General features: G+C 33.9%; 4 protein-coding genes and 3 pseudogenes across 4 annotated transcripts; 1 reads left to right on the forward strand and 6 right to left on the reverse strand.

The window, feature by feature from the left end:
* Positions 1–3,406: 3,406 nt before the first annotated feature.
* On the reverse strand, positions 3,407–3,512 carry LOC137827359 (small nucleolar RNA R71; annotated as a pseudogene).
* Positions 3,513–13,402: 9,890 nt separating this feature from the next.
* Positions 13,403–15,950, forward strand: LOC137827009 (lysM domain-containing GPI-anchored protein 1). Its single transcript, XM_068633196.2, has 5 exons — positions 13,403–14,221; positions 14,658–14,775; positions 14,916–15,077; positions 15,182–15,213; positions 15,516–15,950. The coding sequence occupies exons 1-5, from the start codon at positions 13,552–13,554 to the stop codon at positions 15,833–15,835; spliced, it is 1,302 nt and encodes a 433-aa protein (XP_068489297.2). The 5' UTR covers positions 13,403–13,551; the 3' UTR covers positions 15,836–15,950.
* Positions 15,951–20,354: 4,404 nt separating this feature from the next.
* On the reverse strand, positions 20,355–25,141 carry LOC137823733 (elongation factor). Its single transcript, XM_068628978.1, has 6 exons — positions 24,691–25,141; positions 23,651–23,765; positions 23,349–23,560; positions 23,239–23,266; positions 20,799–20,907; positions 20,355–20,646 (listed from the first exon to the last, which is right to left on the reverse strand). The coding sequence occupies exons 1-6, from the start codon at positions 24,943–24,945 to the stop codon at positions 20,565–20,567; spliced, it is 801 nt and encodes a 266-aa protein (XP_068485079.1). The 5' UTR covers positions 24,946–25,141; the 3' UTR covers positions 20,355–20,564.
* A 6,227-nt stretch (positions 25,142–31,368) lies between these two features.
* On the reverse strand, positions 31,369–31,941 carry LOC150025601 (uncharacterized). Its single transcript, XM_090294130.1, has one exon. The coding sequence runs from the start codon at positions 31,939–31,941 to the stop codon at positions 31,369–31,371; it is 573 nt and encodes a 190-aa protein (XP_090150256.1).
* Positions 31,942–35,773: 3,832 nt separating this feature from the next.
* LOC150025602 (uncharacterized) lies at positions 35,774–46,928 on the reverse strand (annotated as a pseudogene).
* Positions 46,929–49,809: 2,881 nt separating this feature from the next.
* On the reverse strand, positions 49,810–55,662 carry LOC137825465 (ChaC-like family protein). Its single transcript, XM_068631129.2, has 8 exons — positions 55,251–55,662; positions 55,059–55,135; positions 54,199–54,252; positions 51,894–51,950; positions 51,747–51,787; positions 51,596–51,667; positions 50,140–50,219; positions 49,810–50,043 (listed from the first exon to the last, which is right to left on the reverse strand). The coding sequence occupies exons 1-8, from the start codon at positions 55,357–55,359 to the stop codon at positions 49,976–49,978; spliced, it is 558 nt and encodes a 185-aa protein (XP_068487230.2). The 5' UTR covers positions 55,360–55,662; the 3' UTR covers positions 49,810–49,975.
* A 3,854-nt stretch (positions 55,663–59,516) lies between these two features.
* On the reverse strand, positions 59,517–59,622 carry LOC137827309 (small nucleolar RNA R71; annotated as a pseudogene).
* Positions 59,623–61,176: the final 1,554 nt, after the last annotated feature.

The raw sequence follows: 61,176 nt of genomic DNA on the forward strand, positions 1-61,176 counted from the left end.
GGAAGCTCCAATTACAATTTTTTTAAAAGAAAATGAACTTGAAATGAAAACAAAGTGCTGAAGGAAAATGCTATTCTACTCTATCGTTTCCTAAGGGCTTAGAGAAACATGTGTACCTCTTAAGACACACTCACTTACTAAGCGAATTTTAAGTTAAATTTGAAATAAAGCTAAAACACCCTAGGTGAGGCTCATTGGCACATATGGACCTTTGAGAGACATTTAGCGTCTACAGGCATTACTAATCCACTATTTAATAGTACAATTGAGTTTTATAATAGAATAAGTACAAAAGACAACTATAAATCCTTTTGGTGTTTGCACTATTCTTTCACTTTGGTGTTTAGCTCTCCTCTTGCTAAACCTTTGGTTGTGGAACTCTAATCAAAATTTGACTTTATTCCTCCCTCAAACCAAATTATCTTTCTCTCTTAGGGTTAGGTTTATTAACCTAGGTTATGGTTCAACCCAAATATAAAAGCAAAAAATAAATCCTATACTAATTTGGCCAGAATATAAGGCCCAATAAACTTCTATTCTACTCTGTACATTTATTTACAAGGCTCGGGAGAGGGAATCTTTATTTAAGACTAGCTCATGTCCCTTCAGTGTAGCTCCTCTCCTTAGTTTTCTTATTTGAGGGTAATGGTGGTTGGCATGATTGCATTTATATACATATCTACTTTATACACATAAAATCAAAGAGATTATGTATTAAAAATTGTTAAAATTTGAAATCACAAAATCACTTTGTCCCTCCCTATTTTTGGATATCTTTAAGGTTTATCTTTTCTTTAAAAAAAATGATCAAATTATCATCTGCAATTATCTTTTATCATTTTATCGCATATCTCTGAATCTTTTCTAAACAAAAATATTTTGAACAACCAAAAAAAATTTAAATCACAAAAAATGTGGAATGAGAAGACTATCAATTTAAGTTTCGACTTATTGTTTTAGTAACCCATATTCCTATTACTTTTGAGTTAGTTTTGTTAAACATATTCAAAATAGAAACAAATTAAAAGATTGTGAATCCAAGTTTTTTGAGGATCGGGTACCAGAAAGATGAAGATAGAGATAACGCAAAGTTTAATGTTAACCAATTTGGGGATCAAAGGTCAAATTAAAAGAGATCAAAGGAACAAAAATAATTAATGCAAGTTGAGCAACAAAATCCATACGAGTAATCTTGCAAAATACTTATCGTCTGTTGGGTTAAGTGTTAAACCATTGTAACTCTTCATGTTGTGAAGTTATACCCGTGTGAGTTTTCTTTGTGCTTTCTTTGAGAGTGTTATATTGTTTCTTTGGAGAGTTCTGATAAGTGTCAGACTTCAATAATATTTCATATTAAAATACAGACACTTATGAGTATTAATTGATAAAATAGACCTAAAATAACCCCTAATTTATGAATTTATACCTTTTTATATATTTTGTGATTTTTATTTGAATAAGAACGATTTATTCCCAAATTTGTGTTAATTTCAGGATTTTAGGGAAGAATGGAAAAGATTGGGCAGAAGGAGAATATACAAAGCTAAAAAGGAAAAGTTGGAACGCACCAAACACTCATCAAAGCTCGCCCAAACTCTCCAAGGCCAGACGCCACCAGAGAATCTCGCTCAAACGAGCACAATCTCGCCCAAGTGAGATTGTTCCAGTAATGTTGGGCCTTTTTTTGTGCTTCTTGCCCAAGCGGGCTTAATAATGCCCAAGCGAGAAGACACTTAGCCCAAGCAAATTATTTAAATAAGAGGCTTAGAGCACAACCCTAGGTGTGCAAGATTGAGATGAAAATACCATTGAGTGAATTGTAATCCAATTGGCAGAATAGGAAGTGTTAGAAACCCTAGAGGAGGCAACCATCAAGGAGAAACATCCGGAATCTTCTTTTCTTCCTCTCCCTGCTTGTAACAACTATCATGTGTGGCTAATTCTATCCTTTAGGATTGGGAATAGTCTTTTCAAACTCTTATGTATTGAGCTGATATCTAAACATAATATTCTATTTTTGATTGATGATTAGTATTATTGTTTTGTTTGTAATGTTTGGTTTACCATGATCTTAAAATTTAGATTTGACTGGAAAGTACTTTTAAGTTTTTAACTCAAACAATAATGCTTAACATATTTGAATGTTATGAATAGATTTGAAATGTTAATTGTTATCAATGTCTGATCTTAATGATAAGAAGTTTTTATAAATATGTGAGGAATCAATATTTAGGAAGCATCTTAATAATTTTATATGCGAGCAATTGATATAAATGATTTTTATATGGGCATCAATATCAATCAAAGGAAATAATATTGTCATGCTAATCAAAATACAAAAGAGTGAGAAAGATGAACCTCAATCTCTATTTTTCCAATTGAAAAACAAACTATTGACTTGTTTTCTTATTAATCATTGCCGTCATAACAAATCCCAACAAACTTTATTATTCTACTTTCTATTTAGTGAATCTTTTACTTGATTATTCAATTGTTCCTTGTGAGTTTGATATCCATCCTTAGGGACAAATTATTACTTCTGACAACTCGATGCACTTTTCGAAAAAAAGTCATCAAATTTTTGGTGTCATTGTAGGGGAACAATTGAATTTTTTAGTACAAATTCCTAAATATTGTGAATATTCTAACTGTTTTTTTTTTGTAAATTTTCTTTATTTTTATGTATCGTTTTATTTTTGTTTATTTTATTTGCATATATTTTTTTATTTTCAGATTTAATTTGAATTTATTTGAATGTGTTTATTTTTCAATTTTAAATTAAAAAAATAAAAAAATTATTCTGATAGTGCTAGTGAATCTTAATGCTAACCCTTGATGATTTAGCTGTCTTATATGATATTGAGAGATCAAATTTCCAAAGACCAAGAAGCAGAGATTGAAAGGGCAGCTAAAAGAAACAGAAAGGCAAAGACAAAAGAGAGGCAATGAGACGGTAGAGAGGAATCATCAACCACTTCTTCTTTTCTCACTAATATTTTTCAAGAGAAAAACAACATGGCAGAAGAGCAAGCACCACCTCCTAGGAGGACACTTGGAGATTATCCCATGCAGTAGGGACCAAGACATTTTTCTAGTATTGCAATACCCGCTACCATGAGGACCTTGGAGATAAAACATATTTTCCATAGTCTCATTAGTACCCATCAATTTATAACAATGGATCATGAGGATCCATATACACATTTGGATACATTTTATTAACTAATGGGGACAATGGGTGTTCAATAAGCTGATATTGAAACTATTTATAAGCACTTGTTTCCTTTTTCATTAGCAAGAAAAGCTAAAGAATGACTCAAATCAAATCCAAATCAGAGCCTCACTAGTTGGAAGGATGTAGAGGAAAAATTTATGAAAAGATTTTTTCTAATCTCTCGCTACATCAAAGCAAAGTCTGAAATCTCTATGTTCAGACAAAGAGCAGATGAAGCTTTCTGTGAGACATGGGAGAGATTCAAGATGATGTTGAGAAAATGCCCAAATCATGGGTTTGAAGATATTGCTCAACTGAGCATATTTCTTAATGGTCTCAGATTTGACACTAATATGCTCCTAGATGCTGCAACTGGCGACAGAATGATGGTTGTGATCTAGAACAAGCGACAAGGATTATTGATGCATTGGCATCAACTGATTATCAAGCCTAACATGATAGACAAGGTATTCAAAAGAAAGGGTTGTTAGAGTTGAATACTTCAGATACAATCTTGGCTCAGAATAAAATTCTGACACAACAGATTGAAACATTAACTGCACAAATGGCTAAATTGCCTCAACAGTTACAAGTCGTGCAATTATCTCAAAGCCAGAGTCAACCAATCAGGTGTGATTTTTGTGGAGGTGATCATCCCAATGGTCACTATTCTTATCAAAATAATTCATCTGAAGCATATAAGTAATTAGGGAAGGAAAGGTGGATTCTCCAACAACAACAATTATTCTCAAGGTTGAAGAAACAATCAGAATCAAAATTTAGGGCGGAATCAAGATAGTGGTTCATCCAACAAGCAAGGTCCTTTCCAACAACAACAACAAAAACCCCTATATCCTTCAGTTACTGAAAGACTGAACAAATTTGAAGAAACCTTGGAAAAAATCATGAAAGCTACTATGGTTAGTCAAGAGAATAATATGGCGGCAATCATAAATATAGAAACTTAGGTGGGACAGATTGCCAAACAATTAGTAGAGAGACAAAGTGGCCAATTTTCAGCCAATGCCCAAACCAACCCAAAAGAGCATTGCAATAAAATTGCCTCTGAAAGTGGTAGAATAGCAGGAGAAAGGGATGGTAATAATGTAATGTCTGAAAAAGAAAGGAAATATGAGACTGAGGGGGAAAGAGATGAGAAAGAAAGAGATAAGAAAAGAAGTGAGGAGGAAAAAGATAAAGTAAAAAAGTAAAAATAAGGAGATAGGAGTTCTTGAAAAAGATTTATCGTATCCTCATGCTTCTTCAAAAAAAGAGAAGGAAAGATTTTATTTTTTTTATTTTGATAATTTGCTCCCTAAAAAATATTTTGCAGGAAATCTGAAGAAAGATTCAACATTTGAGAGATTTCTGAAGAATAGGAGCTATATTAAGAGAGAAATATAGAGTCGGAGGATAGATACAATGCCATTATGCAAAATTTACAAAAAAAAAAATTAAAAAAAAATAAAAAAATCCTCAAAGGCAACCCAATCCCTATATGCCCTCCGATCATTTTGAAGCTTATATATTTTAGCCTGGGGACAAGTTCTATTATTAGGGGGGCAGATCCAACAAACGAATCAAGATAATCTACAACCATAGATGAAGATTTTAACACAAAGTTTGATGAGTTCTTAGGAATAGATATTTAGGAAGCATCTTAATAATTTTATATGCGAGGAATCGATATAAATGATTTTTATATGAACATCAATATCAATCAGATGACACAATATTGTCATGCTAATCAAAATACAAAAGAGTGAGAAAGATGAACCCCAATCTCTATTTTTCCAATTGAAACAACAAACTCTTGACTTGTTTTCTTTTTAATCACTGTCATCATAACAAATCCCAACAAACTTTATTATTTTGATTTCTATTTATTGAATCTTTTACTTGATTATTCAATTATTCCTTGTGGGTTCAATATCCGTCCTTAGGGACAAATTATTACTTCTAACAACACGGTGCACTTTCCGTAAAAAGTCATCAAGTTCTTAATCTTAGGGGGGTTAAGAATTTGTAACCTAGAAAGGTGATGATACTCAATGTAACATGGAGAGGTGATAATATGTGTTGAACCAATACTTGTTGAACCCGAAGAGGTGAAAGTACTTGTTATATCTAGTTAGTTAGTGAAAAATATTAAGCAGTTGTTTAAGGGGACTGGACGTAGTCTGGATTTGGATGAACCAGGATAAATCATTTGTGTTGCTACCTCTGTACTTTTGTTGTTGTTTTAATTCTCACTATTGGACTATCTACTAGACGATTTCACTAAACAATTTTTTAGAAAGTCTTATTATATTTTTTTATTAGACGATTCACTAAACGGTCTAACTAGACAAGTCTAATTATCTATTGTGAAAAAGAGATTCTAAGGTCTCATTATCCAACCCCCACCTACATTCTTTTCTTATGTGCACCTAGTAACAATTGTTAATGAGAATCGTCGTCACAAATGCATATATATAACAGTGATTTTGCACAGAACTGTAGATATAAGTGGTTCATATATAATAGCTTTATTCATCATCAAAAATGTCTATTTTTAACTATGACTTGATCAACAACGATTTTAAAACCATTATTAGAATATGTTGAGAATTGTCGTTGAAGATTTCTTTTCCACTAAACTACTTTTAAATATCTTCATTGAGTTGATCCACTACAATAAGCCTTCTCTCGTAATATAGTGACTAAACTTACCGAAGATATGTGAAGAAATTTATTATATGAAGATATCCAGTTATTTAAATAGAATTTTTAAGAACTTCTAAAACAGAAAAGGAAAAAATTAAAAAAAAAATCAAGTTAAGATAACCTCTACCCAAGTTATTTTTTTTACATTTTTTTCTAAAATTTATTTATGGAGAAATTTGTTCAAAAAATTACATTTAATATTGGAGGAAAAGTTTATCTTAACTTTAACATATCTGAAACGTTTTTTCACTACAAGAAAATCATTAAATAACAACCAAATTTAGAAATAAAAAATAATTAGTCACTATATTAACTAGATTAAAATTATTTTAGAGACTAAAAAATTATTAGTATCTAAAGTGATTTCTATTCTTAATCAAAATTTATAATAGAGACTAATTTAGAGTATAAAGTAGTTATAACTAAAACCTTAGTAGTTAATAGTTATATACCAATTTAGAAACTACTTTATAATTTTTTATTAATAATATAAACTAATTTAAATACCAATAACTTTTTAACTGATAAAATGGTATTTAATTTAGTCAATATAGTAACTAATTGTTTTGGTTTCTAAAATTAATTTTATCTAATAATTTTCTTATAGACAAAATATACTTCCAAAGAAACATTTATAAAGAGAAGAAATGAGAAACTTTTAATCACCTTGTACTGTTCATTTCATATATCCTTAGATTTACACAAGAGAAAACATGCTAACACTTTTAAATTATATTTATCTTTAAGATTTTATATAAAGATTGAAATTTAAACCTTCTTTATTTTGGCCCCAATTGTACCTATATGGACAAAGAAGGGCCTAGATAGTATCTAGAACTAGTTGTACAATTGCTGATGTGGTGGTTGTCTCCTCGCACCTTTATTCAAATCTCCTCCTTTTGTTATTGGTGCTCGGTCGGGGTGGACCTGAAAAAGGTACTATGACGCTTAAGTAAGTACTTTGTGTAAAGAGTAGGAGATTTAAAAACTAAAAAGGAAGATTCTGAAAGAAGATTCTTTGAATACTAAAATTACGTATTGAATTTGGATTCTTGTATCCATAATTCAATTTTATTTTTGACTATTTTCGAAGAACTGAAATAAAAGATAGGGTATAGCTATGACAGTTATTGTATGGGGTTTTCCCAATGCTAAATGCAAAGGCGCATAATAGATAGACATGAACATTATGAGTTTTCTCGTAATAAACCCAGTTGTTGCAGATATTTTCTTCTCGGATCCTTCTTTACACCACTGTAAATGATTTATTCATAGTATTTAGTTATGGGTCCTTGTTGTGATAGGCCGAATCAATCAAATATCAATTGCTAATTGATTTATAGCATGATCCCTGATTTATAAGGAAGTATATTGGTATATTGATATCACCTTAATTTGGTAGGACATAGTCATAATTCGTATGGAATTTCCAAAATTTTCATTTTTGTCATTTATTGAGCGTATTTAATATATATTAATGTAGTCGGTTGATCATCGAGACCGAGTGACATGGCTTGTCAGGTACCGACCAGTACACAAACTATATAGTTGTCTTGTCTATAAAAAATATCTATCGTCAACTTATACAAAGGTGTTTGATGTAAAATGTTAATTTTAAAATGCGTAAATGATTTTATTAACTTCAATATTTAATTATTTCTAAATATTTACTTTTAAAATTGTATAAATATTTGAGTTTAAATATATAATTTGTATACTTATACTAACATCAACAATTTGATCTCAAACTAAAATTTATAATAAACTTATAATTTTAACTTTATGATGAAAATTTTATTTAATATATTAAAAAATAATAGAAATAAACATTTTCACATACACAAACATATATATATTATTATCATAGGAATAGTTAAAATTTGAAAACTTCCATCAATTTTAGGTTGTGATTAAAATTTGGTAAGTGTCTTTCTAACATGAAATATATGTCTCTTACAATGTACCACCATTAAAATTTTATTTTCTAATTAAAATTTTATAAGTCGGTTATAACCATTAGAGATATACTTGTCTAAGTCGGTTACAATTATTAGAGATAGTAATATGGTCACACTATGTAGGTCGGTCCGCTAGTCCTTTAGAAAAAGTATAGGGTGGACCGAGTATTTTAACCTGTTGGCCTTTTTAGGCCCGTCTCATATAATGCTCAATCCACACGGACAATGACGGGACAAGACAAGTTGTCCCTCATAATCTCGTAATAAAAATGTTGACTATATTTCAATGTTATTAAAATGGAACAACAACTATGATGGTTTTAAAGTCAAGGCAGAATGATGATTAATTACTATAGTCTTTTAGCTACTTAGATAATTTTCTATTTAAGTTTCATTGTTCATGAAAGATTTAACTTTGACATATTTATTTAATGTATATGTTAACTTTATGTTTAATAAGTGTGAAAATAGGAAAAACATAAGAAAGGTGGTTGAATTGTGTTTTTGTCTAATTTAAAAAAAAATCGTAAATATCGTTTGATTGACTGTACTCAGATGAGGATTGAGTTTATCAAAGGATTAGAATGTAACCCTTTCATTAATGCATCATTTTCATTAGCAGCTAACTAACTTCACTGAATCATTTTTTGCAGTATTTTCTTATTGATTTTAACAAATGATCAGATTATAATTCTTTTGTATGATAGCAAGTTAAAATCTCAAGTGTAATAATTGAATAAAAAATAACTTTTAAGTTTGTTTCTTCACTATAACTCTCATTCTTCAATGAATATAATCAATAATAACATGTGATGTAGATATATTAGGGAAGAGAGAAATATACACAATAATCTATATTGGTTCTTTTGTCGCAGCAGATTACATCTAATTCTTAATCAATAGATTGAGTTCCACTAGGCAGACTAATGTTATATTGGTTCTTGACACAAGTCACTCCTAGCTTAACTAAGTATTCTTTCAACTCACAACTACTCCATGGAGTATTCTTTTCCAAGCCACTCATGGCTCAATAAGTATTCTTTCGGATCAGTCACTCATGATTGACCTTATAAAGGAGTATTTTTTCTCAAGTCACTCTTGGCCGGACCAAGTATTCATTACCAAGCCACTCCTAGCTTAATCGAGTATTTCTTGGAAACCTAGCCACCCCTGGCTACTCCCTTGAGTATTCTTTACTAAGCCACTCCCGGCTTAACAAGTATTGTTTATCAAACAATCACTTATGGCTTAAGTAGGAAGATTAAAGGTGGTCAAAAAATAATTATGTCTCATTATTAGGGAGCACAACATTTTTTGACGAATACAAACTTTAATCTCTCTCTCCTAGTTCCAATAATTCTCTTTGCTCTGTAGGAAGCGGTTGCATCTTTCGATGTATATAATGAATAAGTTCTCTCTCTGAGGTAGTTCGATGAACACACATAGTGTTTTTCTGAAGACTTCTTCAAATACAAGGATATGACAAAGCTTTCGGCAGTGAGATCTCTTTTTGAAGCTTTGTAGAGGCATGAGGAATTTCTACAACATTTCGACATAATGCTACCTTTGTTGACTTGATTTTCTTCTCGGCGGAGGGATTTATATAAGCATTGAAAGAAGATATCTGTTGAGAGGTCTTTTATAGCCGTTGAGCAACTTCAACTTCTATGCATGTCTGATAAGTGCCATATTTTAGTAATATTTTATATTAAAATACAAATACTTATAGATATTTATTGATAAAATAATTATAATTTAACCCCTAAATTATGAATTTAAACATTTTTACATATTTTATGATTATAATATGAATAAGAACGATTTATTCCCAAATTTGTGTTAATTTCAGAATTTTAGGGGAAAATGGAGATGAAAGGGTTAACAAGATGAAAAGGGGAGGTTGGAACGCTAAGAACTTACCCAAAAACTTGCCTAAACCAATAGAAGTCCAGAGAAGTTGGGCTTTTTCTCATACAACTCACCCAGGCGAGCTCAATCACGCCCAGGCAAGAGTCACTTAGGCTCAGTCTAACTATGTTAAATTTGGGGCATGAGGTACAACTCTAGACATCATTGGGAGAATAAAAGGTGATTGAAAACCCTAGAGGAGACAGTCGTCAAGGAGAAACATCTTGAATCTTCTTTTCTTGCTTTCCTTGCTTGTAATGGCCAACATGAGTGGCTAATTCTATCATTTGGGATTATGAGTAATCTATTCAAACTCTTATATGTATTGAGGTGATATTTAAATATAATATTTTGTTCTTGATTGATAATTGGTATTGTCATTTTATTCTTAATGCTTGTTTTGTCATTTTGATCCTTAAATTTGACTAAAAAGTGCTTTCAAGTATCTGACCTAAATGATAATGCTTAATATATTTGAATGCTAGGAATAGATTTGAAATGTTAATTGTTATCAACATTTTCTCGTAATGATAGAGTTTTTATAAATATGCGAGGAATTGATATTTAGGAGACTGTCTTAATAATTCTATATGCGAGGAATCGATATAAATGAATTTTATATGGACATCAATATCAATCAAAGATGTAATAGTATTATGCTTTTCAAAATACAAAAGACTGAGAAGGATAAACCCTAATCCCAATTTTCCCAATTCAATCAACCAACTCTTTACTTTGTTTTATTTACAATTTTTGTAATCTCACATAAAACAAACATCCAACAAACTTTAATTATTGTTTTCTATTTAGTGAATATTTTACATGAGAATTCAACTTTTCCTTGTGGGTTTGATATCAGCCATTAGAGACAAATTATTACTTCTGACACGTTACACTTGTCGTAAAAAAAGTCATCAATGTCCTTTCTACGTTTGAGCTTAATTGGATTCCAGGTAGCTTTAAATGTGTTCATTCTTTTCACAACGTCCTTGTTCATTGACAATATTCATCTCCCTAAGTAGCTTAACATTTTGCACCAATTCATGATAAAAGTGCACACGTACAGGGCAGATATCTGAGTCAGAGTTAAAATGCTCTTCATGTTAGGAGGTTAGTGTAGAAAGCATCTATAGTTTTTTTTTTCTTAAGAGGTCATTTGATGTTGACTTTTGCTTGCACCTTTAATAGATGTATTTGAAAAATGAAGGCAATAAATATTTCTGCAATCATAGAATAAACACATACATATGTTCAAGTAATACAATCTTAGTTATGTGTATTGTTTGATCTAATGCACATAATTTTTTATCTTATAAACATATGATTTGATCATAATAATGTTTTATCAAACGTATGAAAGGACTACATAGTGTCGTATCGTCTGATAGACAAAACACTTGTGTCTTACATGTTTTGTTGTTGAAGTCATTTGTCTTACAAGCAATGTATGATTCATGTTTTATGCTTTGTAGTTTTCAACACTTAATCAAAATTACAGGGTGTTGGATTTTTTCTTAACATTTAGATTTTTAAATTTTATTCTTAATGATAGACTCATGGGGTGCAAAAAATATGAGAAACTTAAAAAAAATATTCTTGCAACATTTACGTGTAGGTTTTTTTTTAATATTTTGCTTATGTGGGTTGGCTCCCAAAACCCGCAGGCTAATCATTATGTGGGATGGACCAACAAAATTAACCCACAACTCTTATGGGGTTGGCCCGTCTCGACCCGTTTTTTGCGGACCAAAGCAAGGTGGTCAAAACGGATTGGGTTAGTCTATTTTGTCATCCCTACGAACCATCGATACTATTGGGTCTTTCAAGGATGAATTTATTGGGGATATACAATATCAATGAGGTCTAAGCTTACCTATATAAGATATTACGACGTCATCTTCAATCTAAAACATTAACACAATTTGGCTATGGATCTCTTTCTTTATATATTATTAAAACTCAAACTTGCAGTTGAAATCCTAACCATTATCATGCAAACATTGTCCCAAAATCTGAATTTACCTATTTTACCAATCACTACAAAAGAAATTATTAAATACAAACTAATTTTAGAGACAAAAAATAATTAGTTGTTATATTGATTAAATTAGATACTACTTTAGAGACTAAAAACAATTGGTATCTAAATTAGTTTCTCTTATTGATAAATAGTTTTTCAATTGGTATCTAATTAGCTACCAACTTTAAAATCTAAATATTTGGTAGCTAAAACATTAGTAACTAATTATATACCAATTTAAAAACTATTTATCAAAATAAAAATTAATTTAAATATCAATAATTTTTTTAGTCACTAAAATAATATTTAATTTAGTTAATATAATAACTAATTATTTTTATTTTTAAAAAGATTTTTTATTTAATGATTTTCTATCTGTGAATTCTCCATTTAATAAATCTATCAAATCTCTAATAAAATTATTAATTACTATAAAATTCTTGTTTTATTCTATTGATATGTTTCATTTAAGAAAGATAGACGGAGTTATCAAATGACAATTTAAGTTTTTTTATTTTCTTAAAATCATACACTATAAAAAAAATTATTAAATAAAAATAAATTTTAAAAATAAAAAATAAAAAATAATATATTAATTAATTAGATACTAAAATTATTATTATATATAAAATAATTTATATTATTAATAAAATTTATAAATTTGTATTTAATTAACTACAAAGATTTTAACTATTTATTTATTATAATATTAACTATTTGTTTATTATAATTTAAAATAAACAAAAAATATTATATAAGAAAATTTGAAATATTTACAATATTTAATATTTTTAGTACTCCAATATATTTTATATAAATAAAAAACGATATAAAATATTATTAGCTAAAGAAAAAATAACTTTGTATTCATGAAAATTTTATAACTCTAATTGTCCTAGTGATTCTACTGCGAGTCGCACTTAAGAAAAATAAAATAAAATCAATAAAGTGATTGAAAAAGTGTTGAAAGTGAAAATTTTAACCTAAGACCTTACATGCTCTAATTTATATAAACGAGTTTTAAATATTTTTAACAATATTTTAAATTTACTTAATATTTTTTTAAAATGTATGATCTAATAAATTATAAAATAAGCATATAAAATAAATATTTATTTATATTTTATTCTTATTATTATGATGAACTTTTAAAATCCATGAAATATTTTTAATTTTTTCTTTCGATCGCTTAACTTATTTTTTATCTTGTGAGTCCGCTTAGTAGAAGAATTTAATGGGAGTTTTACGAGAAGATACTAAAATAAATTATAAATAATAACTACAGAATGTTATTTTTATTTTCAGTATTATTAAAACATGAAGAAATATAGAGAGGGACATAAAACCAGTACAAGAAGACAGATAGTTGAACACTCCAACCCCTTTCAGTATTTACTAACTTTCCCTTTCCCTACAACACAACTCATCTCTTTCTTTCAACACTTTGTTGCATCTTCTTTCTCAAAACATTGTTTGAACAGGATGATCACACTGTACCATGTTGGCTAAATCAATCCCCTTTTTTGAACCAAAGCAAACTTCTTTGCTCAGCCACAAAGCATCTTCCATTCCCTTTCTTTTTCCTCTGCTTTCACCAAAGAACATTCTACACTCCACCTACCAGTAACTCATGTTTGTTTAAACTTTTCTTGGTGTCCACTTTTCTCATAAACCATTATTTTCAATTCTTCACACGAAAGGACTGGTGTGGTGTGGTGTGGAATAGTAAAAGCCGTTGCAACAACATGACAAATCAACATCCCATTTTGCATTGTACTTTCCTTTTGTTTCTCTTGTACCTTCTACTCAATGCAGCTCCTACGAGTTGCAAGTTCACCATTGAGCCATGCTCTGACGATAACTCGTGCAATGCGCTTCTTGGCTACACCCTTTACACTGATCTCAAGGTCTCTGAGGTTGCTTCTCTCTTCCAAATAGACCCTATTGGACTTCTCACTGCCAATGCCATTGACATCTCGTACTCTGATGTTGAGCATCGCATTCTCCCTTCCAAACTCTTCCTCAAGGTCCCTATCACATGTTCCTGTGCTGATGGGATTAGAAAATCAGTGTCTGCCCATTACAGGACTCGTCCTTCTGATACTCTCTCTTCCATTGCAGATTCAGTGTATGGAGGTCTGGTATCCCCTGATCAGCTTAGGGAGGCTAACTCCATAGCTGACCCTTCGGTGCTTGATGTGGATCAGAACCTTGTGGTGCCACTTCCATGCACTTGCTTCAATGGCAGTGATAATTCTTTGCCTTCAATTTACCTCTCCTATGTGGTAAAGCCAATTGATACTCTGGCTGCCATTGCAGCTAGATATTTCACTACACTTACTGATTTGATGAATGTTAATGACATGGGGAGTGCAGCTATCTCTGATGGAGATATTCTTGCTGTTCCAATTCCTGGTAACTCTAATTGTCTTTTTACTAAAAGGAAAGGATTTCACTTTGTAGTACAAGTGAAGTGGACATATATGATTTTTTTTTTCTTTGTTCTTGTTCTTTTTCTATTTTTCGTTTAGTTCTTTGTAGAAACAAGCAATGAAAATAGAAAATATTTTCTCAGACAAAAAGGCCAGATCTTCTTTTGATGTGATTGAGTTATGTCTATTATTTCTTCACTAATTTGTGAGTAAACCTTTTATATGCCCGCTCTGAGTATTCCAGTTCAGGTTTAAGTTTGTGATTATATTGTGACTGCCAAGCTTTTAAATTGGTGATAACGATTTTTTTGGGCAATGTCTGTGATTTCTTCACTAAAGTAGGGAGTATAATTTTGCTTGTGCTACCTTTCATTTAAATTCGGTTGCATAATCAATCACTAGTTGTTCTCTTGTTACAGCTTGTGCATCAAATTTTCCAAAATATGCCACTGATTTTGGCTTGCTTGTCCCTAATGGAAGCTATACCATTGCAGCTAGTCACTGTGTGCAGTGTAGCTGTGGACCACAAAATTTAGAGTACTAACTAACTAAGCTACTTCTTTTTCCTGTTGCAATTTATTCCTTCTCCTATTTTGAAGTAAAATTAGATTTTTCATGCTTGGAGAACGATCTATTACTAAACTGTAGTTCATCTGGGTTTGTCGCTCTACCTGCAGTTTATACTGTATTCCCTCTTCTCTAGCTGTCTCTTGCTCCAGCATGCAATGCAAAAGAAGCAATCTTATACTTGGGAATGTTACCGTGCAACAGATGAGCTTAGGATGCAATGTGACATCGTGCAATTATGATGGTTTTGTCAATGGCAACATATTAACAACGTATGTTTATTTTCTATGCACCTGGTTGTGTGATTGAGATATTTCTATCATACCATTCTGCTTGTTAATCTTAAGCTTATTCAATCTTTCTTGGCACCTTGCAGGATGTCCTCATCTCTTGAGCCTCATTGTCCAGGTTAGAGTTTAGCTACAACTTTTGTATAATTAAACTACAAATGTATTGTGAAAATCCATGTTCACTTTCTAGTTGTTGTAATCCACGACAATAAACCTTGTTTTGGTCGATCAGGCTCCTCTGAAAGGTAAGTGAGTGATCTCAATCGCTGATGATACAGTTAGAATTTCAACCACATGCTCATGTTGGAATATCAACCGCTATTTTTCTCATTAACAACTAAGATTACTTACATTAAGAAGTTAAATCCTTTTCATTAACAACTGATACTCAAGTTTGAAATTATATTTCAAATTATGCAGGCCCGCGACGATTCCCTCCACTTATAGCGCCACCTACATCTGTTACAAGGGAATCAGTAGTTGCATTTCCTCCATCTCTATCACCATCACAGACACCATTACTGTCACAGTCACCATCATCGCAATCAGAAGGAACAGGTCTAACAGCACCCAAATCTTCAGTCATGCCTGCAACCAGATCATTTCCAGGATTCTCACCTGCAAATGGCCCTGTTGGTAGGATTGCTTCTGCTTCTCCCTCTTTGGCGAATCCTATTCCCATTTGGATGCCCTCATTTATGTTGTTTCTTATAAAGTTGATGATCCCTGTGGCTTTTTAATCTCAGTTTTCTGGTAAGTTCTGTTCTGTCCCATTGCTTTGTCACAGATGCTCCTATCTGTTGTAATTACTGATTTGTGAAATCTAAGAAACAATGGTATCTCAAGTTTCATCAATTATTTGTCCTTTTATTATTTGGTGCTTTAGTGTAATATTGTCTACCGTGCAATGAGGGGTTAATGATTCAAGGGATAGTCATTTTTTAAGGTCTTCATGTTGTTGTTGGCTGCAATGCCTTTTGACAAATGTGTGTACTTGTCAACTCAATGCAATGCTCTTTTTTGTAGATGACAAAATAATGAAGAGTAACTCTTCTGTATACAAATTCTAATTTTAGTATGTAAATACAGTAATTTTTATTTAAAATATCAAAACTAACTTTTTTAAAATAATAAATGAGGGTATTATGTATACAGATTTTAATTATGATGAATGTTGTGGAAAGAACTCGAATCTTTTATCCTCAATTAAATAAGATTCCCTTGTATGGAAAATAAATTATTTGATCATGATGTTTGTTTACACCAATGATAGAATGTTGAAGATATTACATCGATTAAAAATAAAAATAACCTACATAATATAAGTAAGCACACTCCTCATCTTATAAGTTTGTATTGTGAGAATGAGTTAGACTTAAACTCACTTCTTAATATGGTATTAGAGTCTACCTTAATGATGTTTGTTATTGCATATATCAAACTACCCACCACAAACACATAAGGAAATCTTTCATATATATTCTTAGCTTCATTTTATGAACTTTGTATATAACTTAATTTAAAATAAGTGGCAAGAGGATAGTACTCATTACCTTGGCTTTTTCCATGTGAAATTTTTGAAACACTCTTTTGATATAATGTTCTTGTGATAACCAAAACTTTTTCTCCTTGCTTTCATGTATGATTCTTATACCAAGAATCTGTTTAGCAACTTTCATGTCCTTCATCTAAAATGACTCACCAGTTTCTTCTTTAATCACTCAATCTTGGAATTATCTTTCCTGACAATAAGCATGTGTAGAAAACAAGAAAAACACAAGGAAAAGTTGAATCTTGTTTTAATATATATTTAAAACTTTTCGTAAATGTTTTATGATACTCAAATGATATTTTTATATGACAAGTGATTTATTAAGGTCTTTCTAACCTTTATTTCATCTAGTGGAATGTGACAAACTCAACTTTATAACTTACATATCTACTTGTTTAAATCGTTTCAAACTTAGTTTCCTTAATGATTCTCTCTCTTACATTAGCACATACGAAAATAATAATAATATGTAGTGTAAAAGATATAAGGGGAACAAGAAATACACAAGACAATTTTACACTAGTTTGTTTGACAAAACAGATTATGTTCAATTTTCAATCAATAGATTGAGTTCCACTAAACATACAAATATTTTCAAGTAGAAACGAGTATTCATTGAGCTCGTGGGTATTCTTGGCTAGAACTTTCGAGTATTCTTTGGACTCATAGCCACTCTTGACTAACCCCTTAAGTATTTTTTGGGCTCGTAGTCACTCCTATCTAATCCTTGATTATTATTTGGAATGCATTCACTTTTGGCTAAAACAAGTTTTCTTTGAACCACTCCTAGCTAAAACAAGTATTATTTGGAACACAACTACTCCTGACTAAAATGAGTTTTCTTTAGATTGTATGCATTATTGGATAAAACGAGTGTTCTTTGGATGATAACAATTCCTAGATAAAATGTGTATTTTTTTAGAACATAGTCGCTCCTGGTTAACGTGTTTAAGATTATTCCTTAAACAATGACCACTCCCCAGTAATAATTGAGTGTTATTTGCTAAACAACCACTCCTGACTAATATAAATAAATTATATGGGTAGTGATCAACAAATAACATGGTTGCACACTAGAGAGGAATGTATTTTGACACGTACAAGGTTTATGCACTCTCTTCTAGTTTGTTAAGTGAACATAAATAGTTTTTTCTATGAAGATTTTTATGGCATAGAGATTTGGGAAATTTTTTGCACTATACAATGTATTCTCTCTCTTTTTTCTTTTGTTTCTTCTTAATGGATGGTTTTAGATAGGCGCTAAAGAATATAATCATTGTAAATATATTTCTGATTATTGAGTAGCTTCAGCTCACTGGAATATCGTTCTTATGTCTGATGAGCTAGATTGTAAAGGATGCATTAAATGCACTCCATGCAACATCAATTGCTCTTTTATTCTTTACACAACACCTCAATAGTTAGATGTACTTATATCTTATTGAAAAATGTCCCTTTAATTTATTCAAAGGACAGAGTTGTGCGAAACAAATAGTCTTTCTAGAGTTGACAATTCTACCATCAAGGAGTTGTTGAAGAAAAACATCTTTAATTCGTCATCCAAGAGATAATTTGATGTGACTTGTGGTTAAACAAATCTTCTTAGCAGATAAAAGTAACAGACATTTATTGCAACATAGAATAAGCATATATGTATGTATCTCTGTGGAGTACGAAGTTAGCTTAAAACTGTGTACAAATAATTTGACCATATCCATGTTTTATCAGAAGTAAAAGAAGACAACATAGTATTGTATTGTCTAATAAACAAAATACTTGCATCTTACATGATCTGTTGTTGAAGTAATATTATCTTTTAATGACCATGTTTTACACTTTAGTTGTTTTTCAGCACTAAATAACAGCATATTACCAACATATAATACTAGGATAATGAAACCATCATCTGGAAAGTTTCTAACAAAACACAATGGTCAAAGGTAGTCTTCTTGTATCTTTGCTCACATATAACAAACTCAAGTTTCTTGTATTATTGGTAGCTCTTTCTTAGCTTACACACATAGTGTTTCTTACATTCAACAAGAAAATCGCCATGAAAGAAAGTAGTTTTCAAATTCGCCTGCTCTAACTCTAAATCAAAAGTAGCAACTAAACTTAACACAACTCTATAGGTGACATTATAACAATAGGTGAGAAAATCTCATTAAAATTAATACTCTTTCTTTGACTAAAGCTTTTCATCATTAATCTAGCTTTGTATCTAGGAGACATGGAATTACTATTTCACCCTGTGGATCCACCTGTTATCTAAGGCCCTCTTCCCCTTTAGTTAACTTCACCGATCAAATGCGTGATTATCATGTAAAGATTTCATCTCATCTTTCATTACATTTAACCACTTTTGCTTTTCTTCACTTTCCATGGCCTCTTAATAACACTTAGGTTCTTTCCTATCTATCAAAATCACAAACTGATCACGAGAATACCTAGATGGTTGTCTCTCTCTTAGCTAATGGAACATCAATCGCACATTGACCCTAGTAGTTCGAAACACGTTTCTTTCCAATCATACATAGTAGGTCCACTAACTACTTTTTTGTCCACCTTTAAACTTTGTTGCAGCGCAACATCTTCCAAAGTAACTATGCATTCAACGATGGGAAGATTGAAAATATGAGTTTCTGACCACCAACTTTCAACCAAAGATGTTATTAGACTGTCATGGAGCTTAAAGTGTCTAACTTTTGCAACCTCACTAAAACCAACAACCTTCAAAATCAGGTGGAGGCATTGAATGATAATACGATTGCATAATTAAACCACTTATTCCATGCAAGTGTGATTGGATTGAAAAGTTATAAATGAATAATATTATTTCTAAATGTTATCAAGTATCATTGTGCCTTACCATATCAAGAGGTTTATTTGATCTATGCAAGTGTTGTTTTCATAGCATGGTAGTAGATGAAGCCGACATTGTTGAAGAACGAAAGCAATGCTATTAAGGAATACAATAGATGAAGATAATAGATTTTTTGGTGTGTAATATAATTGAATGTATGAAGTGTACACATAAAGTCACGAAATCCACAAATATTATTTTGATAAATTTAAATTTGCTTTATATGAAGTCATTAATAATCACTTTATTTTATGTTAGTTCTGTGCGTCAGAAATGAATTGTTTTACATCAGGGTATCATTTACTTTATGATAAATCGTTTAAAATCAATTAGGAATCAATTTCATTTAAGTTGGTGTGTATATTTAAGTAAATAAAAGTAGAAATATATTATTTAAATAAATAAAAATAAAAAACAATACATTAAGAAAAGGTCATTTTTAAAGGCTTAATCAAGTTATCAACTATGAAAGCAACCTTAAGCTGATAATGTATCAAAACGATTAGAACTCGTGTCTAATGTTTGCATTCTTGCCAGAAATTGTTACTTGGGGGTGATCCATGGAGTAATTAAACAATTTTTTTCTATTTGGCCATATTGGTATGGAATTAAAACCATCCATGCTAACCTTTCACCCTAATGAAAATTGATCCAAGCATTGCAAGTCAATTGGAAGCATATTATACAAAATTATAAAAATGAATTTGATGCTATAATTACTTGTCAATAAAAACTAGGCACTTTCAGAGGAGTTTTCTTATGGATTTTAAACATTAATTTTATCTGGTTTTACAAGGAAGCTAATAAATTAACATCCACATGATAAAAACCTTGAAGGGGAGAGTAAGAAACGCAAGAGTATTAAATCATTAAATAATGAAATATTCAATACAATTTAACACTTTAGCGGCATTGTTAGAAACCGAAGTGAATTCAAAGGTAGATAAAAATACGAATGGTTTTATTTACAAATTATTTACATCAGCAAGATAGACAAGGCACTGGAAGCTCCATGGACTAGCATTCATTTGCTATGGTCATGAAACAACCATCTTCAGAGAGCCTTGAGAGCAAGTTTACTTCCTGAGTGAACACCTTTCACAGCAACTCTCAACAATGCACGACTTTGGTAAAGCCTGTCAGCAAAATATTAAAAAAAATAATAATAAAAAGGTTTATTCTCTTGAAATTATTTTAGAACCTTTATCATTTTCTTCATATTGCCATGTATCTGTTTTTCGCAAGCCATTCAAAATAACGGTTAAGAGAGAGAGAGAAGGAAGATTACCCAGCCAAAGCGAGTCCCCACGTAGCCAGAGTATAAAACAACTTTCCAGCCTGCCAAATATCTAAAATCTTCTCCAGTTTGCTTGTACCTTGCAATGCTTTTGATATTGCTGTCATCAGATAAATTGAAATATGAGATGCAAAGTTGTTACTTAATCACAATGGCAAAAAAATGTGTAATGCATTCATTCAAATTCTCTCAATCAAAACTTTGCCAATGGTAGATAAGAAAATGCATAAAATAAGGTTAAATCATAATTTGGTTACATTTGATGCATTTTTTATTTAGTTCCTCTGAAAACAAATTACATCTCTGTTCTTACAAATAAAGAAGTTTACGAATAAAACTCCCTGCCATATGCTAAAGTTATGATGGAACTTAGAACTTCTTTTAAGCAGGGATCAAGATAAAAAATGGAGTGACACATGTAGGGAACAACATGCAGAGTGTTTTTCTTTTTCAAGACCAAATATTTAAGTATAGAAGTTTTCATGTAGGGACAAAAACAAAAAAGTCAGGTACAAGATGTGATGTGTTTATTACGAACATTAGCTTCTATTAGGTTGTGATGATACGATTAGAGTGTAGGGCGAATAATATATTTTTCACTTATTTAAAACTTCCTTACTTCAGGACTTCCCCGACTACTGTTATAACTACCTCCCTAACTAAGTACCCACACTGCACATACTTCTGACAAAATGAATTACCCATGTCTCAGCCTGGGGCACCTGTGTGCAGGACAAAACGTAGTCCACACATTGGGAGCAATGACCTTCCTCTCTTCTCTTGACATATACTCGTTTTGTAAACCTTTTGTATTGGGCTACACTCGTTGCTGAGTCAGCCCCTGCAAGTGGAGAAGACCCTCCCACCAACCCAAATAATGAAAACCTGTGTGTTTTGGAACTGTGGTAAATTCTTCTAGTCAGTTGTCATCTCCCTCCAGCCATGCAGATGTACTCAGCAGCACATCGCTTGGATTAACCTTGCCACAAAATACCCCAATTGCAGGTCCTCTGAAGTTGGCAACTCGTACAAGCAACCCAAACCTCAAATTCTGGGAAGCATTCCACCACAATACCATTCTGATGCAATGTCAACAATCTTTTGTAGATGTTCCCAAGGCAACATACATCAAATCTTCACATCCATGCTAGTCTTGAAATTCTCCCACATTGTGGTTTTCTTTCTCCATAATGAAACCTATGCACTGCAATCCCATCCATACTGATGAAGCCTAATCACACTTTCTCAAGAAGTCTAATATGCTTTACTTTAAAAAAAAACTCTCTGCCTAACGTTGCAAACCTGATAGGCCAAGTTTTGAATAAGGCTGTTCTAATTGTGTATTATTAGGAAGTTATTAATCAATTATTTTTATATTAATTTTAAAGTAGACAGTTGTATGGTATGATGTGACGGTTATTGTGATATATATGGCTTGTATTACAGACTTGTAGAAAGCAATTGAGGTGTCAGATAGTTAATTCTAGTGTTTTGAGAGAGGAGCTCAGTTTATACTCAAATCTAAAAACCAGATTATTTTAAAAATTTATTCAAAACTCAGTGTGTTTATTTCTTCAGTCTGACAGACTCACCCAAATGAACCCACCTTCATATTTAGGTAATTCAACCTTTCATGCCCAAGAACGAGAGTGTTCACCACTACATTTGGATTTATTAACTTCTGTGTTCTCTTTAGTGTGTTTTTAAATGCAGGAAGATTGCCATTCTCCAATTCAATCATATTTTTTAATCCATTGAGCCAGAGTTATTTGATGTCATCAACTCCTTCCACATTTTTCTTGATACTGGCTGCACAAGGAAGCTACAATCCATACTTCCTGCTCATCATCTTTAGGAATTCCAGCGAAGACTCACGAACTTTGTCCTAACTCCATTCACGCTAACAGGAGATCTAATAGGTCAGATTAATTGATAGGAACCCATATGACCATTGGATTGGTCTACGGAAAATAGTCAAAACAGAAAGAGTTGAAAAGAATACTTTTTTTTCGGCTATTGAGAATGAAGAAAAAAGGAGAATTCCGTCTCCAACTAGGGTAACAACCTTAAACTGAGAAATTTCAGTTGACAAACTATTATTGCAATATAATTACATAACTAATTAGCTACTTTTTCACTTGTTTACACTTCCTTAGCTACTAACTTCCCAACTACTGTATAACCAGCTAACTAATCCCTAGGCTCCTGATTTTTATTCCATTGGGACTAAAACCCTCAATATTCTACTGAGGATGGGCCTCATGCCTAACAGTTTCCTCACCAATCACAAAAATTAAAGGATTGGAGTGTTACCAATCCATTTGACCTAGAGAAGATTATAAGCAACAATTCAACATAGCTTTTACAGTTTAGGTGAAGGGAATATAAAGGAAAAACACCATAAGATAAAAAAATATGATAGGAAACTCACCTTTCTGCAGTTCCTCCGGTGAAAAGTTCTACAATTATAACAAAGGAAAATGATGTTAGTTGCAGCAAAAGAAACAACTACGAATGCATATTATATGTACACACACAAACCAGAGCTTTCGGGTTTGACATAATGCATTTGGCCATGAAGTTGGCAACACCATCAACCACGTGTTCTTCACTGATGACCAAGTAACTCTCATCATCAATTCCACTCATTTCCTCAATGTTAATAGGATCTATCTCATCCTTAACCCAAACCCACCAACTGGGTTCTTGAGAGTCAACATTGACCAAAATGTCAGCTGATTGATAATCAACCTCTGTCAAATACCAGCCAAAAAACCAAAAGATTGTCAATATCTAGTTATTTCAACACACACAAGACACGCTTTCAAAACAGAGAAACTTACCAGTGGCCTCCTTGAAAGGAAATTGATTTCCTCCGCTAGCAGTTTCCTGCTGTAGGAACTTGAGCCGACTCAGGTACTCATCAGACCTCATGGTAGCAACTAACCGGTCATTCAACTACAACCAAATATCCCCAAAATATAAACAAGGAACAGGTAAAACAGCATGACCAAACCCAAAACACAATGCAGCCAAACTAATATTCCTTGGAATGAAATTATAGAAATGCTTCCAGATTCGTAAATGTAGATGCAATAATATTACACAAAATGATTGACCAGCATCCAGTTATACCCAATTATTAAGAAACTAAAAGCATCCGAATTAAAAAATAACCTTCTGTCCCAAAAATTAGCTTCTTTTTTATTTATTTACCAATATTCCCGCGGGTATAGACTAATTCCACTAATTCACCGGGCTGAGGGTGATGGTTAGGTATAGGTTACCCAAAATGACAATTATATGATGTCTGGAGTCTCGGTTCATTTCCAATGCCAGCAAGATCACATTATATAACAAGTGCTTCATCGATAAAATACTATAACTTTCATTCCATTTATTATGGAAGAAGTAGCATCCAATTAAAAGATCTCCTCCCCCCAGAAATTAGCTTTTCTCCTTTTACTTTCATACCAGAATTTCCAGATGCATGATCATGACCGAATTCATACTCGTTTGTCAATTACACAGACAGAGTCACATATTTCAGAGTAAAATCCATTATTGAGAAGATAAATGAGATTCATCACATCACAATTAATTCTATAAAAAATAATTACATTTTTTCAAACTTCAGAACAAATTGGCCCTGAGGTTGAAGGTTACTTCAAGTGCTGATGGGTGATAAAACTAAAGAATTCAGAATTTCATTTCCAATAATTAAGAAAAATAGTAGTACCAAATTTAAAATGAAACATTGAAAAAACTTATTTTTTGAAATTGAAATACCATCCATATTTTTAGAAAATAAAACACATTTGAGAAAATAGCATCATTTGATAAAATTAGGAAAGAAAAAAGGTAATTGAAATTTGAATTATACATCGGGAGGACAATTATCCAAGCAAGGCGATTCAGAGAGGTTTTGGAGCAGTTTCAGATTCTGGTCGAGTAAGTTCCTGAGACGTCGATTTTCTGATCGCAGAGCCTTCAAATCATGGTCGGAGGGGCAGTCATCGGCGGATTCGAAGGGGGCGACGGAATGACTGTGGCGGCGGTAATGGTGTGTGTGTTCAACGGCGGTCCATGCAACGTCGGCGACCTCGAGCACCGTCTTGGCCACCTCGACGCTTCGCATGATTTTTCGAGATTTGGGTCTTTCGATTGGGCGAAGCTTCGGTTCTGAGAATTCTGTTAGGGTTTCAGTTTTCGCAGAGAATGGATGATTGTCGTCGTTTTCGTGCTGTGGTGGTGAGATAGATATAGAGAATATTATTTCTTCGTTTGTTGTAAAAATATCAATTTTGTTTGAATATTAAAGAAAAAGTGCTTTTAAAATATGTTTAAAATTCTTAATTTTGTAATTTTAAAATAATAAAACTCAGAAATTTCTTTATTTATAAAAATTGAGTTGGCAATAACTCACTAAACTAAGAAAATGAAATTAGTTAACCTAATGAATTCCTTATTTTAATATAATAATATAATTATAAGTGGAAAGTGCGTATTGCTTCACTTGTATGTAATTTTTGCTCTTTCCCTACACGTAACTCACCAACAAATAATTATATATATATATATATATATATATATATTCAACTTGAAATTAACAATTTAAATAGTTTTAGAGTCTTTTTATGAATTTCACTCCAAAGTTCTTAGAAAAAAAAAAAGAATAGCGTTTATCCCATAAAGAATTCAACTTTATAAAATAAATTGTTTGATGGCAATACAAACATCACAGTCAACAATATTAAAAAAACCAACCACAAAAAAATATCATGTGCAACACATTGTTGTTATTAAAGTAAAACATAACTTTTGTAACCTTTTCGCTGGATAATATTAGTCTTCCACGTGTTAAAGTTGCTCTCTTTAGAAACTTTCTAATATAAAAAATATTTCAACTTCCACTCAAGTATATGTCCTATAAACTGTGAATTTTTACCATGTGTTGATGGAAAGGACTATGTTGTCTAGAGAGACAAGTATTATCAACGATCAGGGATAAAGAACATTAATTGTTGCAATGAGTGCATTTAATGCAACATCCAGGCTCAGACAAAGCCAGTACTGACAATCACAGTCCAATCCTTATCTATGTAACGAAGATAGGTACTAATGAAGATTCTATTGTAAAAATGCCAAGATTGACATCAAGTCAAACTAAAAAGAATCCAAAAACAGTAGAAAGAGCATCCGGCAACAGTGAAGGAGCATCTCGCAATAGTGGATAGTGGATGTGACTGAAGTCAGAAGATTTTTAAAGAAAACAATACTGGCTAAAAGATTCTTCAAGATAATAATCATTTCAAAATTAAATATGAATGTTTGTTTGTCTGAACAATAATGTAGCACTCGTTATCGTATGAAATATAGTGTGCCTATCTGCACAAATTTTAGTGATGGTTTTGAACCTGAAATTAACAACTTAAATAACTTTAAAGTTTTTTTATGAATTTTACTCCAAAGTTCTTAGAAAAAAAGGAAGTAAGAATATCTTTTATCTCTTAAAGAATCCAAATTTATAAATGTTCCTGTTGGTTGACCCGAAACGCCTTTGTGCGCCTACGTCACTCTTACGTCCAGAATCCTTGCATTTGCACGTGCCTTTCCTGTGATGAACTCCTGAAAACACAAAGACAAAGGGCACCCTATAGGTCGTTTGCACTCTGACGCTCAAGTCAATATTAAGGCTAGGAAACACCAAATTGTATAACTGTCGTTGTGTGTGTTAAGCGAGGCAAATGAATAGCGTACCTTGCCAAGTTTGTTACCTTACTATTTATAGACTGAAACTAGGGTTTCCTCTTTACCCGAAATGGGCTTTTCTGATGGGGCGAGCCCAACACTGTTGTTACCCTACTCTTAGGATAACCTAGCGCGTGGGGTCCCTAACTGGAATGCAACCTCTGACAGGGTGACCCCCTAGGTGCCTCCTCGTGCACCTGATCTTTGGGTTCACCCGCCTCTAGAAGTGTCCTAGCTGTTCACATGCCATTCATGCAGCTCGTCCCTGGAACGTGACCTTCACAGGTCATATCTTTTCAGTGGCTCTATACTTGTGTTACGCCTAAACGCATCATCCACTCTACACGCATGGACCCTCATGACCTAGGCTTCTCCCTTACTGATAATTAGTGTGTGGTCTGGAATCCACCTCTCGTGGCCCAGCTCTACTGTTTGGGTCAACGACGCCCAAAGACTGGTTGGTACACAAGCCCCTCAGTCTCGAGTTGTAACTCGTTCAACGAAGAGCTTAAGTCCTTACCTTTGGTGACCTACCTGGCTCTGTATGACAAGACGTGAATACTGCACCAAAGTGACGTCTTTCTGAGCCTTTCTCATCTGCGCACACGTGTTTCAATCAACGGTTAGGGCTTAACGTCGCTTACGCTTCTTTGTTTCCTTTAAATGTTCGAAAACGGGCGTGTCCAATCACTATTCCATTATTCTCTGAAACACTCTTGATTGCTTCATCTTCTTCCTCGAGCATTCTCGCGTTTCCCCTACATACTCGAACATCTTCTCCCTATCTGATAAAAAAGGTACGAACTTTGATTGTTGTTCGCACTCGTTTCTTAATTCTTATGCTGGATAACTCCCTAGGTTGTTTAACCCTTTGCGTTTCGCTCGCCCCTGTTCCTTTTTCCTGGGTTTCCTTCGAGTTAGGAAACCCAGGACTCTCGAGGAGCTGATTCTTGTTATCGTGCTGCCATATTTACGCACTCTGCCCCTGTGCACTCGCATGTTTTATCCCTTTGTTTCACAACCTTTTGTATTCTAAAATTTGTATGCAGGTATGGTTCTGAGTGAGGAGAAACAGGCCAAGCTAGCTGGCATTCTGACTCGCCGCCAAGGGATGTCTGTCGCGCCTTCGCCTACTCCTTCCATTCCTGCGATTGCGGTTCCTCTTTACGCCACCCAATCATTTCTCACCCCGTTTCCTTACGAGAGTAGGGTGGTGGAAATCGACTCAGATGAGAACTCCATCGAGGGGCCAATCTCTAAAAGGCTTAGGCCTACGCTGGCGGGGGCTACCCATTCTTCTTCTACTGGTCGCTCGGCTTTGCCCCATGACTGAACAACGAGCGCTCCCCTGTTTCCTGACTTTGGTGGGACGAGTGCTTCTGCGACTCCTTCTGCCTTTGAGTTGCCCCTTGTCCTTCAACATGCCCTTAAAGGTTTCCAACTAGGGGTGACGGTGGACTCGAATGAGGCCACTACGAGGGAAAGACTGGGCTTCAATTTTGGGGCTCTTCTTGCTCAGTCCAATGCTCTCCTAACTAGGCCTGAAATGAGGGTGGCACCAGTAGAGGCCAAGACTAAAGAAGAAACGACCCTACCGGCTTGTTCGTTTGCTGCGCGCAAGACTGCACTGAAGCAAGAGTTGGCTTGCCTTCGCCGTTCTGAAAAAAGATCTCTCTAAACAACTTCACGCCAAGTGCTGAAAGGTTACTGAGCTGGAGGCAAGAATCCTGCCCTTGCGAATCCGTGTCTTCGAGCTAGAAGAGGCTGCTGAGGCATCCAACTCCAAGATGGTGGGGCTTGAAAAAAGGTCCATCAATCGAGAAGTGCAGCTGGGTCGAGTGGAGGCCGAACTCCTTCAACAAGCTCAGAGGTTCGATGAAGTCGAGGTTGAGCTGACCGGAGATGTTGTTGATGCCTATGACGCGGGATTAGAGGATGCCCTCACTCAGGTTGCTTGCGTGCATCCTGAGATGGATACTATGCCCTTCGCGATATCAAATTGTGTCACAAACATGCAACTCGTTCCCAGGTTCCTTCCTTAACTTGTAATTGGTTGTTAGAGAAACAATTTATTATATGCTTGTAACCTAACTTTCTCGAACATTTAGCTGCTTGCGTTTCCTTAAACCGAAAATTGCTTTTTAACTTGCTCAACTGCTAACTCGTGGTGCCTGGCACCGTGATGCTTCTTCTAGCATTCTTTGATATGTTGCCCTCATCGTAAGGAGGGAGGTCTTAACTGCGAACTAGGTCGTTCCTCCTTGGCGCTCTTGCTCAAAAGGGAGGTGTTCTCTACGAACCTGCCTTTCCACTCATGAGGCCTCTAATGCAAGGGGAACAAACCCTCAACTGACCTCGGCTTCGCTCAAGGGCGTGGAGGATTTAGCTAGTGGATTATTTCGTCCAACCTTGGCGCTTTCACTCGAGAGGGGAGGTGTTCTCTCACGAACCTACCTCTCTGCTCACAAGACTTCTAACGCAAGGAAAACTAGTCTTTAACTGACCTCGACTTCGCTCATGGGTGAGAAGGATTTATCTCGCGAACTACTTTGTTTAACCTTGGCGTTTTCACTTGAGAGGGGAGGTGTTCTCTCGCAAACCTACCTCTCTGCTCACAAGACTTCTAACGCAAAGAAAACTAGTCTTTAACTGACCTCGACTTCGCTCAGGGGCGAGGAGGATTTATCTCATGAACTACTTCGTTTAACCTTGGCGTTTTCACTCGAGAGGGGAGATGTCCTCTCGCGAACCTACCTCTCCACTCACAAGACTTCTAACGCAAGGAAAACTAGTTATTAACTGACCTCGGCTTCAGTCAGGGGCGAGGAGGATTTATCTCGCGAACTACTTCGTTTAACATTAGCGTTTTCACTCAAGAGGGGAGGTGTTCTCTCGCGAACCTACCTCTCCGCTCACAAGACTTCTAACGCAAGGAAAACTAGTTCTTAACTGAATCGTACATAACTCGAGAAAATATTTCAATCGAAATTTATTTGGTGACCTCATTAAAAACCTTTATAAGGGAAAAAAAGTGTCCCCTAATACCATGTACAACGTTCTTGCTTAACTGAAATAAAACTTGAAGTCGGTCGCATTCCATGTGCGAGGAATCGGGCCTCGCTTCAGTGTCTGAAGTCTGCATGCCTTAATCCCGAGGACCTCTGTTACTCTGAAAGAAACAGTCCATACGGGGGATACCTGATGTGAAACCAATAGGGCTGCCTTCTCTAGTACCTGGTGTCTTTCTTCAGGTCCTTGGCCTACTCTGCCCACCATATGTATGAGTTTTTGAAGCTGATCATGTTTCTACACAGGGAATGAGCTGATCGCCTGATCGATCATCACTAGATACAAACTAAATGATGTGCTTGGCTGTGGTTTGCATAGGACTGGAGGGCTGGGTAAGTACTCCTTCAACCTGATGAACGCCTCTTTACACTATTGGTAAGAGAGGTCGCCCCCTCCTCCAACTGGTGCAAATCCAGACAAGACAGACATGCGCCTTTCTGGGTTTGTCTCCATACCGCCCTCAATGAGCAAGGAACCCAGAAACTTCCCTAATTCTATCCCGAACACATACTTCTCGGGGTCCGGTTTCAACTTGCACTCAACTATCTTTTCAACCAGACTTCGCGCCGTTTGACCAGGGGTGTCGCTAAGCTTGGAGACCTTCCCTTTAGTCTCTCTTTCCCCAGGATTACCAAACGGATGATGTTTGCTCTCCTGGGCTATCTTCCTGCAGGCACATTCTGCTACGGTCCTGGTGGGTCCGGCGTGACTGACCTTGGGCAGGGGGGCCTCCTCTGTGTACGGTGGTCTAGTAGTGACCATGAATACCCCTCTCTTTGTTTTGAGGTTGTTCTCATAACACCTTTTGGCCTCCTTCTGATCTCACTTGATTGTAATCACCTTTCCTGGCAAGTCCGGTAGCTTCATCTTCATGTGCCTTGTCGACGACATTGCCCCTAACCTATCGTAGGTCTACCCAACAACATGTTGTAAGCAGAGGAGGCAATGATGACAAGGTATTTGATGCTCTCCGTACGTGAAGGTGGTCCTCAACTCTAAGTGTCCGCGCACCTCTACCTGGTCTCCCGCGAAACCGTACATACAACCTCCATATGGCCTTAGCATGTTTGGGGATATTTGCAGTTTGTTGAAAGTCATCCAGAACATTAAGTCTACCGAGCTTCCATGATCTACTAGCACATGGTGCACCTTCCTTCCTGCGGTTACCACCGAGATCACCACTGGGTCCTTGTCATGGGCAACAACATCCTGAAGGTCGGCCTTGGTGAAGACAAGGTCGACGTCGAAGGCGTCGTCGGTCCTTTGTGCTTCTACCGACATCACCGTTCGCACGTATCTCCTCCGCTGAGAAGCAGTACAACCTCCTCCCGAGAATCCTCCTGCGATGGTGTGAACCTCACCATGCATGGGGACTTCGTGCCCCGAGCCACCCCCTGTTGCCACCACGTCCTCGGTCCCCTATTTTTCTTGCAAATAATTCTTTAGGAGACCGTTCTTCACCAACTCATCTAGCTGGTGTCCTAGTGTCAAGCAGTTGTGTATGGGATGGCCAAATGCTTGGTGGAATTCACACCAGGCGCTCTTGTTGGGCCCGAGCCTCTTGTCGATCTTGGGAGGTACCTTCAGCCTCTCCGCTATGTTTGGGATAGCGATGAGGTCCTTTAATTCTACCATAAAGTCGTGCCTTGGTGACACGTTCTCCCTCTCGCGTCCCCTGGCATGAGGCTTCCTTGGTTGATAGGGTTGCTGCTTCACGGGGGTTTTCATCTCTGTCGTTGCCTCATGCACCCTTAGGGTTTGAGGGCGACCTGTCGCGCGCGGGAACCACGCACGTGCGCTTCTCGCTAACTTCTTCCTTCACCGTAATATGAGCCACCGCACAACGCCTTATCTCAGCGAAGGTCTTAAGGTGGTTTCGGATGAGCGACTCGTTGAAGGGTCCTGGCACAATGCCCTTCCTGAATGCGTGCCCAATCATCCTTTCGTCTTTGAGGTTCAACCTCACCACCTGTGCTCCAAAGCAGTGGAGGAATTCCTTCAAAGACTCTCCTTGATATTGTCTTACATCAAAGAGACCGTAAGAGACAAACGAGGGAGCCCGATTCGCGATGTATTGTGCCCTGAACAACTTTGTAAGTTGTAGGAACGATGTTACATGGCCATCAAGGAGGTTGATGAACCAGTCCATCGTTGTTCCTGCCAGGGTGCTCATGAACAACTTGCATCTCACTGCATCGGAGCCCCAAACCAACATCATTTGTGTATGGAAAGTCGTGAGGTGGGCCTCCGGGTCCTCTGTACTAGTGAAGGTCACCTTGGGCCCTACGAGGGTGGCTGGTATCGCGGCATCCATGATTTCTTGCGAGAACGGCGTCGGGAACTCCTTGGGCAGTGTCACAGGCTCTTGATCCGCACCCTCACGCTCGCCTGCAAGGGTCTGTAGATCTCTACACAGTTCCTCATTCGAACGGCGCAGTTCTACGCTCGTTGCTTGCGACGCCACCAAGTCAGCCTAGATACATTCTTGGTTTGCTCGCGACACGACCATCTCTTCCTGAAGGGCTCGCATCGTTTCCATAACATGTTGCAGGGTGAGACCCTCACCCCAGTTTGGTGCAACAGGTCCATGCCTCGTACTTCTCATCTCCTGGATCTTCCTGGTTCTTGCTGGTGGGACAATGTTTTTTATCGGGCCCCACGGTGGCCGCCAAATGTTCTTGCCGGTTGACCCGAAACGCCTTCGTGCCCTTACGTCACTCTTACGTCCAGAATCCTTGCGTTTGCATGTGTCTTTCCTGTGATGAACTCCTGAAAACACAAAGACAAAGGGCGCCCTAGAGGCCGTTTGCACTCCGACGCTCAAGTCAGTATTAGGGCTAGGAAACACCAAACTGTATAACTGTCGTTGTGGGTGTTAAGCGACACAAATGAATAACGTATCTTGCCAAGTTTGTTACCTTACTATTTATAGACTGAAACTAGGGTTTCCTCTTTACCCGAAATGAGCTTTTCTGATGGGGCGGGTCCAACACTGTTGTTACCCTACTCTTAGGATAACCTAGCGCGTGGGGTCCCTAACTGGAGTGCAACCTCTGGCGGGGTGACCCCCTGGGTGCCTCCTCATGCACCTGATCTCTAGGGTCACCCGTCTCTGGGAGTGCCCTAGCTGTTCACGAGCCATGCATGCAGCTCGTCCCTGGAATGCGACCTTCACAGGTCATATATTTTCAGTGGCTCTATACTTGTGTTATGCCTAAACGCGTCATCCACTCTACACGCATGAACCCTCATGACCTAGGCTTATCCCTTACTGATAACTGGTGTGTGGTCTGGGATCCACCTTTCGTGGCCCAACTCTACTGTTTGGGTCCCGATGTCCGACCTCTCCACACTGTCTAGTGGCACGTCGGTACATCCTAGCGACTAATGTCTGACCACTCTTTGGCTCCTTGGCGCACATGCTTCGTGAGACACTAGCCCACGCTGCTCGTGGGACCTCGCTTACATGGCGCCAACATTACCAGTGGTCAACAACGCTCTAGGACTGGTCGGTACAATAAAATAAATTGTTTGATGGCAATACAAACATCACAATCAACAATATCCAAAAATGTATGGCAGAAACAACCATAAAAAGTGTCATGCGCAACACATTGTCGTCATTGAAGTAAAACATAACTTTTTTGTAACCTTCTCACTAGATAATATTAGTCTTCCTCTTGTATAATGTGTTACTATTGGTTTCTTTAGCAACTTCCTATTATAAAAAATATTTCAACTTTAACTCAAGTATTTGTCCTATAAACTATGAATTTTTACCATCTGTCAGTGCAAAGGGTTATGCTATCTAGAGAGATAAGTATTGTCAACGATCAAGGATAAATAACATTAATTGTTGCAATGAGTGCATTTAATGCCGCATCCAGGCTCAGACAAAGCCACTACCGACGATGAGTCATCACAGTCCAATCCTTATCTATGTAACGAAGACAGATACTATTAAAGATTCCATTATCTGTAAAAATGCCAAGACCAACACCAAGACAAATTAAAAAGAATCAAAAAATAGTAGAAAGAGCATCCGACAACAGTGAAGGAGCATCTCGCAACAGTGGACGTGATCGAAGTCAGATGATTTTTAAAGAAAACAACACTGGCCCGAAGATTCTTCAAGATGAAAATGATTTCAAATTTGAATATGAATGTTTGTTTGTCTAAACAATAATGTAGCACTTATTGTAACATGTAATATAGTGTGCCTATCCGCACAAATTTTAGTGATGGTGTTTAACATAAAATTAACAAATTAAATAACTTTAAAGTCTTTTTATGAATTTCACTCCAAAGTTCTTAGAAAAAAAGAAGTAAGAATATCTTTTATCCCATAAAAAATCCAAATTTATAAAATAAATTGTTTGATGGCAATACGAAAATCACAATCAACAATATCCAAAAACGTATGGCAGAAACAACATTAAAAAATGTCATGTGCAACACATTGTCGTCATTGAAGTAAAACATAACTTTTGTAACCTTCTCACTAGATAGTATTAGTATTCCTCTTGGATAGTGCGTTAAAGTTGCTTTCTTTAGAAACTTCCTAATATAAAAAATATTTCAACTTCCATTCAAGTATTTGTCCTATAAACTATGAATTTTTACCATGTTTCGGTGCAAATGACTATGCTATCTAGAGAGATAAGTATTATCAATTATCAAGGATAAAGAGCATTTATTGCTGCAAGGAGTGCATATAATGCCACATCCAGGCTCAGACAAAGCCAGTACCGACAATGAGTTATCACATTCCAATCCTTATCTTTGTAACGAAGACAAGTACTATTGAAGATTCCATTATCTGTAAAAATACCAAGACCGACATCAGGCAAATTAAAAAGAATCCAAAAACAGTAGAAGGAGCATCCAACAACAGTGAAGGAGAATCTCGCAAAACTGAATGTGATTGAAGTCAGAAGAACTTTTAAAGAAAACAACATTGGCTAGAAGATTCTTGAAGATAATAATTTCAAATTTGAATATGAAATTTTATGTGTTTGAACAATAATGTAGTACTCGTTTTCGTATGTAATATAGTGTGCGGGGAAGAAGAAGAAGAAGCTTCAAGAAGAACATTGTGCGCTTCCTATAGAGCTAACTCAATGACTAGGAGAAAATTCTTAAATCATGTACTCGTCGAAAGATGCAAACACTGCCTAGTATGCAAACTTAATGATTTATTGATCATACAAAACCAACCTTTCTACCTTAGTAAATAGTGGTTGTTTGCAAAGAATATTCGTTAAGCTAGGAGTGGCTTGGGAAATAATACAAGGGAGTAGGTAGGAGTGGCCAGGAGTATAAAGAATACTCATTCAGCAAGGAAAGACTTGGGAAATAATACTCAAGGGATTTGTTAGCAGAAACTGTTTTAAGCAAAATTAAAACTTTAAGTTAGAGTTTGTAGTAGCAACATACATAACACAGAAACCAACACCTTCTCCTCGTATTTGTCTTCATAAATAGAATGAAGAAAGGGATAAAAACAAAATTAAGAACGAAATTGTCCAAAAATTAAAGCAAAAGAAGCATAAACAACAACTAAACTTGGCTTCGATCTTTCTTTCCATACTGCAGCTCAAAAAGTTGGTTTTCAACAGTTTCAATCTGTTCATCCAGGTTCTGGAAACGTGCATCCATGCTCTGGAATCTGTCACCAAAGTTCTAAAAATTTGTAGCATCATGTTCTTCCTCTTCTTGTCCAGCTTGCACACCACTTGAGGAACCACCTTGGTCACCATCTTTGCTCACCCATCTTCCACTAATTTTGGTGAAACCCATCTTACTAAGTCAACCATTGTTCACTTCGAGTGATGATTTCACTACTTCAGTCTATTCTTCCTCGAGGTCCACTTCAAAATATTTCAAGAATTTAGAAATCAATACAACATATGGATAGTGATAGTCACTTAACCTCATTGATTTCTGCATGTGTTCCTTGATGATGTGGATCCAATTGATCTTGATCTTGTTCATAATGCAATACATGTAGACAAGAACCTCCTCGATAAGCACAAAGTGATTGCTCCCCCTGGGTGTGAGCATCCATGACACAATTAAGGCAATTAGCCTTTCATTCAGTTTTAAACCTCCCACCGAAAAATGTCTCACTTTTGCTTGAGGATTCTTCAAGCAATTTCTGTAAAATTGAATTTTGTTAAATTCTTCCACCACACCAATGTTTCCTTTGTTAATCCAGTAATGGCAGTCCCTACTTCATGTGTAATCTCCATATCAACTCCTTTTACATGAGAAACAAGGTTATTTCCAACAAATTGAAGGTTGGTATAGAATAGCCTTACAAGATCAGGATATATGTTTCCTGACATCTCCAAAAATCTTTTCAGCATCTGTTCCTTGAGAAGACTTCTCAACTCAGATAATTTCTGCTCCTTTAACCAATTAAAAGAGATGAGCTTTGGGTTGCTTATTGCCTTCCTACTTGTTTCATGAAGATATTTCTCAATTTTTTCATCTTCACCCGAGAACCATGCCTCAATGCGTCCTCCCCTTCTTACAACCCTTGTTTTATCCTCTTTGATGAAGGGGGTGCGGGATCCATGAAGGCAAAGAGAAAAATAGAAACCAGATTGAGAAAGAATGGCAGATTTGAAAAAAAACAGGTAGCAACTTTAATTCTAGGCATTAAGTGGGTTTCAATCTTCAAGAAGAAGAATCTGGTCCAAGATTGCACAGAAAAGTGTCAGCCAGTACCAGAAAGCACATGGTCAACACATGTGGATTTAACTAGTCATAAAAGCTCTTGAATTTCCAAGATATGGAATATATTCCATTCAGGACCAAAATAACACTCTTTCTGCCGGAAATCTGACCAACAATAAAAGCAATTTTGACTTGTAACTGCTTGAGAAGAGAATGTGCAACAGAAACAATGCATAGAGAAGTTAACTCAATTTAATGCAGTGCTGTCAGAGGGAAACAATCGGTTGATTCGTGAAAACAATTAGTTGTTTTTCTGTGACAGAGATTAAAGCATTTCACAGATTCAGAATAGACAGTCAGAGATGAAACAGAAAGAAAGTTTTACATGCACCTTCACATAGATGAAAAAATATAAACATTAATTAATATATTTTATACACTTGAATTAAAGACTATTCAAGACAAGAAAGCTAAAACAAGGAAAGTCTTATCCTTTTGACAATGTACTTCTTTCAATGAGTTATTGTCCATGATCAAGTAACTTCTCTTGGCCTTCAAGAAGACTAAGCTTGTACAAAAATGTAATTGGAAGTCCAAAAAGTCCCTTCATAAGCTTGATCTTGTGACTCAAGACTCCTTGATCTCTTAGTAATCTTGCAAAACCATGAAATCAAGCAACAAAATTTGGTCCTCTTACAAGTATGGGTCCTTTGGCATTAACTTTATCATGAGGAACCTCAGAATTCTTGGAAATCCATCTCATTACTCCTTTAGGAACAGAAAACTTCCTAATATTGCAGAATCTACTGAGTGGCCTTTCTTCATGCAATAAAAACATGTAACAACCGATTGTTTTGATTTTTCAATCGGTTGTTTTTCTGGTAGTTTTGAAAAAGGCTTTGAAAACTCATTTTTCTTGCTCTGTGATTTAAAACCTAAACCTGCTTTTCCAAAAAACACAATTTTGAGATGCCAAGACAGTCTCAAAGTTGGATTTACCCTTTGAAAGCCTATCCACAGTTTTCACAAGGTAGTGAACCTTCATTTCAAGAGATTCACAATTTTCACAAACAAGTAAGTCACACTTGCAGGAAGAGTTCTTGTAAAGCATTTCTAGATTTTCAAGATCAGTTTTTGAATTCTCCAACTCTTCTTCTAATGCCTTGACTCTGTTTTCAAGCCATTCAACACTTTCAATCGGTTGTTCAAGAGAGCCAATCGGTTAGCTTCCTCATGTGTTTCTTTAAAATCTTGAAGAAGTTGACTATAATTTTCAGCATTCAAAGAAGTACAAGAACTTAGACTACTTGGATCATCCTCTTCCTTGGCCATCAAACACAGATTAGATTCTTCATCTTTACTTGATGAGGAGTTTGATGAAGAGACATTATTTTCGTCCTAAGTAATGTAGGCTATTTTTGATTTTGACTTCTTTTCCTTCTTGTTTGACTTCTTCTCTTTGTTCTCTTTATTTGGGCATTCTGCCTTTATGTGCCCCTGTTCTCCACAACTATATTTGTTAGCATTAAAATCACTAGATTTTTTGTTGCCATACCTCTCTTGGTTGGAGTCTTTGTTGCGGTTCATTTTCAAATATGAGGAGGTTGATGAAGAGACATTATTTTCGTCCCAAGCAATGTAGGCTATTTTTTATTTTGACTTCTTTTCCTTCTTGCTTGACTTCTTCTCTTTGTTCTCTTTATTTAGGCATTCTGCCTTTATGTGCCCCTGTTCTCCACAACTATAACAAGTATATTTGTTAGCATTAAAATCACTAGATTTTTTGTTGACATACCTCTCTTGGTTGGAGTCTTTGTTGCGGTTCTTCTTCTAGAATTTGCTGAACTTTTTGGACAACACACTAAGAGTTTCTCCCTCACTCTCATCACTTGAAACTTGATTATTCTTGTGCTTGGCAACTTTTAAAGCAATGTTTCTCACAATTTTTTTCACTCTCTTGAATGTTGAGTCTATTCATCTCCAACTCATGCTCCCTAAGCTTTCAAAACAAGGAGGTTGTATTCAAAGATGTCAAGTCCTTTGATTCTGAGATAGCCGTGACTTTAGGTTGCCAAGATCTATCAAGACATTTGAGAATCTTGATATTCAACTCTTCTTTGTCAAAGACCTTTCCAAGACTCATGAGGTGATTGACAATATGAGTGAACCGCTTTTGCACATCCGCAATCGATTCTCCCTTAAGCATTCTGAACATCTCATACTCTTGGATTGGAGTTTGTTTCATTGCCCTCTTTACATCGTTAGTTCCTTCATGAGTTACTTCTAGAGTATCCCACATCTCCTTAGCAGATCCGCATTGAGAGACCCTGAAAAACTCATCAGAATTTAAGGCAAAAGTGATAATATTTTTTTGCAGTGGAATCAAACTTTGCTCTTTTGTTTTCATCATCAATCCATTGGGACCAAGGCTTATCAATAAAAACACCATCCTTTTCAAGTTTAGGAATAAAAGGGTCATTTTCAATTGCATCCCATATTCCTCTATCAAGAGATTCAATAAAGATCTTCACACGTACCTTCAAAATTGGTAATTCAAACCACAGAACAAAGGTGGTCTATTTATTGAAGCACCCTCCCCAAAGGGTAATTTTTCAACCATAAGAAAATAATTTTTAGGATCAAACTTGAATATTTTTCGAGAACCAAGCTCTTGATGCCAATTGTTAGAATATATGGCCTTAAACAATAGGGGGGGGTGAATTGTTTATAAAAGATTTTCACAAACTTTGAAGGTATAATGAAGTTCAATACAAAATCACAAATATAGAAATCCAGAAAGCAATCAATTAAAAACTGTTTAAGTTGATTATCAGAAAATCAACCGGTTGTTTTTGCGATTCAATCGGTTGGTTTTATTAGCAGAGTTAAAAACAACTTAAAAGCATAATTTAAATGAGTTCAAGGTAAGAGAAAAGCACACAAGCAATTTATACTGGTGCACTCTTATCCCAAGAGCTACATCAAGTCCCAGAAATCACTGGATATCTACTATGCAATCAAAATCCAGATTACAAACACACCACCAAAGAAGTGACCTTGAACACCTCAAGTCACACACTTCCTGTGGCACACAAACACCACAAAAATCAGAACACCCTCTAATTCTGCACTTACACACCAGTATTCAGAAATACAAGAGATACAAAAAGGATTACACCTGATGAAGATCAAATCAAAAGATTACAGCAATCCTATTCCACTTTTTTGAGAAAACCCAAAAGCTTGAATGCAAATCTTGAAAACTCAAATCTGTTTTCACACTTTCACAAATGTCTCAAAACTATTATCAATTTTTGAGAGAGTGTAACAACCTTTTTAAATACTCCAAAAGTTTGTTAAAACATTTAAAGCAGGAGCCTATTCATTTAGAAAACATTTAAAGCTGATTTGCAAACATAACAGGAATTATGTTATGGATTTTCAACAAACAATCGGTTGAATCCTCGAAACAACCAATTGAATTGGCTTGACAGCAAATTCAACCAAGTCAAACAGTTTCAAACCCTTTTCAAAAACCTCAAAGTGATAAACAACCGATTGAAACGACAAAACAACAGGTTGTTTTTCCACTTCTTTATAAAACAATCTTTTTCAAAAAGGTTTTGAATCCAAACTGTTTTAGATTCAAACAAAGAGTGAATTACACAATATTCTACCCAAAACCCACCCACCCACACAACAACTTTAGCCTTTCATCAAACACCATGGATTTGGAGACATCAAAGCTTCAAGATCATCCTTGATCAACAAATATCATATAAGACAGTTAATTCAAAGGTTAGCACAAGGATTCACTAGCAGTAAAAAAAGTATTTAAAAAAAATCAAATTAAATTTGAAAATAAAATAAAAACAAATAAATTCAAAAATCTGAAAATAAATTAAAAAAAAATAAAAATAAAATAAATTCAAAATAGAGATTAAAAAAATAAAAGCAGATCTCCAAATTAAAAGAAAATTAAATAAAAAAAAATTTGTAATAAAACAAAATAAACACAATAAAAAAAATTGTAAATAAAGAAAAATAAAAACAGTAACAAATATAAACACAATAAACAAATATATTCAAAAATTAAGAACTATTAACAAAAAATAAAAACAGTTATAATATTCACAATATTTAGGAATTTATACTCAAAAACCAAACTGTTCCCCGACAACGACACCAAAAACTTGATAATTTTTTACGGCAAGTGCATTGCACTGTCAAAAGTATGAAATATTTCATTTTTTTTACAATTAATACTCATGAGTGTCTATATTTTAATATGAAATATTACTGAAATTTGACACTTATCAGACATGCATGTATCTTTTTATACTCCATACCCATTGGATAAAGAATCTTTTTGGCCTCATAATTACGATTAGGTAGAGTATTTCCCTTTGGAAGCATCTCCTTCAATAACTAAAGAATTTCCATGAAGCTTTTATCAGTCCATCCATTTATTGCCTTCAAATTCATCAATCTTAACACCTTTGACAACCGTGTGAAGTTAGTTGATCCAGGATACAATGGAGTCTTTGCATCGCTTGACATACTTCCATATTCATGCGCTTCTATAAAAGACTCAACTCCAACATCACAAATCATGTCCTCCAATCGATCATCATGTACTTCACCATGTATTGCATCATCCATGGTGGACCCCACATATTCTTCAGATACATAAATACTTGGTAAATTTAATAATTCACCATGTCATGTCCATGTTGGAGCTCCCTGATTTTGTTAACATCCAATCTCCTTCTCATAAAAAAATTAACACATGGACACCTAAACTTTACTCCATCATGACTACTATTGTGGCTGTTACGTTGTGTAAATTGCATAAATTCTTCTACTCCTATTTCATACTTATAACTTATGCGAACGAAAATAATTCAATCTCGATCCATTATGTTCTGTAATGGTCATTTAAGTGTTCACTAATGTGTGTGAAATCTCACGTTTGTCGAGGGTCGAACATACCCGTACTCAATACAAACACGTATCGATTATTGATGGTCGAACACTCCAGACTCAATACCAACACATATCAAAGAATTATAAATATTCATGCAATATAAAATTAAAAAATTTAATTACAGTTATAAATAATAAAGAATATCAATTAAAAATCAATAAATTATTTATAATCTAATTAAAAAACATTAAATTAATTATAAATACTAAATAATATAAATCTATTTACAATCTAACAATTTAATAATTCTATTCTAACCTAACAACTAACATAATATAAATTAATAATAAATACTAAATATACAAATTAATAATACTAAAGAAATATTAAAAAAAATTAAAAACACCACCAAACTTGTGTGTGAAGGCAGTGACAACGGGCAACGACAACGAAACCAGCAAAGAAACCAATGAAACAGTGATGGCAGCCAAGAAAACCTTCACCAATGGAGGAAAGAAACCAATAAGAGAAATAAAAAAAATAATAAGCAATGGAGGAGAATGCAATGAGTGAATGTGAAGGAAAAATAACTTACAATATGGAGAATGTCGCAACAAAGATGAAGAAACTGAGAGTTTGAGAGTAAGAACAAGCGAAAAGACAAACGAAAAAGGAAAACGTGTGTGGCACGCTTCGAATTAGGGAGTCGGTTTAGACCAAGGTGCGACTTTAGTATAAAATGGCAGTTGTGGGTGAAATTGTCCTTTTAGACCAAAGCGATTGGTATAAAACGACGGTTCCACCCACAATCACCGTTTTATACCAAGGCGCTTTGGTCTAAAATGACGGTTTCACCCATAATCGCCATTTTTACTCATTTTAATTTACAAAATGCACCACGTTTTGATGGACAACATTTGGCACTAAAAGCAATGTGTATTTGGTGTTGTAAATGGGCTTTTTTGCTCTAGTGATTGAATAAAGAACTCTGAATTTGAGATTCATTCTCTCCCAAATCTCCTTTTGATAGCGAGCCTCCAAGACCTAGTAAACCCTAGAAAGTTGGTCAAACTTATTTCTACTTCCTAGCACCAAAACTACTCCAATCTCACCAAAACCTCTCATTCATGATGCAAACCTCTCTCTATTCTACTGCCACTCCATTCAAGTTCTACAATCCATCATCTTGGATTGCATCAATTTTTCTCTTTATTATCTCCTTTACATTACATGTTATTATCATCTGCACTAACTTGGAAATAAGAGTTTTTGTGAGGATATGATGTGAGTTGATTTTAGGATTGATCATTAGGTGACACTTTGATATTTGTGATTAAGATTTTTAAGACAATTAAAGAGTGAAAACCTAAGGAAAAATCCCACTGGCCATTAACTTAACAAGTGTTAAGTAGATGTGAATGTTCATTTCCATAAGGCCAAAGCAAAAATACAATTAAAAGTGAAGATGAATGTCAAATATTGTGCGGAAATTTAACAAACACAAGGTGAGCAAGAATATGGACCGAAAGGAATTAAAAGGAACAAAAACAAGAACAAGACATATTTTGGAATTGAAAATTGAAATGGAAATGGAATGGAAAAAGATGATTGAAAGGAAACTTAGGAAATGAGATTGAGAAGGTGAAACACGCCACTTGGATTGGTGATTTGCTCCAAAATAAGTGTGAATGCCGCCACTTTGGAGCTCTCAATTTCTCACAAGATAAGACAAAGGTTTAGGGAGACAATGTTCACACACTCTAACATACTTTGTGAATAGTAACTTTACTCACTTGTAAAATACACTAGGTAGGTCTCCTATTTATTGGGGAAGGAACCTTGGAGAACAAGCTAAAGGGGTAAGGTGGGAAAAGGGAAAAAACTGGCAGCCTTAGGGTTTGACTAAGTCAATCCCGCATCATAGGTTTGTCCTTCTAGAAACTAGGTCAAAATGCCTCCAAATGGACTATGAACAAGCTAAAATGCTACCCACACCCCCTATTATGCTAATGGTATCTTATTCTAGCCTATCTTTGCTATTTGGACCCCCAAAGTGAGCCCAAATTTATTTACAACATTTTCTAAACATTTAAGAAGACTAGCAGGAAGAACTTTATGTGCTCTAGTTTATAGCTTCTTCTTCTACTGATGTTGTCTCGTGGTTTGGTACGAGCCGACTTTAGTCATCTGTCGGTTTGTATCATGATATGTATTTGAAAATTATTTTAGTCTAGTAAACCAGTTAAGTAGTAAAGTTGCATTTGTGGTACTCTATCAAACACAAAATCCTTTATTTGTCAAATTGTCAAACAAAACAATCGTTTTGATTGATCATCACTAGACAATACTTACGAAAAGATTACAAAATTAATTAAAACACAATTCAACTCTCCCTTCTTGTATTTTTCTTTGTTTCTCTTCAAGGGGAACTGCGATGTGAAATTTAGATAGAACAACAAAGATTTTTCAAGTATCTTAGGGCAAACACTTAATCTTAAAGAATTTATTCTTAATTTTTTTAACAAAGAGGTGTAGAAGGTAGAAGTAAGTCATATTGAGCACCATTTAGTGGCACCCAACTGACTTTACATTTGTGTTTCAGTGGATAAAAGAACATTAACGTATTTATTGTAAGAATGATAGAAAAATATTGGTATAAGATTTTGAAAGCTTTCAAAAATCTCAACCATTTAGGTAAAGTTCCTACAAATCACGTTCATGGTGGTCAACATTCAACACTTAAACTTGAATAAAGGAAAAAAGACACGGAGTTCTTTGTTCATGATGATCAACATTCAACACTCATTTAAAGTCATTACATTGAAACATACGGAAACATGAAATTGCTACAACAATGTAAAATGAAAATAATTTGTCATAAAATGTTGAGTCTGTGTAAATCTCTCATAAAAAGTCGATCTTAATTATTTTATTAGATTTCATTTTAATGAACGAGAACTAATTTTCTTCCTAAAATAGATCACTTACTCCCATAAGTCCAACATTCCTATTATCACCATTATTAAAACTAAATTCAGTATTATATAATACCCAAGAGTCTGATCATTTGATTGATAAAAAAAAATTGTATATAAGAAAATTAAATACATTTTTATTGCTCACATTATTCACACAGAGACAATTTTTTTATAAATACAAATATTGACCAAATGAAACACACTCATTTAAGCAATTATCTTTACTCTCATGCTATTATTATACTCTTCTTACAAATGCTATTATTATTCTCTTAACTTAAGTTTCAGATAATTTCTTATAAAGTTAACTTTTGGATAATTTCTTATAAGTTAACTTTTATATAACTCGAGTGTTCAGAGACAAAGTTGAGAAAAAAATATGTTTTGCAAATAATGACATCATCCCATATAATGGCATCATCCATACTTTCATTTAAAATATGTTTTGCAATTAATGTTTTACCTATATGATAATCTATTTATTTTTATTGTTATAACACTACAAGAAAAACTCAAATTACATACAGTCAAAATCCATATGTAACACACAAAATCCGTATGTAAGACAAAGTTACATATGAATTACATACGAACAAAAATCCGTATGTAAAATTGTCGTAGGTAATTCGTACATACGGATCCAAAATCCGTATGTAATTACATACGGATAAATCCGTATGTAACACATGACAATCATGACTTTTCATCCCAAACACCCTTCCCTTGTTCACATCAACACATCTAGCCAAGTTCGAAGAATATCCATCAAACATCCTAAGATCTTTTAACCATTGACACACATGTTTAATTTCCTTTGTTGCAAGTGTATAATTTGCTTTTGGCTTCAACATCTTTCCATTAGGATGAGACTTAAGTTCCAAGTCTCTTAGCCTACAATACAAACTTAAGTCCATTCGTTGTTTGTCATTGTCCTTTGTCTTCAGTGACATTCATGACAATGTTAAAGATGTTATCGAAGAAGTTTTTTCAATATGCATAACATCAAGATTATGTCTTAATATATTGTCTTTCCAGTATGGAAGATCCCAAAAGATGCTTCTTTTTGTCCAATTATGCCACTCCCTGTAACCATGTATTCTTTGCACACCACTTTCAGTTACTTTAGGATAAGTCTTTACTCTATTCCAAACTTGTGTAGGTGTGAACTTAGGTGGTGGAGGATCCATGTCAACTTCCCCCTTCTTGAACGCATTGTTGTTCCTCCTAAATGCATGATCATTCGGTAAAAATCTACGATGCGAATCAAACCAAAAAAATTCCCCCCATGATGTAATCTAAATGCCTTTGAATGCTCCATGCAATGTGGGCATGCCAATTTACCATGAGTGACCCAACCAGACAACATACCGTATGCAGGAAAATCATTAATCGTCCACATTAACATTGCCCTCATCATGAAGTTCTCTTTCCTTGAAATATCGTATGTTGGGACACCACTCCACAATTTCTTCAAGTCGTCTATCAAGGGCTCTAAAAATACATCAATACCCGCCTTTGGATTGAATGGGCCTGGTATGAGACAACTCAAAAACATATAAGGTTTAGACATGCACATTTTAGGAGGAAGATTATACGGGGTCACAATTATTGGCCAACATGAATATGGTGCATTTGATGCTTGCACATATGGATTAAAACCATTAGAGCATAAACCTAGTCGCACATTGCGTGCCTCCACAAAAAAATTGGGATAAACGGTATCAAAGTGCTTCCAAGCCTTGCCATCACATGGATAACACAAAACACCATTACTGCTTTTGTTATCATAGTGCCATGTCATTTGTCCCGCAGTCTGTGTTGAAGCATACATTCTTTGCAACCTTGGAATATTGGCAAATAGAACATTGCCTTTACAACAACTGGTTTTTTGTTACTTGCTCTGGTGTTGTGGTGACGATACCTTGACTTGTGACAAAATTTGCATTCAAGCAACGCTCCATCATTTTTACCGTATTCGTTATCATAGAAGAGCATGCAACCATCCACACAACAATCAATCCTCTTAGCCTGTAATCCCAACTTCGACACTAGCCTTTTTGCATCATAATAACTTTTAGACAAACCTATTTTGGTTGGTGTTGCATCCAAAAGCATTTTTGAAATAAACTCTAAGCATTGGTAAGGAATATTCCAATTGGCTTTGCAAGCTAATAGCCTGACACACATTGATAATTTGGACTCTGATGTCCCTTCATACAATGGCGTATTTGCATCCAACAAAAGCTTATAAAACGTTTGAGTTTCTTCGTTTGGAGGCTCTTCCATGTTATCTACATTTGGTACTCGTAATGACTCTTGTTGCCTAAGAGCATCAAACACCATGTCTTCCATCAACCTAACTTGGTAATCTTGTGACTGATTGTGTGCATCTCCAGTTATTCCCAAAGCCATGCAATTATCGTTATTATACAAGTCACCTTCTACCATGTCTTCACCATGATCAGTCCAAATCCAATAATTAGATTTGAAACCATGTTTGTAGAGGTGAACCTTCACAAGTTTTTCCTCCAAAATTCTTGTACAATCACACTTACTAAATGGACATCGTATTCCCCCATCATTCTGATAACATTCTCTTTGGCAAGCTTTGGTTATAAACTCTTCAACTCCCAATATAAAAGACTCTATCAAAGCACCTTTTCCTCTATAACACCTATCATACATCCATGCACGATATGATGGAAACTGATTCATGTTCTGTTCATAAAGCAATTGACAAAAAGTGAACAATTTTTTAAGAGATCATGTTATAAACGAACATATAGGAGTTCGTGTTACAAACGAACATGTAGGATTCGTGTTACAAATGAACATGTAAGAGTTCGTGTTACAAACGAACATGTAAGAGTTCGTGTTACAAACTCTGCCTAATTCAACCATATATGGATTTCCATAAGTCATCCAAATTTGGATAATGTTTTTATTTCACACAAATTGGCTATTACAACATTTCATTATAATAACTATAATCAATTAACAAGCAACTACATCAATTAATAAGTATAATCAATGAAAATTGCCCAAAACAACTTGGAGTTATCGGATATCAAATCATGCAATTTTTTTTAAATTTCATATCTTATGCAATTTCTTCAAATTATTACAGCATTATGAACTCTTCAATCTAACCTTTCAATCCGTACAAAAAGAAGCTTTGAGTTCCATGTAACAGTCCTCCTACAACCTCTAACCTCTAAAGCAGCTGAATCTATACAAAAATAACCATGAAAATGGAACACAAACTCAATCTCCAAGTCAACACAAGCAAGAACCAACTTAAGTAGAACGAAATGTGAAAAAAAAGGAACTAAAGAACAAAGAATGAACTACATATGCACATAACCAATACCACCTCAAAAAAAAGTAAGCAAAAACATTCCATAGCCAGTGGTGAAACACAAAAGCAAACACAAATCAAAGCCCAACACATTTCCAGCTTAGTAACAAAAAATAAACCATCAACCTGAATGACTGCGGCGGTGGTGGCGATTGACCGGGAGAAGGTAACGCAGTGGTGACCATTGGATGCAAAACATCGTGCGATGGTGATGGTAGCGGTGACTGCGTTCGTGCTTCTTCTCCGAACCAGGACGACGGTGGTGGCGGTTGCTACGGTGATGGCGGTTGATGCGGCACTGGCGGTTGTTGTGGTGGTACCGGTTGCGCGGTGGAGATGGTTGCTATGGTGGTGGTCGCTAACAACTCGAAGGTGGCCTTGGTGGTGCTATCGGCTTCTTTTGTGATTTAGGGTTCACTTGACCACAAGCTGAAGTGCTTGCTCTTCTATTTCATTTTTTCAAATACGTTACATACGGATAATCCGTATGTAACATTTTCTTTTTTATTTAATTTTTAATTATATTTTTATAATATTTATTTTCCTTATTTGTTGATATATGATACAAAATATATATAAAAATTAAGTCATATATTATCTTAAAAAATGTCATATGTAAATAAATAATATTTATCATATTAGAAGTAAATAACTATTTTAATTTAATTATGTATTCATATTTTTATAAACTAAATTTATTGTAATATCTTGTTTGTAATAACTAATTAATGTAAGATGTATATTTTTTAAGTATATTTCTAGTTTAGTCACCTTGTAAACTTTATTTTATTGAAACATAATAATAAAAGAGTACTTAAAATAAAATTAGATTGGGAAATAAATAATATATTAATTATAATTATTAAATATATATTGCAATGATTTTAATAAATTAGTCGGATTGATTATGTAATAACTGAAATGATATATTAAATTTAGTTATGGAGTGCTTGTTAATAAATTTGCATGTTACATTTTTCACAATTTTAATTTTTAAAAGAAAATAATATATTTCACAAAATAATATAAGTTTATAAATTATTTTTTAATATATTACGGTTTTTATAATTTTTAAATATGTTACATGCAAAAAATAAAATTTTAAAAATTAATAAGTTACATACGGAACTCATCCGTATGTAATAATTTAAAAAAAAAATTAATAAGTTACATACGGATACCATCCATAAGTAATAATTTAGATCCCATCCATAGGTAATACTTTAAAAAAAATTAACAAGTTACATACAGAACCCTTATGTAATAATTTAAAAAAAATTAATAAGTTACATATGGATTTCCGTATGTAATAATTTTTATTATTTTTTATTTAATTTTAAAATCAATTACATACGGTTATTTTTAATTAAAATTATAAATAACTTACATACGAACTTGATCTGTATGTAATGTTTCTCGCTTTTTGACGTCAAAGTTACATACGGATTATATTCGTATGTAACGACTTTTTGCTTACATACGGACAAATTCGTATGTAATGTTTATTTACATACGACAATTTAATCTGTATCTAAATATTCATATGTAATACCCATTTTACATATAAATTTTTATCCGTATGTAATTTGAGTTTTTCTTGTAGTGTAAGTAAATATTAAGAAATGAAAATAAAATTTATTATATTTAAAAACTAATATTGAGTAATTTAAATATTGTAAAGTTTAACGTTCTTTTAACTTGTGCCCCAAATACAGTAGATAAACACAAGATTAAAAAAATTCGTTCACAAATTTAACCATAACAAAATAAAAACACTTTTCATTTTTTTATAATTGAAGTTTGAAAATTATGCAATAAATTTTCTGGCAAAAACAATATAAACCACACACTTCATAGTAATCAATAGATATATTTGATAATTATATTGCAATTATCATTAATAATTATCAGTACTCTTTTAATTCACGCTAACATTTTCTATCTAACTATAAATAAATCATCTTTTTTTTTTCTATTAAGCAGATTGTCATATGTTTTTTTATCTTTTATAGCAATATTTTTCATCAAAATTAAAAATATATACTTGGTTTATATCTTTAAGTTCATTAAATTTTATTATCACACAATCTCCAGGATATATTATTATATAGTATTTTTTAAATTTTAAAATAATATACTTAAAAATATACGATAAATATTTAAAACAACAAATATATAGTAGTTAATAAAGTTATTATCTATAGTAAACTTTATTTTTATAGTAATAAGTACCCCATATAAAGTTTAATTTTGTAACAATTAAAGTCAAAATGTTATATGAGAAGATTACAGGCACAATTAGAGTTGAATATTATCTTCCAACTAACACTTTTGGAAGAGTGCTCAAGTTTTCAATGGATTTAATAGGAGAGTTCAATGGTACATCAACAATACACGGAAGCATTCAGTGTTCCTCTTCAAGAATACGCCTGACTTCATTTGCAAGATCAATGACATGTTTATCTTTGCATCCTAAAGAATGATTAGTAAAAAGGTTAAAAAAATAAAAAATAAAAGGAAAGCTTAAGAGAAAAAATGAAATAACATGAACTATTCAAAGAACCTCACCTATTTGAAGAAGAGCCTTTTCAAGGTTGAAAAGATAATCTCTGTTGGGTCCTGCAGGACCTTCAGCCTGAATTATTTGCCTGTAAGATGAAAAAGAAAGAGTGACCAGTCTAAGTATTCACATGATAATCGAGAAATCATCACTTAGGCTTTGTTTGGATTAGAGGGTGTGGGGGAGTGGAAAGTTGAGGATGTAGGTGAGTAGAAGTGTGAAGAAAGTTGAGGTTGTTTGGATTGAGGTATGTTAGAGTGGATGTGTGAGAAAAATTTATTGAAATTGGTGAGTGATGTGATGGTTGTAACAGTGCACCCTGATCCAAACAGGCACTTAGTATTCAACCACTATGTGCATGTTTTGGAACCCAATTTAGTTCAATGAAAATTGTTCTTATGAGATTTTGCAATATATGATATTCCAAGAAAACTCTTCTTTAGAAAGCCACTGATTAACTTCTTTATAAATTCAAATTACCTAATGCATCAATTAATTTGTAGCAACTCTTATATATAGTTTATATAATTATTTATTTTTACCTAGTATAAGTTAATTTCAACTTATAAAAAAGTCAACATTATTTTTTAAGACTTATGAAGAAGTTAAGTAATGCAAGCCCTATGGCACAAATAATAAAATATCTGGCATTGTCCACGCACCAAAAGAATATTGGTCATAATAACACCTGATGTAATAGTAATGTACTAGGTAATAATTTATTGTTGTTAAAAAAATAAATTTTAATCTTAACTCAATCTAAAAAATCAGCTTGTAAGATGAGGTTTACACGCACATCTTGAACATAGGACCAAGGGGAAGGGGAATCCAATAGTGGGTGATACAAGACACCAACAAACTTGACTAGGATAAGATCTCATACCAATGTAAGAAAATAGATTTTAAACTTATTGAATTGTAAGATAAGATTTGTAATCATTTATATACTTTAATTTAGTCTTATCTCTAGTAGATGTAAACTCTTTTTAACACTTGTGATAAACACGATTACAATGCGTGAATCATATATAAAAAACACTTGAATACTACTAAGACCAAATTTGATTTCCTTCTTAGTTTTTGGCTGTAGACTGTTTTCTAAAATAAGTTCATGTTACTCATCTATTAAGCCTTGGAAGTTGTTTTCAAAACAAGTATTTGTAAACTAAAAAAACAAAAACAGCTGAAAGATGTTTTCTCATTCTTTTCTTTGGTGATCCTAGCTTTAAGGGCGTGAGTCATTTGGGGTGGTGCTGTATGTGATAAGGCATGAACATGGTGTGTGTGAGTACCTGTTTTCTCAGTTTTTGCTCTTAAGCTATTTTTTTTAAGAAAAACATCGAACACACCCTAAAACTTTCACTATTTTCAGTTCCAAGTCCTGAGCCAGGAATTCCTAACTTATAATCTTAGAACACAAGTTTAACTTCTGTAAAGTTGTATACGTGGATTGAAGATAAATACCTCGCAATTTCCTCATCCGATGCAGGGCCCAAATAATTTACATTGGCTTTCTTGTCAGGAGTTGCTATGTATCTGTAACATGTTCTCACTGGTTATTATGACCAAAACATGCAAAAGGTGAAAAGTTTACGAGGTAGCTTCTTTCACTTACACCATCACTCCAGAAACCGCTGGAGATGTTGCCGTAAGGTCCTGAAATAAATTTCATACATATCTATTTGCATAAGTGGAAAACTACTATTCTAATGCAGAACAAAATAAGGTACTCTAAAAAATAACCTTGGTATGTGGCACTTACAGTATAAAAATCAACGTACTCCTTTTTGTCGTATAGCTTCTCCCTTACTTCCAGATACTGTGCAGTAAAATTACACTTCAATATTATAGCAATCTAAATTATGGATATTTCAAATCAAAAAGTCTCTTGGGACATGAAAGTGTTGCTTTTATGATCATGTCAAATATGTGGCTACTATCACCATTGAGTCCTATAAGCCAAATCCACAGGTGCTTAGAGATCATAATATGATTTCCATATGAAACAATAAGTTTTATAAGAAAACTATGCAAGCTCGATATTATAACATTGTCGTATACTTGTTGCTTTGAGTGGAACTGGACTCGGTCGTCTTATGTAATATCTTATATTCGAGTCTTGAAGATTGGAAAAAGGTTGCTTGGAAAAATTAGAGTGGATAGCTTACACTAATAACATGGTTTCCCAAAAATATATCAAATGACATGATTCATTGGGTAGTTCTTAAAGTGGGTGGGATGGGACCTTTATGTGCAGGTTTAGATTTATGGACAAAGACTACATAGATATATATATATATATATATATATATATATATAATGGTATTCGAAAAATCAGAATAAGAATAGAAATGAGGCATTTATTGAATCCAAAACAGGATGCACAACTCTATTTTATTTACTTGTGCTGCACAAGTAAATAAAATAGAGAGTTCACTCTCTCTGAGCAAAACCTCCTGCAGAATATACTTTTTGTACCCAGGCAAAATGCCAAAGCAAAATGAACCTCTTACCCTTAACTTATGCACAAACAAACTATATAACCCCCTTTGTTCACCAGAAGCATATCCTCAAATGCTAACGACCTGTCACATTATCCAATCAACTAACTTAGTACACTTCCAAAATCTACTTCCTTGTATACACTTTCCAAATTGTGGATCCTTTGGGTTTGTTGCTAGCCCAGTATACTAAATCCTTACCTATATCTGAGTTTGAACAAGAGATTCTGATTTTATCGTTATCAAAGGAAACAGGGTTTGGCTGCACCTTGAGATATTATTGCACAGGTAACAAGACAATAATAAGGAAAGGAAGTCTATCCAAATACCATTGCTCTATGTACACACGGAGTTACTTGCAAACCAGAAAAGAGCTAGCAGAATCACATCCAATTAAAAAACCACAGCAAAAAGTATAGTGCTAATTCATTCATTAAAAATTTAGATAGTAAAGATCACAGTGTTCAAGTTCGAACAAGACTTAAATCCCTCTTTTTTTAATTGATCACACCCAAGGTTACATAACAAACCTTAAATTATCAGTGTTCTTAGTTTCAACTACAAGCCTCGTGGTAATGTTCTCATTGTTGTTCAATAAGACTTTCTGATCATCTCTGCGTTTATATCTAGTAGTACCATGAACAATTTATTTATTATAGGAAGAAGTCAATATCTCAGTCATTTTGATTTATATCTACATTACTACATTAATTAAATGCCTATAATTCAGGGATTAGATGAACTGTTTACAGCAAGTGAACAGATTTTCCAAGACTAAATAATTACAAGCAACTTAATACAAACAAGGAAATCGGGAAACCAAACAACTGAGAAACTATAATCACCAACCTGATACAAACAATTTAAGTAATGGAATCCAAACGATAGGCCTGGGAAAATAGGTCAAAACTCTTTTATTTCATATAAAGTGGAGAATATATAATGAACATTAGAAAACTTAAAACTGCCAAATACTAATATTATCACGTTATATCAAACAGTCACAATGCCTCTGTAATGTGTAGAAAGGCACAATGTCCTAAGATAAATCTATATGACCTTCTGTCTCTATAAAACACATGCTAATTCATTTATATTTAATTAGTTAAAATAGATCATCATTTCATAACAACATACAGTATAACACACAACACTACCGAAATGCTTAGCAAAGCAAAATACTGTACATAAATCAGTACAGTATTCCATTAATACAAATATATATATATATATATATATATACACATATATATAAATATTATATTTGAATACTTTAATCTTACAATGATCATTTACCAATAGCACACAATGTACGCAAGTTTCCTATCTGGCTGTCTACTGGTTTAGGGTTTAAGATGGTATATTTAACCTCGATTCATAACAGCAAAAAAGTAGGCATTTGGAAAAGAGGATATAATGAAAAGGCACAATCTCTAAGGTGACAGAAAACAATACATTTTGTAAGCTAAGTCAACGTGGTTATAGGGAAAAAAATATACTTATGTTTGAATTTTAGTTGCAGCATAATAATATTCCAATAATGTAGAAATATTTTAAAAAGCATACCGTTAATGCACTTTCTGCATCTTCTTCCTTTGAGATCTTGTAAGCAGCTCCCCACTATTTCTTTGCAAAATAAAGCAAGTATCAAATATACATTGCATTTTATAATTTTGACCCTCAAGAAATTGACAATTACATTATAAGATATATGAATTCACAGAATAATTAAAAGTAAAAAACAACAAGAACTACCCAGAAGAAGGCCAAAGTAATCTGAAAATATAAGACCTAAATGTGGAAGCACGATTGAGCAATAACTGAAATGCAACCCTACTTCTGCAACTGATAACCAACCAAGTTGAATCTTGATTTGATTCCTTAAAATACTAAACATACTCTTCGTAAGTATACCATGCTTGCTAGTACAAAGAGGCTCACTCTCTTTATAGAGATTCAATAAATGGTAAACAATTACAAAATACATACATCAACATAATATCTTGCCAAATACCGTTCTTTTTCTTAAGCATAAATTATAGGCATAACAGCTATAAGGGCAATAGTTCCAGTAGCCTTCACCAACAGAAAAAATTACTAAAGAAATAAAGCAAAAGGAACATCCAGAGAGGTTCATATTCCACTCTAACTTAGCCCATCCACCCGAAAAAATGGAAATTTGATTCCTTAGTATATAACATGCTGTCAATTAAAGACGCCAATTTCCATCAAATTAACCATATAATATGCTATCATATGCACATCATAAATGTAGTCATCATACTTTGCTTGCACAATCGTACTAGAACAACTGTATAAACTTCACATAACAATTGAATAGGTGTAATACGGAACCTGGTATCATTAATAAATCAACCTGAATAATGGGGTCTGAAAATAAAAGATTAAAATTTGGGAATACTTACACATATTTCTCCTTCAGCAGGCTCCAGGGTCACTGTTCTTCCAGGGAACACAGGGGTCCCTCTGTGGTCAGTAGAGCCTAAAAGGGAAAACCCACATCAGAACAAATCATAGAATTGTGTTTGATGCATTCTGGGGTAATAAACTTAAATACTTCTAAACAACAGTGATGGGAAAAGAGAGAAAAACGAAACCTTGGTAGAAGACTCGTCGATAGCCTTTGATGAAACCAACAACACGTTCATCATAGTGAAACCCAGCTTTCGAGATCAAGGAACCATACCCAAATACCCACATTACCATTTTTTTTTTTTTTACTTAAAGGTTTTCACTTTTGACTATTAGGATTATGGTGGTGACGAAAATTTGGATATAAGAGGGGTTGATTGGTTCAGTTGCAACACAACAGAACAGAACAGAACCAGAACCAGAACAAAGGTTTGGGCAAAGTCTCGGTTTTATCAGAATCGAGAAACGAAAAAAATATAAGCCAATCACAAGGGACTGTATTCAGTGACACGTTGGGGGAAAGAAAGAACTCAGAATATAAAATGCTTTTATTTGTTTCTTTCTTTTTAATCATTTCCGTGTGTCTTCATCATTCTTAAATCTTTAATGATTCTTGCCGTATAAGTATTTTAGGAATGTGATTGGCTAGTTTTTTATTTAAAAATAATTTAAAATAAAGATGATAAAAACGTAAATCTTCTTTGTAAATATTTTATATTTTTTTAATCTTTTATATTTGATTACTCAGCATTTCTAATTAATATATATAAGCCTTCGAATTATGTTATAGTTTTATATATAATTGACAACTGAAATATAATCATAGAATAATTTCTTTTATAACATGAAAAGTTTAAGAAACTTCCTTTATATTTCTCTTTTAATCAATTTTTTTTTTAATTTTTTTTCTTGTGAGTTATGTTTGTCTCATAGAATTCCTTTCATTTGACTTTCATTATCTATAATATTAACAATCATACTTTTGTTGTTCTTGAAATGAAATGCATTTAATATGGAAGGTGATTTTAGGTTTTCAAACTTCATATCCAATCTCACAAGACTATTCATAATATAATTTTACCAAAAAATAATAATGAAAAAACACCAAAAACTGCTAAATAATTGTGGTTGACTGTTAACTTATGGTTCTCTATTGGACTTTTCAAATGATCTCTTTACCATCGTACTTAATTTCGACTATAACGCAATGGACGCTGAGATTGGTTATAAGACATTTTTTCAATATAACTAAAACTCATGTGTGATCACGTTTAAGCAAAAATTCTCCATCACTATTAATGACTCAAAATGACTTTTAATCAATTGAAAAATGTTGGTGAACCTATTTGAAATTAGAGGCTTGTTCTTCAAATGGTGCATGGACTCACTTATGCATATAAAGGGATAAGTACATTAATTTGACAAAGCAGTGCCACAGAGACTTTGTTGATTACATGCACAACATGTTTGGATTCTTAAAATAGAATAATATTATTATTTTGCTTCAGGTAAGATTTGAACCTAGAACCAGATGGAAAGTATCAACTTAACCACTGGGGCAAATGATCCTTCTTGAAATATAGGGATTATAGTTTCGTTTTATTTTCTTACAAATAAGAAAATACCTATAGCTAAATTTGTATTTATACACTATTGGAATTCAAAATGAAGGAACGAATATTTTGGCAATTTTAAGAGAGAATATTTCTCTACTAGGGTTTTTTCCTGCATCTTGCGATCTTATCAAGAATCCACTAATTCTTGTGGTGATCAACCTTTGGCTTATCAAACTTAGTTTGTGGCCCCTTCCTCAATCCAGGTTTTTTGTTGTTACTATTTTTAGTTGATTCCGTTCCAAAACCCTAAATTCCTATTTTCGTTGTCAGTTCTATTTGGATTCATATCATCACTTCAAAGAAAAACTTACTCTTTGGAGCAAACTCACCCAAGAACTTGTCTAGACTCACCCAAGCAAGACCACTCTAGAGGCAAACTTGTTCTCTAGAGCAAACTCGCCCAAGAACTCGCTCAGGCTCGCTTAAGTAAGTTCACTCTGTTAGAAAAGATGGCTTTAAACTAGAGCGGGGGTGAATTGTTTAAAGAGTCGCAAACTTTTCAAAGCTAGAATGAACTTATTTCAGAAACCAATTGATTAAGCAATTCAGTTAGCCAAAACAACAAGCAAAACTGTAATACCAGGAAAAACAATCGGTTGTTTCTTCGAAACAATCGGTTGTTTATACCAGCAAACAACAAACAAACTGAATTTAAAGAGATAGGGATAGAGAGATTGTACACAGTTGTTTATACTGGTTCACTCCAAACTAGAGCTACATCCAGTCTTCTCAGAAACCCTGAGGATATCCACTAAGCAATCACACCTTGATTACTTACACCACAACCAAGAGAATGACCTTGAAAACCTCAAGACACACACTCTCCTTGGCCAACACTAAGATTGCTGATCTTGAACACCTCAAGAACACACAGCCAATCTCAGCAACACACACAAACGAATTGTTCAGCAGTTTACAAAGATTACACTTGTTACAGATGAATATCTGAAATCAATACAAGCAGAATCCTATTCAGCACCTTGATCAATCTCTCAACTCTTTAGCAATCTCAGAACTCTTTAGAAAAACTCTTAGATCAAAACTATGTTTCAAGATTCTTAAAACATTAAAACAGTTTTTCAGAATATATCTAAGAATATAGTTTGTTATCAAATCTTAACAAACTCTTAATTGCATTTAAAGTTGATTGGTCAAAGCATTTAATGACTGGAGCGTATTCAGTTAAAGAATTTAAAGCTCAGTCAAAGAAAACAGTTTTTCTGTTATGGTTTTAAAACAAACAATCAATTGTTTCCCCGAATCAATCGGTTGTTTTGTTACTTAACCAAATACACCATTCAAAAACAGTTTTCAAACTTTCTCAAAACATCTAAGTGTAAACAATCGGTTGTTTCGACAAAACAATCGGTTTGTTTCAACTTAGTTTGAAAAACATTTTGCTTTGATAAAATTGAGATGCTAATTGCTTTGAGATTTAGTCTTAGGGTTGATTACAACATTGAACTACCCCAGAACAAAGCTTAAACCAGCACAGCAGCATCAAGCAAAGCAGAGGCTTCATCATCCTTCAAAGGATTTGGATTCTTCAAAACATTGAACACCACTTGGTTCAACACACTCCAGTGAAGTTAAGTTTTATTCTCATGAAACTCGCTTAAGCAAGCAATACCTTGCTTAAGCTAGATGTCACTTAACCTACATTAAATTAGGTTAGAAAGAGGGCGTAAGGCAGATTCGTAAGACACAGAGGGAGGATAATCAGAGATAGAAAACCCTAAAGGAGGCAATCGTCATGAAGAAACACTTTGGATCTTTTTTTCTTGCTTTCCAAGCTTGTAATGGCACTATGAGTGGCTAATTCTTTCCTTTTGTATTGGGAGTAATATATTCAAACTCTTATGTATTGAGGTGATATTTATTTATAATATTCGGTTCTTGATTGATATTGGTATTATCATTTTATTTTTAAAGTTTGAATTTTTCTTCATGATTTTGATCCTTAGATTTGACAGAAAAGTACTTCAAAGTATTTGACATAAATGATAACGCTTAACATATTTGAATGCTAGGAATAGATTTAAAATATTAATTACTTTATAACATTTGTTTGTAATGATAAGAATTTTTTTTATAAACATGTGAGGAATCAATATTTAGTAGACAATTATAATAATTTTATATACGAGGAATCGATATGAATGATTTTTATATGTAAATCAATGTCAATCAAGTTGGAATGTTATATATTTTTATTCATTAAAAATACAGACGAGTGAGAATGATTAACCCTAATCCCAATTTTCTAAATTGAATTATCTTAATCATTTGCTTTGTTTTCATTTAATTTCTTACATAAATTTATGATACCAACAACCTTTCAAACAAACTTTTGCACATCTTTTGATATTTAGTGAATACTATACTTTTGCGACTTTAAAAGAATTGTTCATTGTGGGTTCACATTGAAATTTTTCATGAAGAAAACAACATGGTTGAAGAGCAACCACCACAACACAGAACATCACTTGGTGATTATGCTACGCAGTAAAGGCCAAGGCTTTTTTCTAGTATTGCAATACCTACTACCACTAATGCCTTGGAGATGAAATCTTCATTGCTCAGTTTGATCATTACCCATCAATTTATAGTAATGGACCATGAGGATCCGTATACACATTTATCTACATTTTATGAGTTGATGGGAACAATGTACTTTCAATAAGGTGATATAGAGTCTACTTATTTGTGTTTGTTTCCTTTTTCATTGAAAGGAAAAGCGAATGAATGACTTAAATTCCATTCAAATCAGACACTCACTAGTTGCAAAGATGTAAAAGAGAAATTTTTACAAAGACTTTTTCCACTATCTACATTAAGCAAAGTTTGATATTTCTATGTTCAAATAAGGATCAGATGAATCCTTTGGTGAAACATGGGAAAGGTTCAAAGTGATGATGAGAAAATACCCAAATCATGGATTTGAAGATATTGCACAATTGAACATCTTCCATAATGGTCTCAGACACAAAAATGCTTCTAGACGCTGCAACTAGGGGTACAGTGATGGTTGTCGATGTAGAACAGGTGACAAAGATTATTGATGCATTGAAATCAATAAACTATCAAGCCCAACATGGTGGACAAGTTGTTCATAAGAAAGGGTTGTTTGAGCTTAATACTTCAGATGCAATTCTAGCTCAATAAAATTTTGACACAACAAATTGAGGCATTGACTGTATAAATGTTTAAACCTGGCACAACAATTACATGTTGTTAATAATGGCACAACAATTACAAGTTATTGATAAATGCCATAATTTAGTGAGATTTTATGCAAAAAAAGCTAGGCACTTATGGATTTTAATTGTTGATAAAGTTATAATTCAACCTTAATTTAAGAAATTTGAATCTAATAATATATTTTGAAGTTATGAGATTAATGAAAATATTTAATCCCAAATTTGTGCTATTTTCAGGGATTTAAGGAAAAATAAAGTAAAGGATTAGAGGTTGCTCCAAAGAATAGGGATTTTCTATTTTTATTTCTCGCTTGAGCGAGATATCAGTTAGCCCAAACCCAATTAAGTTAAATAAGGGCATAAGGCAAAGAGAAAGGTGTGACCCAAAAGGGGAACCAAAGGAAGGAAACCCTAAAAGAGACAGTCGTTCAGGAGAAACATTCCAAATCTTTTGTGCATGTAACGAGCACCATGAATGACTAATTCTTTCCTTTGGAATTGAGAGTAATCTGTTCAAATTTTGATGTATTTTGGTGGTAATTATATATGAATTTTTGTTCCTCTTTGATATTGGTATTGTCATTTTGTGCTTAAAGCATGAATTTTAATTCATGAACTTGATTATTGGATCTTGTATTATGTACTTAAAGCTTGAATTTTTATATTCATGAATCTGATTCTTGGATTTGACTGGAAAGTACTTATAGGGATCTGACCTAAATGATAATGCTCGATATATTTGAATGTTAAGAATAGATTTGAAATGTTAATTGCTTTATAAAATTTATCCTTAATGATAAGAAAATTTTTATAAATATGTGAGGAATCAATATTTAGTAGAAAATCTTAATAATTTTATATTCGAGTAATTGATGTAAATGACTTTTATATGTGCATCAATATTAATCAGGTTAGAATAATGTATGTTTTTATTCATCCAAAATATAGACGAGTGAGAAAGATTAACCTCATTCCTAATTTTCTCAATTGAATTCTCTTAATAATTTATTTTATTTCCATTTAATTTTCATGCAAACTTATGTCAATATCTTTCAAATCAAATTATTGGACATATTCTCATTCTTAGTTTTTGATCGACAATAAGCAATTAAATTAAATCGGCCCATTTAAGGGGTGGTCCAACCCTCATACAAAGAATAAAAGATAAAAGTTCCTATCCACCTTCGTATCTAAAACCCACAAATTAATCCTCTACTTCCTTTCCCAACACTAATAACTGAAGAATAAAACAATGCATCAGCATTAAATCGAGTATATACATACCAAGGGTTCAA

Source organism: Phaseolus vulgaris, chromosome 8 (assembly GCF_051622355.1).
Source record: "Phaseolus vulgaris cultivar YP4 chromosome 8, ASM5162235v1, whole genome shotgun sequence".
NCBI lineage: Eukaryota > Viridiplantae > Streptophyta > Magnoliopsida > Fabales > Fabaceae > Phaseolus > Phaseolus vulgaris.

Excerpts from the sequence above, each read along its gene's own strand:
- LOC137823733 (XM_068628978.1), bottom strand. The coding sequence starts at position 24,945 with ATGCGAAGCGTCGAGGTGGCCAAGACGGTGCTCGAGGTCGCCGACGTT. Across the intron at positions 23,267-23,348 it reads TGTCAAACCCGAAAGCTCTG|AACTTTTCACCGGAGGAACT; the intron begins GTTTGTGTGTGT and ends TTATAATTGTAG. Across the intron at positions 20,647-20,798 it reads TGGGGACTCGCTTTGGCTGG|GCTTTACCAAAGTCGTGCAT; the intron begins GTAATCTTCCTT and ends TTTTGCTGACAG.
- LOC137825465 (XM_068631129.2), bottom strand. The coding sequence starts at position 55,359 with ATGGTAATGTGGGTATTTGGGTATGGTTCCTTGATCTCGAAAGCTGGG. Across the intron at positions 51,951-54,198 it reads ATGCAGAAAGTGCATTAACG|TATCTGGAAGTAAGGGAGAA; the intron begins GTATGCTTTTTA and ends TTTACTGCACAG. Across the intron at positions 51,668-51,746 it reads GCGGTTTCTGGAGTGATGGT|ATACATAGCAACTCCTGACA; the intron begins GTAAGTGAAAGA and ends AACATGTTACAG.
- LOC137827009 (XM_068633196.2), top strand. The coding sequence starts at position 13,552 with ATGACAAATCAACATCCCATTTTGCATTGTACTTTCCTTTTGTTTCTC. Across the intron at positions 14,222-14,657 it reads TCTTGCTGTTCCAATTCCTG|CTTGTGCATCAAATTTTCCA; the intron begins GTAACTCTAATT and ends CTCTTGTTACAG. Across the intron at positions 15,078-15,181 it reads AATGGCAACATATTAACAAC|GATGTCCTCATCTCTTGAGC; the intron begins GTATGTTTATTT and ends GGCACCTTGCAG.
- LOC150025601 (XM_090294130.1), bottom strand. The coding sequence starts at position 31,941 with ATGGATGCCGCGATACCAGCCACCCTCGTAGGGCCCAAGGTGACCTTC.